This window comes from Triticum urartu, chromosome 1A (genome assembly GCF_056163025.1).
Source record: "Triticum urartu cultivar PI428250 chromosome 1A, HENAU_Tu73, whole genome shotgun sequence".
Taxonomy (NCBI): Eukaryota; Viridiplantae; Streptophyta; class Magnoliopsida; order Poales; family Poaceae; genus Triticum; species Triticum urartu.
In genome coordinates, this window is record NC_141873.1 from 180,282,506 (window position 1) to 180,354,594 (window position 72,089).

General features: G+C 42.9%; 2 protein-coding genes and 1 long non-coding RNA gene across 3 annotated transcripts; 1 reads left to right on the forward strand and 2 right to left on the reverse strand.

Moving 5' to 3' along the window:
- Positions 1-8,432: 8,432 nt before the first annotated feature.
- On the reverse strand, positions 8,433-11,686 carry LOC147990526 (uncharacterized). The gene is made up of 2 exons (XR_015599807.1): positions 11,153-11,686; positions 8,433-8,650 (listed from the first exon to the last, which is right to left on the reverse strand). It is a non-coding gene; the product is annotated as an uncharacterized LOC147990526 (long non-coding RNA).
- Positions 11,687-15,034: 3,348 nt separating this feature from the next.
- LOC125554133 (uncharacterized) lies at positions 15,035-27,084 on the reverse strand. Its single transcript, XM_048717738.2, has 12 exons — positions 26,820-27,084; positions 26,032-26,159; positions 25,877-25,939; positions 23,404-23,525; positions 23,202-23,317; positions 22,314-23,121; positions 21,060-21,791; positions 20,737-20,958; positions 20,380-20,475; positions 20,097-20,291; positions 16,753-16,866; positions 15,035-15,648 (listed from the first exon to the last, which is right to left on the reverse strand). The coding sequence occupies exons 1-12, from the start codon at positions 26,930-26,932 to the stop codon at positions 15,388-15,390; spliced, it is 2,970 nt and encodes a 989-aa protein (XP_048573695.2). The 5' UTR covers positions 26,933-27,084; the 3' UTR covers positions 15,035-15,387.
- Positions 16,882-18,774, forward strand: LOC147990527 (uncharacterized). The gene has a single exon (XM_087516936.1). It carries the CDS (start codon positions 18,277-18,279, stop codon positions 18,772-18,774), a length of 498 nt encoding a protein of 165 aa, XP_087373062.1. The 5' UTR covers positions 16,882-18,276.
- Positions 27,085-72,089: the final 45,005 nt, after the last annotated feature.

A 72,089-nucleotide genomic window follows, 5' to 3' on the forward strand; every position in this document is an offset into this window, starting at 1 on the left:
GTTAGAAGAAAGAGGGGGTGCCTTCCGGGGCATCCCCAAGCTTAGTTGCTTGGTACTCCTTGAATATTAACTTGGGGTGCCATGGGAATCCCAAAGCTTAGGCTCTTTTCACTCCTTATTCCTTCATCTATCGTGATCTCACCCAAAGCATGAAAACTTCAATCACACAAAACTTAACAAAACCTTCGTGAGATCCGTTAGTATAATAAAGAAAATCACCACTTTAAGTAATGTTGAAAACCCATTCATATTTTGTTATTGAATTATATCTACTGTATTCTAACTTTACCATGGCTTATACCCCCTGATACAATCCATAGATTGATCAAAATAAGCACACAATGCAACGAAAACAGAATCTGTTAGAAATAGAATAGTCTGTAGTAATGTGGACTTTGACCATACTTCCATAACTCCAAAAATTCTGAAATATTAGGAAAACTTGGGAAATTTGTGTATCGATCATGTGTAAAAATATATATAATTTTTCGACACTTCAAAAATTTTCTACTAGACGTAAAAGTTTCTGTTTTCCAACCGTATCAAATCAACTATCACCCAAATCATCCCAAAGGCTTTACTTGGCACAAACACTAATTAAAACATAAAAGACACGATCATAATAGAATTATAATTGCATATTTAATTAATAACAGAAATAAAAAGAAAAATTTGAAAGGTAACTATTGGGTTACCTCCCAACAAGCGCTATCGTTTTACACCCCTAGCTAGGCATAATGCATATATTGAAGTATTATCGTCATTAGTTTTTGCTCCATAGGTTGCCCTCATGATTGACTCATATGGTGGCTTAATTCTAGTCCTAGGGAAGTGTTCCATACCCTTTCTTAATGGAAACTGAAATTTAATATTCCCTTCTTTCATATCAATCACGGCACCGATAGTTCGTAAAAACGGTCTACCAAGTATGATGGGACAAGACGAATTGCAATCAATATCAAGAACAATAAAATCTATGGGCACATAATTCCTATTTGCAAGAATAATAACATCATTAATTCTTCCCAAAGGCTTTTTAATATTAGAATCCGCCAAGTGCAAATTAAGAGAACATTCCTCAATATTGGTAAAACCTAGCACATCACATAGAGATTTTGGAATTGTGGAAATGCTAGCACCCAAATCACATAAAGCATTGCACTCATAATTCTTAATATTGACTTTAATGGTGGGTTCCCATTCATCATATAATTTTCTAGGAAATGAAATCTCTAATTCTAACTTTTCTTCTAAAACTTTCATCATTGCTTCCATGATATGTTTAGTAAAAGCTTTGTTTTCCTCATAGACATTGGGTGAATTTATCATGGATTGTAACAAATAAATGCATTCAATCAAGGAGCAACTATAATAATTAAAGTATTTGTAATCCAAAAGAGTGGGCACATCACTAGTTAAAGTTTTTACCTCTCCAAACCCACTTTTATCATATTTTTCAACAAGATTTCCACCCTCCGAATTATGGGGACGCCTTATAGCTAAAGTTGACTCTTCTTAAATCCCCTTATCATCAAATTTAATATTACTAAACAAAGAATCAATAGAAGATACACCAATCATCTTAACATCTTCATCATTATTATGAAAGCAATTGGGTGAAAACACTCTTTCTAAAAATTCTCTTTTAGCTCTAAGCATAACAGTTCTTTTCTTACTTTAATCAATAGAAACATATAAAGCTTTAATTGATTCATTAATATCAACATTGGGTGGAAAAAATTTAACCTTGTGATTTTCCACATCATGGGTAATTCTATCGATGCTCCTAGACATATCATCAAGTTTACTCAATTTTTCTTCTATCATAGTGTTGAAAACTTTTTGAGAATTGATAAATTCCTTAATATTACTCTGAAGATCAGAGGGCATCCTATTATTATTATTATAAAAATTACCATAGGAATTGACATAACTATTAGAGGAATTTCCAGGAAAAGGCCTAGGATTAAAATTACCTCTATAAGCATTGTTATTAAAATTGTTTTGCGAGACAAAATTCACATCTATGGATCATTATTTTGCTCAACCAAAGTAGACAAATGCACATCATTAAGATCAATAGGAGCATTTTTACTAGCAACCAACTTCATAGGAGCATCAACTTGATCACTCAAAGTACTAATTTCCTCAATAGAATTCACTTTTCTACTAGTAGGAGCTCTTTCGGTATGCCACAGTGAATAATTAGCCATAATATTATTAAGCAATTTAGTAGCTTCACCCAAAATAATCTCCATAAAAGTACCATCTGCGGCGGAATCTAAAAGATTTCTAGAAACAAAACTCAAAATTGTATGATCATCCACAAATTTAAACAATGAGTAGGGCAATTTCTTATCATAAACTTCATCATTTCCCAAGATTGGGCAACATGTTAATGCTCAAGTTGCTTAAAATTCATGATTTGATTTCTAAGGGAAATAATTTTCGCGGGAGGAAAATACTTAGTGATAAAAGCATCTTTGCACTTGTCCCAAGAATCAATACTATTTCATGGCAAATATGAAAACCAAAATTTGGCACGACCCCGAAAAGAAAGGAAATAATTTTAATGTTGCAATATTATTGTCCACATCTTTTTTTCCATATCACACAATTCTACGAAAGTGTTTAGATGGGACAAGGCATCCACATTAGGATTACCGGAAAATTGCTCTTTCATAACAAGATTCAACAAAGTGGCATTAATATCATAAGACTCCGCACTAGCGGCAGGAGGAGCAATCGGAGTACTAATAAAATCATTGTTATTAGTATTGGAAAAATCACACAACTTGGTATTTTCTTGAGACATCATGACTACGCAAACAAGAACACAAGCAAATAAAAGATCAAACAAGGAAAAGGAAAATGGAAAATATTTTTGTATTTTTGCAAAAAAAATTAGAGTATTTATAGAGGCGGAGGTAGGTCAAGAAGGTCCCCGTGGGCCCCACTACCCACCAGGGCGCACTGAAGGCCCCTGGCGTGCCCTGGTGTCTAATGGGCCCCACGGGCCTCTTCCCGTGTGCTCCAAAAGCTTCCAGGGTCTTATATCACCAGAAAAATCTCCAAAAAGTTTCGGGGCATTTGGATTTCGTTTGGTATTGATATTCTGTGAAGTAAAAAACAAGCAAAAACAGCAATTGGCACTGGGCACTATGTCAATAGGTTAGTCCCAAAAAATGATATAAAGTTGCTAGTAAATGTATATAAAACATACAAAATTGATACTTTAATAGCATGGAACAATCAAAAATTATAGATACGTTGGAGACATGTATCAGTAGTGTGATATCTGGTTGCATGTTGCATACAGTTTCTATCTTGTATAGCTTCAAATTTGGTTAAATTGCATCTGCTTAGCTTACAAATTATTGTAAGTGCATCTAGTGCCACCACTAGTTGGTTTTGGAGTATTTACGACAAATGTGGTTGAGGGACTAATGTGTTTGTGAGATTCACTGGAGAACACAAGTAGAATTCCCTATTGATTTGGTTTACCCGTCAGAGACGACTCCTAAAAATGTATGAAGACATTGAAGACAATGGTGGTTCGCGAAGACATTCACATCGAATATAATGATGTGTGAAGACATTCACTTGAAGACAATGGAGTGCGAATACATAGTTTGTTTTGTAGTTTCATTTTCTTCTTTCTTGAGTCATAGGAACCACCAAACTATCAAGTGGGGTCCAAGTGAACAAAGTCGGAAAACTGACGTGATGCTCAACCCAAATCCTATGTCTTCGAGCGAAGACAATGAGAGAAAATCTTATCCAGGGGAAATTGAAAGTGCAAAATATATGTCATTGATCCAATGAACATTGGTGATAGATTTCAGAAAAGATCAATGATTGGCATGGCAAGGACTAATGGATGTGGACCCTTCAAAATATCAAGGACAAAAAAATTCTACCCCAAGACTCTACATTTTTCGTTTAGTGATCCAAGATCACATTGAGAGTCCCTTAGGAAAGCCAATACTATTAAAAGGGGATGAGGTATTGTCGATGAGGTTGTTGCTCAAGTGCTTAGTGATATTGCTCCAAAAACCCTCAATCACCTTCTCAAAAACACATCTGTCCAAAACCCTAAATCTTCATTTTGGTCCCACCGATATCACCTACTTCGAACCCACCGAGATTATCATTCCATTGCCACAACCAAAACCCTAGCAATTTGGTCTAACCAAAATGGTTCTCGGTCCCACCGAGATGACCTCACCAAGTTTCTATGATGAAGGTGATTCATTTCGGAATTACCAAGATGAATCGATCGGAATTATCAAGATGAGGTCTTGCCCTACCCCATTGCACTTCGGTCCCACCAAGTTGGTATAACCAGTCTCACCGAAAAGCCTAATGGTCAAGTCTTTTGCACTAGTCGGTCTCACCGAGATTATCATATCGGCGCCACCGAGTTAGGTCAAAGACTTGTAACGGTTGGATTTTTGGTGCTGCCTATTTATACCCCTCCACCGCCACTTACTCTCTAAGAGAGCCATCAGAACGAAACACAACTTCCACCATTCATTTTCTGAGAGAGAGAACCACCTACTCATGTGTTGAGATCAACAGATTCCATTCCTACTATTTGAACCTTGATTTCTAGCCTCTTCAAGTTGCTTTCCACTCCAATCCTTCTCCTACCCAAGCCAAATCCGCGAGAGAGAGATTGGGTGTTGAGGAGACTATGATTTGAAGCGCAAGAGCAAGGAGTTCATCGCCAACACAACATCTATTACCTTTTGGAGAGTGGTGTCTCCTAGATTGGTTAGGTGTCACTTGGGAGCCTCCAAGATCATGTGGAGTTGAACCAAGGAGTTGTAAGGGCAAGGAGATCGCCTACTTCATGAAGATCTACCCGAGTGAGGCTAGTCCTTCGTGGACATAAGTGATATGTCCATTTTGTGTCATGCTTTTATATTGATATTTATTGCATTATGGGATGTTATTACACATTATGGTACAATAATTATGCCTTTTCTCTCTTATTTTACAAGATTTACATGAAGAGCGAGAATGCCGGCAGCTGGAATTCTGGACCGGAAAGGAGAAAATCTGAGAGACCTATTCTTCACAACTCCAAAAGTCCTAAAAATTTACGGAGAATTATTTTGGAATATATAAAAAATTATTGGGCGAAGAAAATACCAGAGGGGACCCACTAGGTGGACACAAGCCTAGGGGCGCGCCCAGGGGGTAGGGCGCGCCCCTAGGGCTTGTGGGCCCCCTGGCAGGTCTCCGGTGCCCATCTTCTGCTATATGAAGGGTTTTTACCTAGAAAAATCATAAGGAAGCTTTCGGGATGAAGCGCCGCCGTCTCGAGGCGGAACCTGGACAGAAGCAATCTAGGGCTCCGGCGGAGCTGTTCTGCTGGGGAAACTTCCCTCCCGGAGGGGGAAATCGAAGCCATCATCATCACCAACTATCCTCTCATCGAGAGGGGGTCAATCTCCATCAACATCTTCACCAACACCATCTCCTCTCAAACCCTAGTTCATCTCTTGTATCCGATCTTTGTCTAAAAACCTTTGATTGGTACATGTGGGTTGCTAGTAGTGTTGATTACTCCTTGTAGTTGATGCTAGTTGGTTTATTTGGTGGAAGATCATATGTTGAGATCCTTAATGATATTCAATACCCCTCTGATTATGAATGTCTATATGCTTTGTGAGTAGTTACGTTTGTTCTCGAGGACATGGGAGAATTCTCGTTATAAGTAATCATGTGAATTTGGTATTCATTGGATATTTTGATGAGATGTATGTTGTCTTTCCTCTAGTGGTGTTATGTGAACGTCGACTACATGACACTTCACCATGATTTGGGCCTAGGGGAAGGCATTGGGAAGTAATAAGTAGATGATGGGTTGCTAGAGTGACAGAAGCTTAAACCTTAGTTTATGCGTTGCTTCGTAAGGGGCTGATTTGGATCCACATGTTTCATGCTATGGTTAGATTTATCTTAATTCTTATTTCGTAGTTGCGGATGCTTGCAAGAGGGGTTAATCATAAGTGGGAGGCTTGTCCAAGTAAGGGAAGCACCCAAGCACTGGTCCACCCACATATCAAATTATCAAAGTAACGAATGTGAATCATATGAGCATGATGAAAACTAACTTGACAATAATTCCCATGTGTCCTCAGGAGTGCTTTGCTTTATATAAGAGTTCGTCCGGGCTTATCCTTTGCTACAAAAAGGATTGGGCCACCTTACTGCACCTTTGTTACACTTGTTACTTGTTACCCGTTATGAATTATCTTATCACAAAACTATCTATTACCGATAATTTCAGTGCTTGCAGAGAATACCTTGTTGAAAACCGCTTGTCATTTCCTTCTACTCCTCGTTGGGTTCGACACTCTTACATATTAAAAGGACTACGATAGATCCCCAATACTTGTGGGTCATCAGTAAGCCATGGTGGAATAGACAAGGTTACTTCTTCATGGACCCTTTGTGGGTGGAGAGCCCTCCGTGGACTCACGTAACCGTTACCCTCCATGGGTTGAAGTCTCCATCAATGTGGACGTACGATAGCACCACCTATCGAAACCACATGAAATCTACAAACCCCTCCTTTACTTACATGTGCAATATTTTACTTTTTGCTGCTATACTCTTAGAATTGGATGTGTAGGGTGGTACTATACTCGCAAAAATTACTAAAATCTGCCCACAACTAAAATTGGGAAAAGGATAGATTTTATTTGTTCCAGTTGTCTAATCACCCCCCTCTAGACATACTTTAGATACTAGAATGTGTTAAGATGGAGTTGATGCTATCCTTATCTTCTACAATCAGTCATATATTTAACTAATCATTTTATGTGATATGCAGTGTGTTGTTATACCAAGTTCTGGAGAGAGGTTTCGTATTGCCATGGGGAATAAAAATTGATAGTGCCCGCTCAGCAAAGTTTGATGCAAAGTTGGTAGATATACCCTATCTCAAATTTACTCTCGTACAAGGCCGCTTGGTTATTACTTTTTTGCTTCTGGGGATAACCCTACAGAAGCCCTCCCCGTCGTTGAGAGCATTGTCATCGTTATCATCCTCTTTTCACGGAAAGGGGGGTGACAACAAAGACTTCACAAACTCCAAATTGCAATTCTATTCTGGTGGTGATAATGCTGGGGGTTCAATTCCTATCCGTGTGAGGCAACAATGGCAAAGATTTCAGCGTTGTTCCTACATCCGATCAGGTACATCTCACCTCTCATCCTTCCTCTCTAGTTTGAGTTCAACCTTAGCATAAATAATCTAGTTGCAAGTGGCCAATTGCTTGAGCACCACTGCTACATCATTTTTCCTTGTTTCAAGTTTCAAATGCCTAGAGAAGTAGCTCCGACAAGTTTGGTTTCTTGTTCTTAAATTGTGCCACAGTAAAAGTATGCAACATTTTTCCACGTGTACATTGTTGTGTATGTTAAACCAAGCCAATTTATATCCATGAGCATTGCTTTTACCGAGTGTGTACATGATTTGTCTTGATTACTAACTAATGTATGATTATATTTATGCAAAATCAATATGTTTTATGTCATAATATATTTAAGAATATTTCTATCATTTCATTTTATAAATTGAGGGGCGTAGCAATGCGCGCCATCAATGATCTAGTAGGTACATGAAACACGTAGCAAATGTGAGGTTAATAGCAAGACAATTACATGCATCCCAAAATTGTAACACATACATGACATGCATAGTATAATTGGAATTGCAACATAGTTAAGATAGAATGCATCTCACTGTCGTGGTTGGCACGAGAACAGTGCAGTACATGTCAGGTCTACCACCATGCACTGAGGCGCGGGAGAGACAGTCAGTGGTAGGGCAGATCCCCGGGGTAGAGCAGCGGATGTACGGGGATGCAGCAATGTCCCAACAAGAGAGCGGCGTCCGGACGGCTTGCGAGCGGCAAAGTTGGGATGGTGCATTCGCGAAGGAAGGCAGTGGGGCCGTTGGAGAGGCCGCCACAAATCAGCGGTCATAGGGGGCAATAGGGAGGCCGGCGGGAGGAAGGGACTAGACTACGTCAGTGAGGATAAGGAATGGAAACAGGGAATGAACGATGATTATAACAGGCCACGTATAGAACAACACTAAACGGTGAAAAAAAAGGGTCAGATTTAACTCAACTATACAGACGGGACAAGTAGAGCAGCAAATCAGTTATTACAATTTCTCCAATTTTCTCATCGGTACAACATATAACTGAGACGGGGATAGATAACACTGCGACGTCCCCGATTTGACCGTACACTAATCATACACGCAAATGTGTACGATTAAGATCAAGGACTCACGGGAAGATATCACAACACAACTCTACAAATAAAAATAAGTCATACAAGCATCATATTACAAGCCAGGGGCCTCGAGGGCTCGAATACAAGAGCTCGATCATAGACGAGTCAGCGGAAGCAACAATATCTGAGTACAGACATAAGTTAAACAAGTTTGCCTTAAGAAGGCTAGCACAAACTGGGGTACAGATCGAAAGAGGCGTAGGCCTCCTGCCTGGGATCCTCCTAAACTACTCCTGGTCGTCGTCAGCGGGCTGCACGTAGTAGTAGACACCTCCGGTGTAGTAGGAGTCGTCGTCAACGGTGGCGTCTGGATCCTGGACTCCAGCATCTGGTTGAGACAACCAGAAAGAAAGAAAAGGGGGGAAAAGGGGGGAGAAAGCAACCGTGAGTACTCATCCAAAGTACTCGCAAGCAAGGAGCTACACTACGTATGCATGGGTATATGTGTAAAGGGCCATATCGGTGGACTGAACTGCAGAATGCCAGAATAAGAGGGGGAAAGCTAGTCGTATCGAAGACTACGCTTCTGGCAGCCTCCGTCTTGCAGCATGTAGAAGAGAGTAGACTGAAATCCTCCAAGTATCATCGCATAGCATAATTCTAACCGATGATCCTCCCCTCGTCGCCCTGTGAGAGAGCGATCACCGGTTGTATCTGGCACTTGGAAGGGTGTGTTTTATTAAGTATCCGGTTCTAGTTGTCATAAGGTCAAGGTACAACTCCAAGTCGTCCTGTTACCGAAGATCATGGCTATTCGAATAGATTAACTTCCCTGCAGGGGTGCACCACATAACCCAACACGCTCGATCCCATTTGGCCGGACACACTTTCTTGGGTCATGCCCGGCCTCGGAAGATCAACACGTCGCAGCCCTACCTAGGCCCAATAGAGAGGTCAGCATGCCGGTCTAAATCCTATGGCGCAGGGGTCTGGGCCCATCGCCCTTTGCACACCTGCACGTTGCGAATGCGGCCGGTGAGCAGACCTAGCAACCTCCATTACAAAGGAAGTTGCGTTACGCGGTCCAGCCCGGCACGCGCCACTCAATCGCTGACGTCACGAAGGCTTCGGCTGATACCACGACGTCGAGTGCCCATAACTATCCCTGCGTAGATGGTTAGTGCGTATAGGCCAGTAGCCAGAATCAGATCAAATACCAAGATCTCGTTAAACATGTTATCTTGAAGACACCGCAAACGCCGACCAGGGCCAGGCCCACCTCTCTCCTAGGTGGTCTCAACCTGCCCTGTCGCTCCGCCACAACGATCCACCCAGAGGGCCGTCGGGACAAAGGTCCTTTCAGCCCCCAATCCGTGAATCACTCACGGGTACTCCTCGAGCCAACCCGACTTTAGTCATCACATGTATCATGTATAAAGTATAGGTATATACCCGTGATCAACTCCCGAGTGATCACGGCCCGATAGTATACCATGGCAGACGGACAAGAATGTATGGCCACTGATGATAAACTAGCATCCTATACTAAGCATTTAGGATTGCAGGTAAGGTATCAACAGTTGTAGCAACAATGACAGGCTATGCATCAGGATAGGATTAACGGAAAGCAGTAACATGCTACACTACTCTAATGCAAGCAGTATAGAGGAGAGTAGGCGATATATGGTGATCAAGAGGGGAGCTTGCATGGTTGCTCTGGCAAGAGAGAGTGGTCGTCAACACCATAGTCGTACTGGGTAGCAGCGGCGTCGGTCTCGGTGTCTAGCGAGAGAAGAGGGGGAAGAAACAATAAATATAATGCAAACAAATGCATGACGATGCATGACATGACAAAGCGTGATGCTAGGTGTGCCCTAACGCGGTACGAGGTGGTACCGGTGAAGGGGGAAAACATCCGGGAAAGTATTCCCGGTGTTTCGCGTTTTTGACAGATGAACCAGGGGGAAGTTGCGTGTTCGATATGCTAGGGATGCGTGGCGGACGAACGGGTTGCGTATCCGGATTCGTCTCGTCGTCCTGAGCAACTTTCATGTACAAAGTTTTTTCATCCAAGCTACGGTTTATTTTATATTAATTTTAAAAGATTTAAATCATTTTTAGGATTTATTTAATTAATTTAATCAGCATTATCCAGAACAGTGCATGCTGACATCAGCATGACGTCATCAGTCAACAGAGGAGTTGACTGGTCAAATGACATGTGGGTCTCGTTCGTCATTGACTAGACTAACTAATCATGATTAATTAGTTTAATTTGTTGTTTAGTTTAATTAATCAGAATTAATAAAGTTAAGTTAATTAATTGATTAATTAATTAATTTTATTATTATTATTTTAAATTCTTTTTTTATCATTTCATTTCTGGGGCTGGGCCCCACTAGCCATAGGCACAGGGGAAGAAACGGGGCGGGTTAGCGGGCGCCGGGGCAACGAAGCCCCGAAGCGACCCAGCGCGGCTAACCGGCGCAAGGGCGCGTGCGCCCGGCAGGGCGGCGGCGCAGTGCCGAGGGGAGGCGGGGCTGCGGCTGGCGGCATGGCGCGGCAGTAGTGGCGGAGGCGGGGCGGCACAGCAGCAGCGATGGGGTGCGGCAGGCGCCGGGCGATGCAGGTGAGGGGCGCAGCCGGCGCGAGCGGCGTCTGGGGGGGCAGGGGGAGCGCAGGCCGGTGGCGCTAAGCACGAACTCGGGTTGCTGGGCGCGGGCGCGGCGGAGCCGACGCGTCCGAGTGTTGGCCGGCGCGTTCGGGGCACGGCGAAGCGCCTGGGCATGGTGAACGCGAGCGGGTTCGGCAGCGGGCAAGCGAGCTCGTGGGGCGGCGCTACGGCGAGGAAAACGAAAGGAGGAAGAGGGCGATCGATGGAGGTGCTCACATCGGAGCACATGGAAGGCTCGGCGAGCACAGGGAGGCGCCGGAGACGACGAAGCAACGACGGCGGTCTCCGAGTCCGAGGTGGAAGACGACGGCGAACGGCTTGACGCAGGGGTGAGGAGCTCGAGCTGGTCCATGTAGGCGATGTAGGGGAGGGTGACAAGGCTTCTGCCCAACCTGGTGCAGCTCGGGGTGGCGCCGGCGCGCGAAAATGGCGAAGGCGCGGCGGCGGCGGGTCGGGCGTCCCGATCCAGAATGGGGAGGGAGAGGGAGGAGTGGATCGAGGGGAGGAGTGGGGATCGTGGGGGGTAGTGGGCTCTTGGGTTAGTGGGGTGGGGTTATACAGGGGCACCGGGTGGGCCGGCCTCACTGGTTTCGGCCAGCTGGGCCGTGGCCCGGCAGGGGGGGTTCCTTCTCCTTCTGATTTTGTTGTTTGTTTTTCTTTTCCTTTCCCATTTTCTTTTATTCTGTTTTATTTTACTTTTAGTTTCTTTAGTTTTGTAAAATAGGACAATAGTTCCTAAAATAATGTCTCTAAATAACTCACTGCCTTAAAAGTTTGGCCCCTAAATAAAATGTTTAAATAATTTATAATTTATAAAAGGCATTTAATTAAATGTTTTAGCTACTGTTTTAATTACATTACTGCATTAAATTATTTAATAAAAATGTGGTTTCTCCACCAACATTACCTAGGGATTATGTGTCACATGCAGAACATTTTAGTTTTAATATTTGAAAACTTTTATGGTTTGCTTGATTTTGAATTTGAATTTGAATCGGTTTCGAACCATCGCGAGATTATCAACAGTAATCGTGGTGATGTGGCAACATTAGTAGAGGGTTACTGTAGCTTAATTATCCGAGCGTCACAAACATTGGCGTGTTTCGGCTGGCCAGTCAGTGGTAATGCTCATCGGTGACTCATTTGTAGTAGTAGTTGGCGTCGGCAAGAGGCTTGTGAAGTCCAAGTTGTTGGAGCGGCTTCTATCTGGTGTTGGGTCTAGGTGTGGTGGCGGAGATGGGCTGCTCTTGGAGTGCGATGGTGATAAATGTTGCGGAGTTGCGAAAGACGATGGAGGATCCGATGGAATGTTGAAGGGCGGGTTGGCGTTGGCCCCGGATACGACATTGAAGAGGCTTGGAGGGTTCCTCCGGCCGATGTTCCTTATCGGGCTAGATCCAGCCTTCAGGGGCTGGTGACTATCACGGCTCGCCTCCTGGCTAGGGGGTTTCTTCAGCATCAAGATGTGGACCAGCTTCTGGTACTCTCCTTCTTCGACGACTGTGAAGGTTTTCGGTGCTTGGTAGTTATGGTGAAGGCGGTATACATCAGTACAATCGCTTGTATCCTCCTTGTTTCCTATTGCTTGTATGTGTATCATCTCTCTATCGTTATTATTACACCAGCCGACTGATTTCTAGCAGTCATAAACTACGCCGCGAGGCATCTGATTGAGCTCGATCGTGCAGTGCTTGTCTCTCGCGTGCAAACTCGCATCAGCCGGCTAAAAGCACACCATGTTCCCATGGGCCCCACCAACCACCAAACCTTATCTCCTTATCTTCCGCGAGCGTGAGCCACCCATTTCTCCTTCTCTCTCATTTCTAATCTCTTGTTCTCTCCACGGTGAGCTTTCCTGCCCAAGCTGCTCCAATAGATGATGCAAAGCCGGCGCAGCATCGACGTTGTGATGGAACACGCGATACTCTGGAGATGCATGCAGCGCCCCTTGATGGCTGCCGGTGTTGCAATGCAACGTTCGAGGTGCTGTGGCGTTGTGACGCGGCAGTCATCATCAATTGCCAGTGCTGCAACACAACCCTTGCCCGCGCTCGTATGCAGCACTCAGTGACGTTGCGCTGCTATGCGGCCCCTCGATGGTTGCTCGTGCTATGATGCAGCGTTCGACAGTGATGCCGGTGATGTGACGCGACAGGTGGCGATGGTTGCCCGTGTTGCAACATAGCCCTCACCACCGCTACTGTGTTGCAACATAGCACTCACCACCGGAGATAATTACACCTATAGTCCATGTACTCTCCGGCATGTAACACCATGGTCCTCGAACTCGCGGAGTGCTCCAGTACGGTCCTCAAGCATGAGAATACGCTCCAATACGGTCCTGACTATGTCTCCTGCTACTCCCTGCAATACCGTATAAGTGTGGGCCCGTATGTCAGATTGTGAGAGAGAAAATTGGTGGAAAAAAACATTCACATGGGATTCGAACATGAGACAATTCGTTAGAAAACAGCCAAGCTAACCATTGATCCACTCCATTTCTAATGTGAACCACTGATCTAAAGTACCTATAAGTCCATTTTTGTATCACGCCATTAGCAGTCCATATAATTAAGTCGGCGCAGAAGCGTACAATACCTTTTTTTAATATCTTCAGGCGATTTTCCTGGTGCTTATTCCGTTTTCGTTTTATTTTAACAAGTTTCTGTTAATTTTCCCTTTCCCGTATAAACAAATCCTGTTGTATCTATATTCTGTTCTCATTATTTTTATGCCTTGAAGAGGTAAACATGACTTATAAAATTATTTTGATGTAAAAAAAGTGTAGGGAAATTTATGTATCTTCATTCAGGACCACAAGCACGGGCATTTATTTTGAATCCTCATTGTATTTTTAAATACAAAATTATTTAAAAATTTGACAGCTTGTATTTTATATGGTGTCCAGCGTGGTTTTAGAAAATATTATATTTTTATCCAAGCCTACGCCCAATTACAGATTTTCCTATTCTTCTATTTTCAAGTTCGTCTTTTTAACTTTTCCCATTTTAAAAATAAATGTAAGAAAAAACTAGAATAATTATTAATACGTTATTTACCTATATTAGTTTTTTTTTATAAAATAAAAAGGGAAAATAAACATGAAATTGTTTTTAGATCTAACGTGAAATTGGTAAATAAAATACAAAGGAAACCAGTAGAATACGAGGAGAGGTACGTTACCATATATGTGATGCCAGGAACTTGTTTATTAGCTAGACACGATGCGTGGTCTAGTGTGAAGGTTAGCTTGGCTGTCAGGTATGCCTTTGGTGCCGGGTTTGAATTCCTCCTCAAAATTTCTGCACGTTCCTCCCTCTTTGATGTACTGACATGCGGGCCCCACACATGTATTGTATGCTGATGTGGCGCCGCGCTGGGCTGCGGGAGATGTAGCTAGGACTGTATTGGAGCGTATTCTCATATTTGAGGACCACAGTGGAGCATTCCACGAGTTTGAGGACCATCGTGTTACATGCCGGAAAGTACAAGGATGGTAGGTGTAATTATCTCTCACCACTGCTACTATGTAGCACTCGTGACATTGTTGACGGCCCAGCGGCTCCATTGCAGCAGCGACGACCTTGGCGATGTTCCATTGCAGCTCCACGGCACCAGGCAGCCAAGCCATGCTCCATCACAGCATTGATGACCACCAGCGATGTTCCATTGCAGCTTCACCACAGCACCAGCCGGCCAAACCATGCTCCATCACAGCATCGATGACCACCGGCGGTGTTCCGTTGCAGTAACATCGACGACCACAGGGTGACGTCTACTGTGGAGCGATGTGTCTGTTGCAAAAGATGCTGCAAGTCAGCTGGTGTTTTTCTCAAAAAAAAAGTCAGCTGGTGTGCTGCGAAGTGGGGGTACGAACTAATGGTCTTGATTAAGCGCATCGAACGGTGCGGTAGATAGGGCAGCTGGTAACTGCACGTAATACATGCGTATGGGCGTAAATCTTAAGAAAAAGTGTCATGTCAAGAAACAGCGACAGATTGATCAATTGCTACATCACCTTCTGAGTGACAGGTTTCTTTCCCCAAAAGAAACCATAATCGTGAGAATCACATATCAACGACAGAAATAATGTCAAGATTGGAGGAGAGAAATGTTATTTATACTCAGAAAAAGGTGCAAGTTGAACATGAGAACTTCAATAAGTTACAAAGCACTGCTAACATTCTGGTGGAAAGTTTGGTCGCTGTGGTACATTTTACAACGTATTAGGAGTCCTGCGTGATCTGCCAGTTCTGTGATGTCATGTCCAGGATTTCTAATTGCACAAGTACCTTATGCAGTGTCATCCCAGGAAACAGGTTTCACTTTCAAATGTTACAAAAATAATAGCCTAGTCAAAAGTGAAACGAACCCTAGCACTAACAAAGTCAAAGATAAGGATGTCGACTAGGGCCGGAAATTTCATTTGCATCACAACATTGAGGCCTCAATTACCTCCACTTGTCTCTTAATTCCTTCTTCTCAGACCAAATCCAAGTAACGAAAAGAGCAGCAACCAATGCGACAATAGTAATTAGAAGAAGAGCATAACTGAATTCATCCGTGAGTGAATCATAGGTTCTTGATGGTGCAAGCCGAGTGTAGAAGAGATCCACACCATAAGTGAAAACAAGAGTAGTGGACTCCAACTTTGCCGGAATAGAAACAATTCCTCGCAGTGCTTCCACTTGAAGAGAGTGCGTCACATAGGACTGCAGGAAAAATCACATAAGCAGGATGTATAATGACCAAATAGCTCAATATACAGCATCATATTAAGCATAAATATATAAGATGGATAATGACCAATTAGCCCAACATAGAACATCAAATTAAGCACAAGGTATTGAAAATAGTGGACCTTTGACAAAACAAGCATGCCAACATGTGACCAAAATATTATGACATACACCACTATATCAAGCACAAGACATGAGGCAAGGAAGTGTGTGCAAGAGATTGGTAGTTAAATGAAGCTGGAAAGAGATATTCAAAGGACCCCTTTACACACTTTAAGCGAGTTGTCCAAGTAATTTTTAAGCAATGTTAGTAATAACCAAAAGTTAATGAGAAAACTACGTTCATAGACTTTATAAACTAGCTTTGTTCTGCACAAGTTAGTAATAAACGAACTGGGTTCTGAAATCATCAATGTCTTCTTTACTTTTAGGAAGAATCATATTTAACCATGCAACCAAAGTTACCTATGTCCAAATTTCAAAAAAAAAATTGTTACCTATGTCCCAATAAAAGAAGTCATGTTAGTTTTATCATACACAATAATGATTAACTGATTCAGCAGCAGAGGATACATGTTTTATTGAAGTTTCTGAAACTTAAACTGAAGATTGGAACTTCAGTAGACACTTGTTATAGTAAATAGATGGGAGACCGGCCCATCATAGCTCATGAAAAAAGAGTATAATCTTGTATCTTGATATTTCTTTAACCATTATTTGGAGTTTAACAGTTCTACACAAATAAAAAGATATGAATGCCCCTATTTAACAGAAGGGGAAGGTTACATCTTAGCAACAGTGGATCGAACCAACTACTTAACCAAACCCAAATAGAAACAAGCCAATGTCCTAAACCTGTAACCGAAGCATAATATATGCAACCACACTAAGCAAAAATTATAATCTATAAAGCAATACCATTGCACAACTTCATCATGACAAGATGATAACACCAATTAGTGCTTTTATATTGTAACAGTGATACAACTATAAGAACACAGATGTAGTGCATTGATATAATTATCACAAGAATATATGTGAAGGTAAAACTTTAGAGCATCATGACAATAGAAATACCTGTGGAATAATAGGCAAAGAATCTGTTAACGGTATAATACCCTCTTCTTTCTCTTGTTGTGTAGGATTCAATGAACGGCGTGGGTCAAGAAAGCGCTTGTCAAGTGCCAAAACCTGCAATATGTAATATGTTTCATAAGAATCTAATTCAAGCATCTGCGACTGACTTCATATTAAATAGCCAAATATCTTGTTTAAAAAGACGAAATGTGTTCATTTCAAACATGTATTGTATAAGCAGATGCTATCGAACTTGACAGGCTTGAGTTAAGGTGCATACATTTCCTGGGGCTATGTTGGTACAAAATCTTATTAGTGCAGTCACGTGGTGTTGTTAATCTATTTCACAATGAAAGATAAACATGTGCGAGAAAGGCAACTGGTCACAGAAGAGAAGTATGGTAGCTTTGTTCAATCCGTCTTTCATTGATTAAATGATGTGATACAGCTTCCTAGGGATGACTTGACCACAAAGAAACAATCTCTCCAACCCATGTAAACAAACTAATAATACCTAAAAAGCACGGACACGGCCAAACTTGCCGAATCCCCGTGCTGAATCGGCTGGACACGGTGACACGCCTATTCAAGAGTGAAGGCTCATCTGCTTCAGATTAAAAAGAAGGATGTAGCAACTTGTGATAAAATTACACACCCTGCATTTGAACAGCTTTGCAAGGAGGATAGGGCAGCAAATCAACTCATTGAACATGGTATAACTAGGCACACACTTCCTTTGCCTCCCTATGTGGATTCTGGTCCATCAAGAAAGAGAAAGCAAACAGCTATTGGAGATAGTTTTAATGCTGAGGTTCGACAACAAGCTGATGCTCATATTGCTAGGATGTTTTACACTGCAGGTGTGGAATTTTGCTTGTTGTTCACTGCATCACAATCTGTTCTTTTTATTTAAGCATGGTAAATTTTCAACTTTGTTTGTTGTTCCATGTTGCAGGGCTTCCATTCAATCTTGCAAGGAATCCTAACTTTCAGGCAGCCATCAGTTTTCTTGCGAACACTAGCTTGGGTGGGTATGTGCCTCCTGGATACAATTCATTGAGGACAACCCTTCTTGACCAAGAGAAGAAGCACATTCAAAGGAGCCTAGAACCCATCAAGTCTACACGGCCTTACAAAGGAGTCACTATTGTGACTGATGGGTGGTCTGATCCTCAAAGGCGACCAATTCTAAACTTCATGGCTGTGACAGAAGGTGGTCCAATGTTTCTAAAGGCAATTGCCACTGAGGGAGAGGTAAAATAGTAGTAGCTGCCTAATTCTGTTTGTCTTTTGGTCCTGTTTGTTGCATATATTGCTCGCTCATTTATTGACGTTTCTAAAGGCAATTGCCACCGAAGTAGCAAACTACCACATGCATGTTGTTTGTCATTTCAAGTTCTTAATGTTCAAGTGCTTGCCGATTTTACTTAGTTCATAACTTCATATCACAGGTACTATAGTCCAAGTTGGATTAATGAAGTTCCTGGCCGCATCTGCCCCAATGATGATAGTGAAGTTACTGAAATGAGAAACAAATGCTTTCGGAAGTTCTATCCAGATCAAGATTTCAAAACTGTCAAGAAAGAATTTGCTGATTTTGCTCTTTTCATGAATTCCTTTGAAAATCCTGATTCTATTGAAGATAGAGCTGACTTTGAACCTAAGCAATGGTGGGGCACTCATGGAGTAAGCACAAGGCTGTTAAAAAAATTAGCCTTGAAGATACTTGGGCAGCCGGCTTCTTCCTCTTGTTGCGAGAGGAACTGGAGTACCTACGGCTTCATCCATAGTGCTGCAAGAAACAAGCTTACTCCTGCTCGAGCTTCTGATTTGGTGTTCACACACAACAACCATCGCTTGCTTTCAAGGAATTCTCAAGCATATCAAACTGGGCCGAGCAGAATGTGGGACATTAGGGGAGATGGAGTTGAGAGTTTTGGTGGTGTGGGCATGCTTGAAGGTGCAGATCTGTCACTTGATGAACCAGCTTTGGAGGAGGAGATAATAGCTTCTCTCACTTGAGTCTCTTTATCCATCAAGCTTCGGCCATCAGCCTAGGAGCTTATTCATTTTATATTTCTACCATTTATGTAATGCACTCCTGAATTGTTAGACTAAGGCCATTTGAACTGTTTGATATGTGGCCACCTGAGCCTTGTAAGCTCCTATCTGTTATGCTAGTTTTAGTGGACTATTGATGTTGTCAATTTGTCACGGTCTGGTTCTTTGGGTTGTATTTGTAATATTGCTTCATATTGGGAGTTTGAGAACCTAAATGCTATTGGATAGCACTGCAGATTGGGTAAGCAAACTTCTTTACTGTTTGTCAAGTACCACTTCAAATTATTATGATTTATGTCTCTAATAGACTGATACTAATACTAGATACTGTTTTGATGTGTTTTGCAAGTTGCAATGACATGGACCTGGTCTGGATGACCAATCAAGCACTGAATTGTCATAGGAGGCAACAGACAACAAATGGGGCAGTATTTCTCTCACATTTTCCTGTCTTTAACTCTATATTACATGGCATATTTATATTTATTTTTATATATACTTGCCGTGTCCCCGATGGGTTGTTTTTGGAAAATGCCGTATCCCGTGTCCCCTTATGCGTGTCGCCGTGTCCGTGTCCCCATATCCGTGCTTTTTAGACTAATACTACCTCCGTCCCAAATTACTTGTCTTGATCTAGATACGGATGTATCCAGACACGTTTTAGTGTTAGAGACATCCGTATCTACACAAATCTAAGACAAGTCATTTGGGACAGAGGTAACAAAGCTAAGTTTCCATGCTTTTCAAGCTAATCAACGGCCATGTGCGCGTAAAATACACATGAGCGGTACCGAAGGTGAACGTGCAAACAGCACCCAGGGTGAACCACCATCATGCATAACACATCATTCTGACAGCACTGCCAGTGGATAAATGTGGACATGGGATTTCAACAAAAACAGAAAGGAGACACAACATGTAAAATCATACATTTGAGGTTCCAAAACAAAAGAGGAAATGATTTTTTTGCAACTATCCAAAAGTAAAAATTGATCAACTGAGCACTGCATGTTTTTTAGGGACAAAGCACTGCATGTTTTTGTTTGTATTGGATAAGAGATCAAATTAGAAACATCATTTGCACCAACTATCCAGAATGGAAACATTTAGATTCTAAATGATGGTAAGAAGACCAGCTGATAGGAGGTCCCTCAATTTCCCATAAGGTAGGAAGGATATATATGAGGTGCCATACAAACCATGTCCACATCCAAAAAGGGCAAAAAATGTGCAATGACTTGTCCAGGTAAATAGCAATGAAAATGAAAATCAAGACAACAGACCTGATCACCAGTCGTGCCAATGAGAAGCTGCTTGGAAGTGATACCCTTGGCTGTTTGTGTAACTGCCATTGCCTTCACCGAATGAGTAAAAAAGTATGACTGGGATTTCACCATAACCTCTGGTCGGGAATAAGAAGTCATGGGTGCAGACAAATTGTGCTTCCCAAGTATGAGCTTCAATACATCTTTGTTGTCCTGTGTGAACACTTAGTGAAGTTAATACAACCGACACCAAAAAATATGCTAAATGAGCTTATATTATAACAATGTGCACAAGCCATACCGCCCTAGATTGATCATATATCTCAATCACTGCAATTTCAAATCTGTGAGCTCGGAGGTTGAAATAATGATAGACAACCCAGTTCTCGCTGACAACCTTGATAACGCAAAAAGAAATAAGCATGTTAACAATTAGTAAAGAAGAGTGGTTTAAAATAACATATATAGACATGCGCAAGATACTCCAGATAGCATATCTTCGTGCCTTAAGATATAAATGTCGTGTGTAATTGAGATGTGTAGCAATTCAAGCATGTCGAATATGTTGTGAAAAGATGGAAATAGTGTATAACAGTCTCATGCACAAATTCTGACTGACGAGATTAGGGCCAACAATAAAAAGCCAAGTTATACTCACGGCATGTACAGGGCCTTGTGCACCATGATGGGTCACACGGTGTAGTATGCGTCCGCTGACAGCATCAATGAGATATGCCATGAGTGAAGCTTCTTCAGGTGCCGCGGATCCAATTTCACCAGCAGCTTTAGGAGACACCGTAGCAACAAAAATTAAGTTCTTTGATAAATACTTATACATCACATCTTGATCTGCTATGATCTTTGCTTGAGTATGAACAACCTTTAGGACATAAGAAAGCAAAGACTATGTTATAACATGTTGTAATAAAAGATGTTGGGCCACCGAATATGAATTGAAGCAAGCAGAGGAAATAAACGGACCTCATTCATCTTTCGTGCTTCTGAGACAGAAATCCTTTCTGCATCAGAAGGGAAAATGATAGACCATAACAACTTTGTGCTAAAGCAGTATGTGTCATCCGAATTGAAGTCGCATGATTTCTGTAATGAATACCCTCTGATAGCATTTTTCTGAATATCTACAGAATAGAAATACTGATTTGACATTTCATTAATAAATGAATTAAGGGCATCCGGAGATCTTGGATATAGGTGAGCGTTGGAGTTGGAATCAACAATAAGATGAAGACGCTGTTCAGATGAATCCTTCAGTGTCAATGGGATAATTTGGGCAACAGAATGGTCAAAGCTCTGAGAGTTGAGTTCCTCTCCGGAATATGAATCAAGAATACAGAGGACACCAGGAGCAACAGAGCTGGCTCCAGATCTTCCCACAACAAGTATGGTCGGGTTCTCACGGATAACGCGGTGATGGGGTACCTGCCATTGGTATATCCTCAAGGCAGAAGGCATTTCGCCCGATTTAGAAGCACGAAGGGAAGGCAACAAATTTGACCAGATAATACGGCCATCTCCAGTATGCAGAGCTATCACTTTGCCAGCCTTGGTCAATACAATAAGAAGTTTGCGGAATCCATTATGGTCTCTGGTCATCTTATTTTTCTCAGAGCTTCTGACTCTCAATGCTTGGATTGCAGCAAGTTCATCAACACTAGCAAGCATTAGAGTTCCTTTGAGTTTCAGCACATGTCCCTATACAAGAATCAGGAGTCAAGTGCCATACATGAATTTTGAGAAGCACATGCGATAAAATGTCAAAACCTTGCTGCGGGTTGTAGTGTTGCCTAAGTCGTGGTAGCACACACACAATGAACAGAAAAAGAATTGTGGATGAATACACACTACTCCCTCCGTTCCAAAATAGATGACTCAACTTTGTACTAACTTTGTCCTAAAGTTAGTACAAAGTTGAGTCATCTATTTTGGAACGGAGGGAGTATTACCTAACCGGTGCTACCATTAGCTAAGAAAGCTGTACAGCGAACATAAATGCATGTCAATAAATTCTACAGGATTGACAGAAGATCTACTAAGTTTCAATAACAGGCATTCTGAAATACTCCATCCGATCACTGTTAAATGGTGTTCTAACTTTTTGCTAAATCGGGTGTATGTACACGCATATTAGTTTGTTTGTTCACTCATTTCAGTCTGTATGTAGTCCATATTGAAATATCCAAAACATGGAGATAAACATTAGTTAGTCATGATTACCTTAAGCCATTCAAAGAGATTGTGTTCCACATCCGCAACTGAGACACCATCCTTCTCAACAGGCAATTCAGAAGTCATTACATCAACAATTGAAGCAAGTCCATCCTCTCTGCTCCAGACAACCGCACCTTGTTGAATTAACAGGATGGAATGATCTTCCATTACAACCAGAGCCCGGAAACCATGAGATTTATCAGTGCGAACATAATTATTCAAGAAGACCTTCTGTACACTGCCTCTATGCTGATCTATATCAACTTTCTCCCTAATAATCTCATTGGTTAAATCACTTGTAACTTTGACAATAAATTCAATTTGAGAACCCACATGTTGCACAACAGCAAAGGCCTCATCTTTTTCTGTTATTGTCAGAGCATCACTCACAGAGGCTGGTTGGTCAAAGCTATGGATTACTTCCAACCCATCCATACCTTTAAGCTTCAGGAGAGAAACAGTAGAAGACGATTGCAAAGCTATGATACCATTAGACATCAGTGGTAGAAGTTTGACCGTCCCAGAAAAGTCTTGAACAAACTCTGAAATCTGCACCTTGTTGTAGCTGATGCTCTCACCCTTGAAATCAACAATAAACAGAGCTGACCTAGTCTCATCCAGTGCTACCAACACATTACTGGAACCAAGTAATATTTCACCACATAATCCATCAGGCAATGACTCTTGGGCATCCTTTACTATCTCTCCAGTTTTAGCATTCAACTGATAAACAGCAAGCTTTGAGGAACCAGCAATCCCAACAACATAGACAATATCATTATCAGGTGATTGAACAACCTGCTTGATTTCTAGGCTGCACAGACATTGAAGTGCAAGTTATTACTGTATTCCTGATGTTCTGAACAAGTAACAAAGGGGCATAGTTATGCGTACCCGTCAAGTGTGGACTCCTTTCCCCAAGAAATGACTCCATCAATGCTTGATACAGCATAAATCCATTGTCCAGCCAAAACTAAAACCAAATTATCCTTTACCACTTTACTGTTTGACTGCACATAAAAAATGAGATTGATAATTCTGAATAGGTGATACAAAGAAAAAGATGTCTTATTATCCACAAATCGCTAATACAAACCAAAACATGCAGCAACGACTTTGATGATGTGGAAGTATGAATATTGGTTTCCCAGATCATTTGTCCATCAGGAAGATTCCATGCCCTCAATATACTACCTCCCGAAGAAAGAGTAACAACATCTGAATACATGTCAAAAAACAGATGGTTCAAAAATCATATTGCAGCACATAAACAATTTGGACAGTAATTGCTTTGTTGACTGATACTCAAGTGACAAAATCACAGGCAATCACACTTCATGACATAAGTATTCTTAATACCACCACCAAGGGAAAAGGCCAACACAATTTGGCTTTTCAAAAGAAAAAATACTAAGCTCCTCATGTTCACTGAAAGGTTGAGTACAACGACAACAACAACAAAGCCTTTCAGTCCCAAACAAATTGGGGTAGGCTTGAGTTGAAAGCCATAAGAGAACTTTCAAGTCATGGTTGTGGCATGTGGATAGCTAACTTCCACGCACCCCTGTCCATGGCTACATCTTTGGTGATATTCTAGTCCTTCAGATCTCTCTTTACGGATTCCTCCCATGACAAGTTTGGTCTACCCCAACCTCTCTTGACATTATCAGCACACCTTACCCGCCCACCATGCACTGACGCTTCTGGAGGCCTGCACTAAATATGCCCAAACCATCTCAGATAATGTTTGACAAGCTTCTCTTCAATCAGTGCCATCTATCACGTATATCATCATTCCAGACCCAATTCTTTCTTGTGTGAACATATCCATCTCAACATGCGCATCTCTGCTACACATAGTTGTTGGACATGTCGCCCTTTAGTTGGCCAACATTCAGCGCCATACAACATCACAGGTCGAATTGCCTTCCTATAGAACCTGCCTTTTAGCTTTTGTGGCACTCTCTTATCGAGAGAACGCCAGAAGCTTTGTGCCACTTCATCCATCCAGCTTTGATTCGATGATTCACATCTTCACTGATATCACCACCCTTCTGCAGTATTGACCCCAAGTGTGGAAATGTGTCCTTCTGAGGTACCACCTGCCCATCAAGGCTAACTATACCTCTTCCTCCTCCTCATGCCTAGTAGTAGTACTAAAACCACACCTCATGTACTCAGTTTTAGTTCTACTGAGCCTAAAACCTTTCAATTCTAAAGTCTGTCTCCAACTTTCTATAAACCCCCGTCCGACTATCGTCGACTAGCACTACATCATCCGCAAAGAGCATACACCAGGGATATCTCCTTGTATATCCCTTGTGACCTCATCCATCACCAAAGCAAAAAAGATAAGGGCCCAAAGTTGACCCTTGGTGCAGTCCTTATTTTAAATGGAAAGTCATCAGTGTTGCCATTACTTCTAACACTTCTCAAAATATTTCGATGAGGGTGATGTACTTTGTTGGGACTTTGTGTTTCTCCAAGGCCCACCACATGACATTCCGCGGTGAGTAACCATGACAAATTCCCGAGTAGCTCGGAGTGAACTTTTTAATCTGCACTGCTCTGAGTGAACTTTTTAATCTGCATTGCTTGGGCTTAAACACTTCTGTGAAAATTTTGTAACCAATAGATGTAAACATTCCACTGTTGTCTTCTCCACGCCAACAAAACAATGTGTTGAACTAGAACCTCTGACATGCAGCTATCATGCTGCTCACCTTTAGTTATTGTAGTATTAATAGTCAAGGATACCTGAGTGATATTCTGTATAGATCTACCTTCTTATTTGTAAGTGGACCTATATGCATCCCTATTGGCTAATTGGTACCTCAAGTATACTCATTGATTCATGTTCTTACTGGTATGTAAGTATATATTGGGGTTATGTGAATAACACAAGAGGATACTACCTCCATTCCTATTTTGTTTGCGCAGAACTTTTTCTCGTTTTTCCCTAAATAGTCTGCGTGTTCCCTTTTTTATCCGCTGGTTTCCATGTGTGCCCCTGCCCCTCCGCTTCGGCCGTACTAATTTCCAGCCACACTAATTGCGCCAGAAGAGCAAAGGCTCGCATGTGTGCAGAGATTAGCCAATAGAGATCATGCGTGCAGGGACGCGGGCGCCAAAATTAAATGCAGAGAGGGAAACGAGGAGAGGAGAGCCAATCAAAGGCTGATGCGCAAGATTTCTACCATGCAGACCACGCTCGCTCCAGGGTAAAATTGTCCAGATTTTTTAGATTGTAGCTGTCCTTGGTATGCGGGATTGGAGTTATACACAGAGAAAAAAGGATCGGAGGGAGTACCAAAGTCGAACAGGCATCTGAAACAGAGATGCTAAAGAAAGATATTCTGCACATGCAAATAAAGGTTTGGAGTATAGATAAAAATAAACATACTTAGAAATACACATATAACTTTTAGAAGAACAAAACTGGCCTCAAAGGATATGTTTCCTATCAACAAGGAATAGAAAAAGAATAAAATGCATGAAAATAGACAACATCAACAATGTTGTTCTTCTAAGAGAAGGTGTCCCAGATGAAAGCAAAAATGTAGACTCACATTTTCCAGCTGAAAGACTAAGCTGGTCGATGGGGTTGTTCTTCTCAATGACATGGCGCCAAACTGCATCAAAATCGACATATGTTGAAGACACATATAATTGTAGCGCATAGTGGCAGACCACCTTAAGAAACTAAGTGACAAGAAGAACTGACATATATCTCCTGAACGAAGATCAAGAGAGGCGATCACATTTTCCTCTGTCAAGACCACGACACGCCTCCTCCCACTCTTCTGAGTGTGGTAAACTGCCTGCTTAACTTTGCCTATGTACTTCTGATGCCTGCAAAGAACATCAGTTTTTCAAATGGTGAAATAGGGTTAGTCCCAGAGACTGCATGGTGCTAATGAGAAATAGAAGCGGCGTTAAGAGGTCCAATGTCCAAGCAATGAACGATTGGATAGTGAAATCCACAGTGGTTTACTGAAATTTTGAAATAAAACCAACACAGCGCCGGCTAGACTTCATGGTCCATATATTGTTCTTAAAAGAAAGTCATCTACTGGATTAATACACTGCATGTCCATAAAAAGCCGTGCATCTACAATGAAATTTTTGGCTGAGGTCTGTCTGACACTTCTATTTGTCCGCAAAAGCAACGACAGAACCTCAAACCAGTAAGTTCCAGAACGCAATCTGATCTGATCTGCAGGAAGCGCAGCCAACACCAGAGGCTGAAACAGCCGGCATGATCGTCACGCGCATAGTACTCAATTGGTAGCTAGAACAAGTAGCTCCAGATATAACAAAGAAGAAATCACTCAAAAGGCCCAAAAGCCTCGAAAACCCTACATTGCCATGGCGTGTAACTCCTCCATAACAGTGAAACAGCATCCGAACTATAAAGTCGAAGGTCCGCTGCGTCGTGTTAGGCGAATCAGATCTAGGCGCGGGAGGAGCGGATCGGATCTATGCTACGGGAGTGGCGCGAGGCAAACGTACCAGTCAGCGAGGCCGACTTGGTCTTCGTAGACAGCCGCGGCGAGGGTAGCTAGAGAGGCAGCGGCAAGGAACCCGAGGAGGACGAGGAGGAGGCGGCGTGGCGGCGGCGCCATCGCCGACGGGGTTCGGATTCGACCTCCGATCTGAGGGGGCCGTCTGGGTGGTGTCGTTTACTGCTCGAGTTCAGGGATTGGAGTCATAGGCTCATAGCGGAGTTGGGATGTAGGGGGCTAGGTACCAGCGGCCGGCTTGGCTCGTGTTTCTCTGAGAACTACTTCCTCCCTTTCGGTTTACTAACACAGTGCCCGTGTGCGCAACGGAAAAAAAAATTATCTATCTATCTACTATCCCTATAAAAAAAAAGGCAAATCCAAACAATCAGAACCATCCATCATCTATACTATTTATAAAAGAGCAAATATTATCTTCTCTAAATGCATCCCACAAAACATACATGAATACATGACCACCGCATGATTAATCCCACTAAACTCAATCTAACGACTAGCTTTAACGTAATATGATCTCTGTGTGCACTTAGCAATTTACATTGACTGACCGTACTCCATCGTGAAGGAAAATATGAAAGCGCCTGATCAATTAGGAAACTATAATCACGGACACATCCTATTAAGAAACTAATCACGGACGCATCTAATTATTAGGAAACTAATCACAAACGCATCCTATTATTAGAAAACTAATCACAGATGCATCCTATTATTAGGAAAATGATCACGCGCGCATCTTATTATTAGGAAATAATCACGAGCGCATCCTATTAGAAAATTAATCACAGACGCATCTAATTATTAGGAAACTAATCACGGATGCATCCTATTAGATAACTAATCACGAACGCATCTAATTATTAGTAGGAAACTAATCACGAGCGCATCCTATCGTCTCCTATCAGGGAATCGCGATTGCGAGTCGCCTGTCGTCACCAGCCCACCACCCGCGCAAGCCACAGTGGGAGACACGCGAGGAGGAGCTGCGGCTTCCTCCGAACACACACACGTGTCGTCGCCGCCTTCGTCTTCTGCTTAGAGGCCAGGTCACTCTTCTACTGACTGCAACGACTTCGTCCACGTCCTGGGCATGCTCTCCCGGAACCACCGGCATCCGCGTCGACTTCAGCTGCGTCCACAACACCCACGCTGACAATCACCCACCGCCGACGCCCTTCAAGTGGGGGCAACGCTGGGTATTCTGGACCAGTATAAGCGGGCCATGCATGTAGATTCGCCTGGTCGCCAACCATCATCGTCCCTGGGCGGCGCAGGTCTCGGCCATTGTGCAGCAGGTGAAGCTAATCACGGCCCCATCTCACTCGCCCGAAGCCACCGTCGACTCCCTCAACTCTGACGCGTGCTGCTCCGTTGGACACGCTTGTCCAGTACTCATGCGTGGACGACGTCGTCCAAAGACATCCTACCTTCGTCGGACGTTGGAACTCCCCACGCCCTGGTGCGTGGAGGCCGCCGCCTCAAAGCTGGACGACTGACTCACCTGCGTCGACAATGTCGCCTAGCTGGTGAGAGGACACGGTCACCGCGGCTGCTCGTAGGCTTTAACGACGGAGGTGCTCGCCTTCACGTGAACGCGTCACACGCATGCACTAATCAGGTAAGTACCGAGTGTTGTTTTTTTACTGTCATCGCTACCTCGCCGGTGGTGACACATCTAGAAGTACAAGAACTAGAGATGAAGCAATGAGAAACAGAGAAGCGCTGGAGCACACACAGTTGGGTTTCAGGCAACCAATACCTTCTTTTTTTCTTTATTTTTTCTCTGATTTTGGCGTACCTGCGATAGATATCCATGTTTTCTTAAGTACTGACTACCGGTTGTTACATGGCCAACTCACGACTACACATTAAACTCACAGACAAATTCACTGAACCTAGACCTTACTTGCAGTCATGAAATTACGTTATACTGAAAAAAACCCAAAAGTTTGCATAAGTTTTAGTGAAAAGAAACTAAAGTTTGCATAAGTTTTACTAAAAAAACCTGAAGTTTGCATAAGTGTTATTTGTTTGTCCAGCAGATACATGACAATTGTAATTTTACATGCGCATTTTCATACCACCCTTATCTACAGTTGAGTTAACATGTTTTCCTGATAGAAAACTTGGACCACATACAAGAGAAGCAAAAAATGTATGTTGATTATGATGATGACGAATGTAGGATATTTTGTGGTCATGGTAAATTCTCATATCATTTATTTCATTTTATTATTGCACTCTACATTACATACTACGCACGACCACTTTGGTAGAGGTGACGAGTTCGCATCATACAGAGAGACCAACCATGTTTCTCCAAATATCTTAAATCATGATCCTTATGACTTCATCTCTAATACTTACAAGAAGTACATTTTTTCATTACTATTTCTTGACTTGAGAGGTAAGGTATGTTTTATCCACTAGAGTTGCTAAAATTGGAAGCATGTCTGCATTTTTTTCTTTCTAGACCGGCATTTATTGGCCTTTTTTCGCCACTGTTATTCTTACAAGTGGTAGCCTACGCATGTTGAAGACCATTTCCAAATTATTTATCTTCGTATCATTATTACTACAAACTGAGAGGATATTTCTTATATTGTCAAAATTTCAGAATGTTTAGCCCTTAAAGAAATGTGTAGTACTCAAGTAACTGTTCCAAGTTGTCATATTAGTGCTTTTGTCCAGTGAATAACAAGTATAATTATGCAATTTATCACTATATTTTTTATTTGGTTTACATATTCTATTTTCATAATAAAGCAAGTCACTTTTCTTGCTTGCAGACATTACGACACTTGTGGTGCAATAGTAGAATCAGATGGTCCAACTAGCATTTTTTTGTCTTGTTTCACAGCTGATTCTATGCAGTCAAGACATCTCTACATTTCTCTATCTGACAATTGCTTCCTCTTTTCAACAAACCATAGATGTCTCTTCCCACTATTGTGGTTGACACTTAATTGTAATAATAATTTTTGATTGGAGTTTGTTGGCACTGAAACGCTTCCTTAGCTTGTCCTAAGTGACAATTTCATGTGTGATTATACTTGCATAAATGTGTGCATATGGAGAATCATGATGAATCTTCTAAATAATTTTGAGTTTTATACATTGGGAAAAGTGGGTGGTCTTTTAATACAAGAGGCATGTTGATTAAGGAGAAACGATATTACAAATTATTTGTACAAGTTGGGAATGAGAGATTGTGTACTTTATAGGGAAATTTCAAATTTATGAATAAATTGTCTTGTATTAAGTTTAGTATAATGTGTTAATCCAAATAGACGTGTGTTGCACGTGCACACTTATTAGTCCAAATAGACGTGTGTTGCACGTGCACACTTATTAGTCCAAATAGACGTGTGTTGCACGTGCACACTTACTAGTCAAGATACAATGACCCTTAATCCTTCAGTGTTTAACGCTACAAGTGAAGGAAATATGCCCTAGAGGCAATAATAAAGTTATTATTTATTTCCTTATATCATGATAAATGTTTATTATTCATGCTAGAATTGTATTAACCGGAAACATAATACATGTGTGAATACATAGACAAACAGAGTGTCACTAGTATGCCTCTACTTGACTAGCTCGTTAATCAAAGATGGTTATGTTTCCTAACCATGGACAAAGAGTTGTTATTTGATTAACGGGATCACATCATTAGGTGAATGATCTGATTGACATGACCCATTCCATTAGCTTAGCACCCGATCGTTTAGTATGTTGCTATTGCCTTCTTCATGACTTATACATGTTCCTATGACTATGAGATTATGCAACTCCCGTTTGCCAGAGGAACACTTTGTGTGCTATCAAACGTCACAACGTAACTGGGTGATTATAAAGGTGCTCTATAGGTGTCTCCAAAGGTACATGTTGGGTTGGCGTATTTCGAGATTAGGATTTGTCACTCCGATTGTCGGAGAGGTATCTCTGGGCCCTCTCGGTAATGCACATCACATAAGCCTTGCAAGCATTGCAACTAATGAGTTAGTTGTGAGATGATGTATTACGGAACGAGTAAAGAGACTTGCCGGTAACGAGATTGAACTAGGTATTGAGATATCAACGATCGAATCTCGGATAAGTAACATACCGATGACAAAGGGAACAACGTATGTTGTTATGCGGTCTGACCGATAAAGATCTTCGTAGAATATGTAGGAACCAATATGAGCATCCATGTTCCGCTATTGGTTATTGACCGGAGATGTGTCTCGGTCATGTCTACATTGTTCTCGAACCGTAGGGTCCGCACGCTTAACGTTACGATGACAGTTTCATTATGAGTTTATGTATTTTGATGTACCGAAGGTTGTTCGGAGTCCCGGATGTGATCATGGACATGACGAGGAGTCTCGAAATGGTCGAGACATAAAGATCGGTATATTGGAAGCCTATATTTGGATATCGGAATCGTTCCGGGTGAAATCGGGATTTTACCGGAGTACCGGGGGGTTACCGGAAACCCCCCCGGGGGGTTATTGGGCATACATGGGCCCTAAGGGAGAAGAGGAAAGGAGGCAAGAGGTGGCCGCACGCCCCTCCCCTCCCTAGTCCGAATAGGACAAGGAGAAGAGGGCGGCGCCCCCCCCCTTTTCCTTTCCCTCTTCCTCCTCTTTCCCACTTCTCCTTCTCCAACTAGGAAAGAAGGGAGTCCTTCTCCTTCTCCCCCTTGGCGCGCCCTCCTTGGCCGGCCGCCCCCTCCCCTTGGCTCCTTGATATACGGGGGCAAGGGGGCACCCTAGAACACACAAGTTGATCTTCGTGATCGTTCCTTAGCCATGTGCGGTGCCCCCTCCATCATATTCCACCTCGGTCATATTGTAGCGGTGCTTAGGCGAAGCCCTGCGACGGTTGAACATCAAGATCGTCACCACGCCGTCGTGCTGACGGAACTCCTCCCCGAAGCTTTGCTGGATCGGAGCCCGGGGAGCGTCATCAAGTTGAACGTGTGCCAAGAACTCGGAGGTGCCGGAGTAACGGTGCTTGGATCGGTTGGACCGGGAAGACGTACGACTACTTCCTCTATGTTGCGTCAACGCTTCCGCTTCGGTCTACGAGGGTACGTAGATAACACTCTCCCCTCTCGTTGCTATGCATCACCATGATCTTGCGTGTGCGTAGGATTTTTTTTTGAAATTACTATGTTCCCCAACAGTGGCATCCGAGCCTAGGTTTTATGGTTTGATGTTATATGCACGAGTAGAACACAAGTGAGTTGTGGGCGATATAAGTCATACTGCTTACCAGCATGTCATACTTTGGTTCGGCGGTATTGTTGGATGAAGCGGCCCGGACCAACATTACGCGTACGCTTACGCGAGACTGGTTCTATCGCCGTGCTTTGCACACGGGTGGCTGGCGGGTGTCAGTTTCTCCAACTTTAGTTGAACCGAGTGTGGCTACGCCCGGTCCTTGCGAAGGTTAAAACAGCACCAACTTGACAAACTATCGTTGTGGTTTTTGATGCGTAGGTAAGATTGGTTCTTGCTTAAGCCCGTAGCAGCCACGTAAAATTTGCAACAAACAAAGTAGAGGACGTCTAACTTGTTTTTGCAGGGCATGTTGTGATGTGATATGGTCAAGGCATGACGCTAAATTTTATTGTATGAGATGATCATGTTTTGTAACCAAGTTATCGGCAACTGGCAGGAGCCATATGGTTGTCGCTTTATTGTATGCAATGCAATCGCCCTGTAATGCTTTACTTTATCACTAAGCGGTAGCGATAGTCGTAGAAGCATAAGATTGGCGAGACGACAATGATGCTACGATGGAGATCAAGGTATCACGCCGGTGACGATGGTGATCATGACGGTGCTTCGGAGATGGAGATCACAAGCACAAGATGATGATGGCCATATCATATCACTTATATTGATTGCATGTGATGTTTATCTTTTATGCATCTTATCTTGCTTTGATTGACGGTAGCATTATAAGATGATCTCTCACTAAATTTCAAGATAAAAAGTGTTCTCCCTGAGTATGCACCGTTGCCAAAGTTCGTCGTGCCCAGACACCACGTGATGATCGGGTGTGATAAGCTCTACGTCCATCTACAACGGGTGCAAGCCAGTTTTGCACACGCAGAATACTCAGGTTAAACTTGACGAGCCTAGCATATGCAGATATGGCCTCGGAACACTAAGACCGAAAGGTCGAGCGTGAATCATATAGTAGATATGATCAACATAGCGATGTTCACCATTGAAAACTACTCCATTTCACGTGATGATCGGTTATGGTTTAGTTGATTTGGATCACGTGATCACTTAGATGATTAGAGGGATGTCTATCTAAGTGGGAGTTCTTAAGTAATATGATTAATTGAAATTAAATTTATCATGAACTTAGTCCCTGATAGTATCTTGCTTGTTTATGTTGATTGTAGATAGATGGCCCGTGCTGTTGTTCCGTTGAACTTTAATGCGTTCCTTGAGAAAGCAAAGTTGAAAGATGATGGTAGCAATTACACGGACTGGGTCCGTAACTTGAGGATTATCCTCATTGCTGCACAGAAGAGTTACGTCCTGGAAGCACCGCTGGGTGCCAGGCCTGCTGCTGATGCAACTGACGACGTTAAGAACGTCTGGCAGAGCAAAGCTGATGACTACTCGATAGTTCAATGTGCCATGCTTTACGGCTTAGAACCGGGACTTCAACGACATTTTGAACGTCATGGGGCATATGAGATGTTCTAGGAGTTGAAGTTAATATTCCAGCAGAATGCCCGGATTGAGAGATATGAAGTCTCCAATAAATTCTATAGCTGCAAGATGGAGGAGAATAGTTCTGTCAGTGAGCATACACTCAAGGTGTCTGGGTATTGTAATCACTTGATTCAACTGGGAGTTAATCTTCCGGATGATAGCGTCATTGATAGAGTTCTCCAATCACTTCCACCAAGCTACAAGAGCTTCGTGATGAACTATAATATGCAAGGGATGGATAAGACAATTCCCGAGCTCTTCACAATGCTAAAGGCTGCGGAGGTAGAAATCAAGAAGGAGCATCAAGTGTTGATGGTCAACAAGACCACTAGTTTCAAGAAAAAGGGCAAAGGGAAGAAGAAGGGGAACTTCAAGAAGAATAACAAGCAAGTTGCTGCTCAGGAGAAGAAACCCAAGTCTGGACCTAAGCCTGAAACTGAGTGCTTCTACTGCAAGCAGACTGGTCACTGGAAGCGGAACTGCCCCAAGTACTTGGCGGATAAGAAGGATGGCAAGGTGAACAAAGGTATATGTGATATACATGTTATTGATGTGTACCTTACTAGAGCTCGCAGTAGCACCTGGGTATTTGATATTGGTTCTGTTGCTAATATTTGCAACTCGAAACAGGGACTACGAATTAAGCGAACACTGGCAAAGGACGAGGTGACGATGCGCGTGGGAAATGGTTCCAAAGTCGATGTGATCGCGGTCGGCACGCTACCTCTACATCTACCTTCGGGATTAGTATTAGACCTAAATAATTGTTATTTGGTGCCAGCGTTGAGCATGAACATTATATCTGGATCTTGTTTGATGTGAGACGGTTATTCATTTAAATCAGAGAATAATGGTTGTTCTATTTATATGAGTAATATCTTTTATGGTCATGCACCCTTGAAGAGTGGTCTATTTTTGATGAATCTCGATAGTAGTGATATACATATTCATAATGTTGAAGCCAAAAGATGCAGAGTTGATAATGATAGTGCAACTTATTTGTGGCACTACCATTTAGGTCATATCGGTGTAAAGCGCATGAAGAAACTCCATACTGATGGACTTTTGGAACCACTTGATTATGAATCACTTGGTACTTGCGAACCGTGCCTCATGGGCAAGATGACTAAAACGCCGTTTTCCGGTACTATGGAGAGAGCAACAGATTTGTTGGAAATCATACATACAGATGTATGTGGTCCGATGAATGTTGAGGCTCGTGGCGGATATCGTTATTTTCTCACCTTCACAGATGATTTAAGCAGATATGGGTATATCTACTTAATGAAGCATAAGTCTGAAACATTTGAAAAGTTCAAAGAATTTCAGAGTGAAGTTGAAAATCATCGTAACAAGAAAATAAAGTTTCTACGATCTGATCGTGGAGGAGAATATTTGAGTTACAAGTTTGGTCTACATTTGAAACAATGCGGAATAGTTTCGCAGCTCACGCCACCCGGAACACCACAACGTAATGGTGTGTCCGAACGTCGTAATCGTACTTACTTGATATGGTGCGATCTATGATGTCTCTTACAGATTTACCGCTATCGTTTTGGGGTTATGCTTTAGAGACGGCCGCATTCATGTTAAATAGGGCACCATCAAAATCCATTGAGACGACGCCTTATGAACTATGGTTTGGCAAGAAACCAAAGTTGCCGTTTCTTAAAGTTTGGGGCTGTGATGCTTATGTGAAAAAGCTTCAACCTGATAAGCTCGAACCCAAATCGGAGAAATGTGTCTTCATAGGATACCCAAAGGAGACTGTTGGGTACACCTTCTATCACAGATCCGAAGGCAATACATTCGTTGCTAAAAATGGATCCTTTCTAGAGAAGGAGTTTCTCTCGAAAGAAGTGAGTGGGAGGAAAGTAGAACTTGATGAGGTAACTGTACCTGCTCCCTTATTGGAAAGTAGTACATCACATAAACCGGTTTCTGTGACACCTAAACCAATTAGTGAGGAAGTTAATGATGATGATCATAGAACTTCAGATCAAGTTGCTACTGAACCTCGTAGATCAAACAGAGTAAGATCCGCACCAGAGTGGTACGGTAATCCTATTCTGGAAGTCATGCTACTAGATCATGGTGAACCTACGAACTATGAAGAAGCAATGGTGAGCCCAGATTCCGCGAAATGGCTTGAAGCCATGAAATCTGAGATGGGATCCATGTATGAGAACAAAGTGTGGACTTTGGTTGACTTGCCCGATGATCGGCAAGCAATTGAGAATAAATGGATCTTCAAGAAGAAGACTGACGCTGACGGTAATGTTATTGTCTACAAAGCTCGACTTGTTGCAAAAGGTTTTCGACAAAGTTTAAGGGTTTGACTACGATGAGACCTTCTCACCCGTAGCGATGCTTAAGTCTGTCCGAATCATGTTAGCAATTGCCGCAATTTATGATTATGAAATTTGGCAAATGGATGTCAAAACTGCATTCCTGAATGGATTTCTGGAAGAAGAGTTGTATATGATGCAACCAGAAGGTTTTGTCGATCCAAAGGGAGCTAACAAAGTGTGCAAGCTCCAGCGATCCATTTATGGACTGGTGCAAGCCTCTCGGAGTTGGAATAAACGCTTTGATAGTGTGATCAAAGCATTTGGTTTTATACAGAATTTTGGAGAAGTCTGTATTTACAAGAAAGTGAGTGGGAGCTCTGTAGCATTTTTGATATTATATGTGGATGACATATTACTAATTGGAAATGATATAGAATTTCTGGATAGCATAAAGGGAAGCTGCTTACATATTAGGCATTAAGATCTATAGAGATAGATCAAGACGCTTAATTGGACTTTCACAAAGCACATACCTTGACAAAGTTTTGAAGAAGTTCAAAATGGATCAAGCAAAGAAAGGGTTCTTGCCTGTGTTACAAGGTGTGAAGTTGAGTAAGACTCAATGCCCGACCACTGCAGAAGATAGAGAGAAAATGAAAGATGTTCCCTATGCTTCAGCCATAGGCTCTATCATGTATGCAATGCTGTGTACCAGACCTGATGTGTGCCTTGCTATAAGTCTAGCAGGGAGGTACCAAAGTAATTCAGGAGTGGATCACTGGACAACGGTCAAGAACATCCTGAAATACCTGAAAAGGACTAAGGATATGTTTCTCGTTTATGGAGGTGACAAAGAGCTCATCGTAAATGGTTATGTTGATGCAAGCTTTGACACTGATCCGGACGATTCTAAATCGCAAACCGGATACGTGTTTACATTAAATGGTGGAGCTGTCAGTTGGTGCAGTTCTAAACAAAGCATCGTGGCGGGATCTACGTGTGAAGCGGAATACATAGCTGCTTCGGAAGCAGCAAATGAAGGAGTCTGTATGAAGGAGTTCATATCCGATCTAGGTGTCATACCTAGTGCATCGAGTCCAATGAAAATCTTTTGTGACAATACTGGTGCAATTGCCTTGGCAAAGGAATCCAGATTTCACAAGAGAACCAAGCACATCAAGAGACGCTTCAATTTCATCCGGGATCTAGTCCAGGTGGGAGACATAGAGATTTGCAAGATACATACAGATCTGAATGTAGCAGACCCGTTGACTAAGCCTCTTCCACGAGCAAAACATGATCAGCACCAAGGCTCCATGGGTGTTAGAATCATTACTGTGTAATCTGGATTATTGACTCTAGTGCAAGTGGGAGACTGAAGGAAATATGCCCTAGAGGCAATAATAAAGTTATTATTTATTTCCTTATATCATGATAAATGTTTATTATTCATGCTAGAATTGTATTAACCGGAAACATAATACATGTGTGAATACATAGACAAACAGAGTGTCACTAGTATGCCTCTACTTGACTAGCTCGTTAATCAAAGATGGTTATGTTTCCTAACCATGGACAAAGAGTTGTTATTTGATTAACGGGATCACATCATTAGGTGAATGATCTGATTGACATGACCCATTCCATTAGCTTAGCACCCGATCGTTTAGTATGTTGCTATTGCTTTCTTATGACTTATACATGTTCCTATGACTATGAGATTATGCAACTCCCGTTTGCCGGAGGAACACTTTGTGTGCTACCAAACGTCACAACGTAACTGGGTGATTATAAAGGTGCTCTACAGGTGTCTCCAAAGGTACATGTTGGGTTGGCGTATTTCGAGATTAGGATTTGTCACTCCGATTGTCGGAGAGGTATCTCTAGGCCCTCTCGGTAATGCACATCACATAAGCCTTGCAAGCATTGCAACTAATGAGTTAGTTGTGAGATGATGTATTACGGAACGAGTAAAGAGACTTGCCGGTAACGAGATTGAACTAGGTATTGAGATATCAACGATCGAATCTCGGATAAGTAACATACCGATGACAAAGGGAACAACGTATGTTGTTATGCGGTCTGACCGATAAAGATCTTCGTAGAATATGTAGGAACCAATATGAGCATCCATGTTCCGCTATTGGTTATTGACCGGAGATGTGTCTCGGTCATGTCTACATTGTTCTCGAACCGTAGGGTCCGCACGCTTAACGTTACGATGACAGTTTCATTATGAGTTTATGTATTTTGATGTACCGAAGGTTGTTCAGAGTCCCGGATGTGATCATGGACATGACGAGGAGTCTCGAAATGGTCGAGACATAAAGATCGATATGTTGGAAGCCTATATTTGGATATCGGAATCGTTCCGGGTGAAATCGGGATTTTACCGGAGTATCGGGGGGTTACCGGAACCCCCCGGGGGTTATTGGGCCTACATGGGCCCTAAGGGAGAAGAGGAAAGGAGGCAAGAGGTGGCCGCGCACCCCTCCCCTCCCTAGTCCGAATAGGACAGGAGAAGGGGGCGGCGCCCCCCCTTTTCCTTTCCCTCCTCCTCCTCTTTCCCACTTCTCCTTCTCCAACGAGGAAAGAAGGGAGTCCTTCTCCTTCTCCCCCTTGGCGCACCCTCCTTGGTCGGCCGCCCCCTCCCCTTGGCTCCTTTATATACGGGGGCAAGGGGGCACCCTAGAACACACAAGTTGATCTTCGTGATTGTTCCTTAGCCGTGTGCGGTGCCCCCCTCCACCATATTCCACCTCGGTCATATTGTAGTGGTGCTTAGGCGAAGCCCTGCGACGGTTGAAAATCAAGATCGTCACCACGCCGTCGTGCTGACGGAATTCCTCCCCGAAGCTTTGCTGGATCGGAGCCCGGGGAGCATCATCGATCTGAACGTGTGCCAAGAACTCGGAGGTGCCGGAGTAACGGTGCTTGGATCGGTTGGACCGGGAAGACGTACGACTACTTCCTCTACGTTGCGTCAACGCTTCCGCTTTGGTCTACGAGGGTACGTACATAACACTCTTCCCTCTCGTTGCTATGCATCACCATGATCTTGCGTGTGCGTAGGAATTTTTTTGAAATTACTACGTTCCCCAACAACAAGCCATGCCGCTTAAGCCATCCTCTATCACTAACCTACCCACCTTTTCGAGAGAAAAATAGCGCTGCGCACAACGCCCACGCCCGCACGACGCCACGACCTCTCGCCATCTCCTCCTCCCGCCTCCCGCACCACCCGCCTCCCCTCCCGCGCTGCTCGCCTCCCTCGCCGGTCCCCGCCTCCCATGCCGGTCGCACGCCTCCCCTCCCTCACCGGCCTGCCTCCCGCGCTGGTTCGAACGCCGCCGCCGGTTCTCTTCTGCTTCCCAGCATACACATGCGACCGTGAGCAGCCCCCTGGCCGGTCCACCCGGTCCTCCTCTGCTTCCCCAAGAACGCCGCTGCCCACCGGTCTGCCTCTCTGCTGCCCAAGAACGCCGCCCGCCGGTCTGCCTCTGCTGCCCAGTATATGATACTGTTTTTGTTCCATACACGATAGAATTTGATGCTTGTGGTTATTATTGTACGCATTATGTTTGTAGCTGTACTAGACAGTGGCGAAGATTAGTCAATTTTGCAGCAAAAGCATATTTCTAGACGAATATTCAGAGCGGTGTTATGGCTGCATTCATATACTGCTATTTTCCAAATGTTTTTGTGACAATGAAAGGATTGAACATCAGTCATGATCATTTTAACCTTGTTTTTCCACTTTGTTTGGTGATTATAGTACAAATCTGCGTGACGCGTGCAATGGTGGACAGCTTACACATTCAATCATAATTGTTCTGCTCAATTGCGACACTCTGTATTTCTAGGACTCTATTTGAAACATGCTTCTTTCTCAAACCCTATCAAGGTAAAGACATTCTTCTTTGTCTTTCATTGATTCAAGTAGTAGGGGAAAAACCTTCTTACTCAGATTTGCTATATATGGGAACCAGGTGGAAGTATCCTCCACATATTAGTCGATTTTAATTGGTTTGTACAGGTGCCACTCATACACCACTTGACGAGTTTGATTTGGCGCAGGATCAAAGTTGTTCGTTGTTCTGTTCCATGATTCCTAGGTTTTTTTTGTCTCATCAAAGGTGGCCACATTAAGATTTAGATTTTTATAATTACATTCAGATTTTTTTACTTAACGATGAGATGTTCAGCCATTCTCCTGGGGCTCCAATCCGTGAGTATGTTGGTGTTTTGAGGACTGAACAAGTGGATGTTTTGCTACAGAACAACTTCATATTTGTCATTGACTGTCTTGAGACTATGAAGGGTTTAGATGACGGGAGGTACTAATTGTTTCACTTCAATATTTCATTTCGCTTACACATCATTTGTCTCATTGCTCGGTTTCTTATTTTGTCTCTTGTACAGAAAAGGGCAGGGCTTGATATGCATATGCCATCACTTCAAGCTGAGAATAATTCTGAGGCACCAACGACACCGGAGTATTGCATCGATTTTGGCTCTGTTGGAAGTTTCGCAAGATTCATAAACCACAACTGCAACCCTAACCTCTTCGTCCAATGGATCCTAACCAATCACCACGACATCAAGCTAGAAAAGGTGATGCTTTTTGTTGCCGACACGATACTTCCACTTCAGGTGAGTTGATTTCTGTTGCATCTCAACAATTTCTACATGTCAAACTTTATAGCTTCTCTTGAGTTCTAACTGCAGGTGCTTTGATATGACTATGGCTATGTCTTGAACAGTGTCGTTTCTGCGGATGGTGAAATCGTCAAGCTGCCATGTTACCGTGGTGCCCTGGACTGCCAGAAGCGACTCTACTAGCGGATCTCCTCCGTTTGGGTTCTGGAGGAAGCAGGGTTATAGGTAGTATTGGGGGGATGAATGTGGCAATGCCTGCTGTGTACATGACAAGCAGGACATCCTATAATTATTAGTGAAAGAAGTGCGTTCTCATTTTGTGTAGGGTAGATGGCATGCTAGACATGCTAATTATATTTAGAAAATAAAGTTTGTCTGGGTGACTGATATGTCCATTTCGCATCATGCTTTTATATCGATATTTATTGCATTATGGGCTATTATTACACATTATGTCACAATACTTATGCCTATTCTCTCTTATTTTACAAGGTTTGCATTAAGAGGGGGAACGCCGGCAGCTGAAATTCTGGGCTGGAAAAGGAGCAAATATTATAGACCTATTCTGCACATCTCCAAAAGTCCTGAAACTTCACGGGAGCACGTTTCAGAATATATAAAAAATATTGGGCGAAAGAAGTACCAGAGGGGGGCCACCCACCGTCCACGAGGGTGGGGGCGCCCCCCTGCCTCGTGGGCCCCCTGGTGGCCCTCTGATGCCCATCTTCTGCTATATGACGTCTTTCGTCCGAGAAAAAAAATCATAAGCAAGCTCACGGGACGAAACTCCACCGCCACGAGGCGGAACCAATCTAGGGCTCCGGTAGAGCTGTTCTGTCGGGGAAACTTCCCTCCGGGAGGGGGAAATCATCACCATCGTCATCACCAACGATCCTCTCATCGGGAGGGGGTCAATCTCCATCAACATCTTCACCAACACCATCTCATCTCAAACCCTAGTTCATCTCTTGTATCCAATCTTTGTATCCAAACCTTTGATTGGTACATGTGGGTTGCTAGTAGTGTTGATTACTCCTTGTAGTTGATGCTAGTTGGTTTACTTGGTGGAAGATCATATATTCAGATCCATTATGCATATTAATACCCCTCTGATTATGAACATGAATATGCTTTGTGAGTAGTTACGTTTGTTCTTGAGGACATGGGAGAAGTCTTGCTATAAGTAGTCATGTGAATTTGGTATTCGTTCGATATTTTGATGAGATGTATGTTGTCATCCCTCTAGTGGTGTCATGTGAACATCGACTACATGACACTTTACCATTGTTTGGGCCTAGAGGGAGGCATTGGGAACTAATAAATAGATGATGGGTTGCTAGAGTGCCAGAAGCTTAAACCCTAGTTTATGCGTTGCTTCATAAGGGGCTGATTTGGATCCATATGTTTCATGCTATGGTTAGGTTTATCTTAATACTTCTGTTGTAGTTGCGGATGCTTGCAATAGGGGTTAATCATAAGTGGGATGCTTGTCCAAGTAAGGGAAGTACCCAAGCACCGGTCCATCCACATATCAAATTATCAAAGTACCGAACGCGAACCATATGAACGTGATGAAAACTAGCTTGACAATAATTCCCATGTGTCCTTGGGAGCGCTTTCCTTTATATATAAGAGTTCGTCCAGGCTTGTCCTTTGCTACAAAAAGGATTGGGCCATCTTGCTGCACCTTATTTACCTTTATTACTTGCTACTTGTTACAAATTACCTTATCACAAAACTATTTGTTACCGATAATTTCAGTGTTTGCAGAGAATACCTTACTGAAAACTGCTTATCATTTCCTTCTGCTCCTCGTTGAGTTCGACACTCTTACTTATCGAAAAGGCTATGATAGATCCCCTACACTTGTGGGTCATCAAGACTCTTTTCTGGCGCCGTTGCCGGGGAGTGAAGCGCCTTTGGTAGGTGGAATTTGGTAAGAAAAAATTTATATAGTGTGCTGAAATTTACTGTCACTTGTTACTATGGAACATAATCCTTTGAGGGGCTTGTTCGGGGTATCTTTACCCCGACCAGTAGAGCAAAGAGTTTCTCCTCAACCTATTAAACCTACTGAAAATGTTTACTTTGAAATTCCTTCGGGTATGATAGAGAAATTGCTAGCTAATCCTTTTGTAGGAGATGGAACATTGCATCCTGATTTACACTTAATCTATGTGGATGAAGTTTGTGGATTATTTAAGCTTGCAGGTATGCCTGAGGATGTTATCAAGAAGAAGGTCTTCCCTTTATCTTTGAAGGGAGATGCATTGACATGGTATAGGCTATGTGATGATATGGGATCATGGGACTACAAGCGATTGAAATTGGAATTTCATCAGAAGTTTTATCCTATGCATCTTGTTCATCGTGATCGTAATTATATATATAATTTTTGGCCTCGCGAAGGAGAAAGCATCGCTCAAGCTTGGGGGAGGCTTAAGTCAATGTTATATTCATGCCCCAATCATGAGCTCTCAAAAGAAATGATCATTCAAAATTTTTATGCTCGGCTTTCTCTCAGTAATCGCTCCATGCTCGATACTTCTTGTACTGGATCTTTTACGATGAAAACTATTGAACTCAAATGAGATTTGTTAGAAAGAATTAAATGCAACTCTAGAGATTGGGACTTCGATGAAGGTAAGGAGTCAGGTATAACACCTAAGTTTGATTGTGTTAAATCTTTTATGAATACCGATGCTTTCCGTGAATTTAGCACTAAATATGGACCTGACTCTAAGATAGTAGCTTCTTTCTGTGAATCCTTTGCTACTCATGTTGATCTCCCTAAGGAGAAGTGGTTTAAGTATAATCCTCCCACTGAAGTAAAAGTAGTTGCACCTATTAAAGTTGAATAAAAGACTATCACCTATAATGATCATGTTGTTCTTGCTGCTTATATTGAGAAGCCACCTTTTCCTGTTAGAATAAAGGATCATGCTAAAGCTTCAACTATAGTCAACAAAAGTAATATTAAGACACCTAAACCCCCTGAGAAAATTAAAGTTGAACCTAAAATTTCTATGATTAAAGATCTCTTGGCTGATAATGTTGATGGGCATGTTATTTAATTCCACAATGAAGCTGCTAGAATTGCTAGACCTGATGCTAAAAATAAACATAGGCCTGTTGTAGGCATGTCTGTTATTTCCTTTAAAATAGGAGATCATTGTTATCATGGCTTATGTGATATGGGTGCTAGTGCAAGTGCAATACCTCATTCCTTATACGAAGAAATTATGCATGATATTGCACCTGCTGAGATAGAAGATATCGATGTTACCATTAAACTTGCCAATAGAGATATGTAACGCCCTCGATGCGTCTATATCTCCCACGTGTCGAAGCACGACTTAGAGGCATAACCGCATTGAAAGCAATGTCACAAGTGAGGTAATCTTCACACAACCCATGTAATACATAAGGGAAAGAGATACATAGTTGGCTTACAATCGCCACTTCACACAATTACAAGAATAAAGCATTACATCAACCAAATACAATCAAGGTCTGGCTACGGAACCAAAATAAAAGAAGAACCCCAAATGCGACACGGTCCCCGATCGACCCCAACTGGGCTCCACTACTGATCAACTAGAAAGAAACAACACAAAGGACAAGATCTTCATCGAGCTCCTCCTCAGCTTGGTTGCATCATCTGCTCGGTAACATCGGCACCTGCAAACTGGTTTTGGAAGTATCTATGAGTCACGGGGACTCAGCAATCTCACACCCTTGCGATCAAGACTATTTAAGCTTATAGGTAGGGTAAAAGGTATGAGGTGGAGCTGCAGCAAGCGACTAGCATATATGGTGGCTAACATATGCAAATGAGAGCGAGGAGAGAGAGCAAAAGCATGGTCGAACAACTATGATCAAGAAGTGATCCTAGAACAACCTACGTCAAGCATTACTCCAACACCGTGTTCACTTCCCGGACTCCACCGAGAAGAGACCATCACGGTAACACACGCGGTTGATGTATTTTAATTAAGGTAAACTTCAGGTTTTCAACAACCGGACATTAACAAATTCCCATTTGCCCATAACCGCGAGCACGGCTTTCGAAAGTTCAAATCCCTGCAGGGGTGTCCCAACTTAGCCCATCACAAGCTCTCACGGTCAACGAAGGAATAGACCTCCTCCCGAGACATTCCGATCAGACTCGGTATCCCGGTTCTACAAGACATCCTCGACAATGGTAAAACAGGTCCAGCAAGACCACCTGATGCGCCGACATCCCGATAGGAGCTGCACATATCTCGTTCTCAGGGCAACACCGGATAAGCAATCCGTACAACTAAAACCAGCCCTCGAGTTTCCCCGAGGTGGCGCTGCAAGGGGCTCTAGTTTGGACCAACACTTAGACAAGCACTGGCCCGGGGGGGGGGGGGTTTAAAATAAGATGACCCTCGGGATGCGCGACTCCCAAGGGAAAAAGGCTAGGTGGCAAATGGTAAAACCAAGGTTGGGCCTTGCTGGAGGAGTTTTATTCAAAGCGAACTGTCAAGGGGTTCTCATTATAACCCAACCGCGTAAGGAACGCAAAATCCGGGAACATAACACCGATATGACGGAAACTAGGGCGGCAAGAGTGGAACAAAACACCAGGCATAAGGCCGAGCCTTCCACCCTTTACCAAGTATATAGATGCATTAATTAAATAAGATATATAGTGATATCCCAACAAGTAAACATGTTCCAAACAAGGAACAACATCTCCATGTTCCAACAAGGAACAAACTTCAATCTTCACCTGCAACTAACAACGCTATAAGAGGGGCTGAGCAAAGCAGTAACATAGCCAATCAACAGTTTGCTAGGACAAGGTGGGTTAGAGGCTTGGTTCAACAATATGGGTGGCATGATAAGCAAGTGGTAGGTATCGCAGCATAGGCATAGCAAAAGAGCGATCATCTAGCAAGCAAAGATAGAAGTGATTTCGGGGGTATGGTCATCTTGCCTGAAATCCCGCAAGGAAGAAGAACGAGTCCAAGAAGAAGACAACCCGACGTAGTCGAACGGATCCTCACAAACGCGACGTTATCGGAACCAACCCGAAGAAGCAACACCGGAAAGAAGCACACAACATAGTAAACAACCAACACCTGAACATGGCATGATGCACAACCAAGTACGATGCATGTCCGGTTTAATGAATCATGGCATGGCAAAGTGCACAAGCAATCTTACAACTTAAGTGGAGCTCGATATGCAACTCCGTTGCATATTGACGAAACACCACATGACTTATTTAGTTCTCTCCAGTTTGTGTACCCAACAATATTAAATGTTGATTAACATGGCAGGAGGGTGAAGCAAAGTAAAACTACCTATCTAGTCAAGTTTAAATGAGGCCGGAAGCAACGAACAACAATTCCGGTAAATCCCCATATGTATATATTAGGTTTGGTACTGTTCTGCCCTAAACCATATTTTATAGTTGTTAAACATGCAAAATGGTGCTACCATGTTAAACTAGGCATTTTTCTACCCCATTTACATATAAAGTTTGTTACAAACCGAGTTACGGTTAAATAGTTATGAATTAAATCATTTTAGCAAGTTATTTAAGCAAAGTTAAACAAACAGCATTTTAAACATTTTGAACATGGATGGAAATGACATATTATGAAACTACACAAAATTCTAAGCAACTTTCATATATAAATCATTTTAATCCGGTGCATAGATGATGAGTTATTATATGCTTGAAACAGGAGGGTTTTTCTGTAAAAACTGCTGACTCTGAAAAATAGGAAAAACGTTCTATGAAAAAAATACACGATACGGGCCGGATCTGGTTGGCCCAGCAGAGAGAAAAGAAAAAAAACAAGGTCACGCTGGGGCCTCACCATGGGCTTCGGCCCAGGACGATGGAGCAGTGGGCCAGCTGGCGCGCGGCCCATGACAAGCTGCGAGGGAAGAAAGGTGGCCCAGGCGAAGCGTCAGAGGCGGGGGTTCTTCGCACGGGCGAGCTGGGCCTGGTGCTCGTCCACGCTAGCCCCAGATCGGGTCAACGAGGGGGGAACGAGCGGCATGATTCGCTGGAAGCAGAGGACGCAGTGGCGACGGACTCCTCGTTCGTGAAACAGGGGACCGAGCAGCAGGAGGAAGGAAGCAGCGGCGCATGAGAGTCCTGGTGGCCGGATCCGCGATGCAGTGGGGCAGACGGGTCCTGGAGGCGCTCGGGCAGAGGTGGGGATGTCCATGGCGCTGGAGTCTTGTCGGTTCTCGCAGACGACGCACAGGTAGGAGGCGACATCGCTACAAGGAGAACAGAGAGAGAGGGAAAGAGAAGTGAGTGAAGGAGGAAGGTCGAAGGAAGGAGAAGGGCACGCTGTGGCATGGCATAACTGACCGGATCCAGGACGAGGACGCAATCTCTGACGAAATACGGTGAATTCCCGACTACTGCGAGCTCCGGTGGTGGCGCCACGGTCTACTGCTACTCCTGCGTGAAGAACACAGGGGAAGGGGAGAGTTTAGCAACGGGATAGAGAGAGAGAGAGGGATAGCGAGGGGGAGGCTAGGGACGGCGAGGGTTGGCCTGGTAGTCGTCCAGCAGAGCTCGCCGGAGGGCACGTTGGATCAGGAGGAGCGGCGAGCACGAGAGATTCGCGGGGCCTCTGCTTGCGGAGGCTGGGAGCGAGGCTGCGGTGGCGACTGTGGTTGGTGGTTGGATTGGGAGGGGATCGAGAGGTGGAGGCTCGGGCGCTGGTTGGGTGGATCGGCAGGGGAAGATCCCGAGGGGGATTTGGAAAGCAGCGGCGGGCGACGGGACACATCTCCTAGATTTTAGGGTTAGGCTAGAGTTTGATCTATATATAGCAAAAAGGCTAAGTTTAGGGGAATTAGGTCCCTCCGATCTTAATCGGACGGTCGCGAATAAAATAGCTAGGGAGTCCAAATAAGAAAACGGTGATGTTTTGTAGACGTTTGGGGATGATCCGGACCCAACGGTGATGACTGCCCGGGTCGTGTTCGGGACAGCTTTCGGACGCGCGCGCGAGGAGGTCCGCGGACTGACGAGAGAGCCTAGGTTGGGCCTGACGAATTGTGAAGAGTGGGTTGGTCTGAGAGAAGAGGGGAGAGATGCATCCCGGCACGGTTTCCGGAGACCGAAAACGTTCGACGTTAGACTGGCTATACTGCCGCTATAGTTATTCGCTGGGGCATCAAACGATCTCCGAATGCAATGAAACTTGACAGGTGGTCTATCTACACTATAATAAGACCACACGTCAACTCTAATCCCATTCCGAGAACATTTTCCGGCCACTTATAAAATACTATTTCGGACATGCCACGGGCGCGTGCAAGTGTGGTTGGACTCAGAACGGACAACGGAGAGAACTCGGAGAACCCGGACGAATGCAAGTTTTAAAACATGATGATGCAATGCACATGATGACATGATATGATGCAACACGCAAGCAAATGACATGATAACGTCAGCGAATAACTGGAAGACACCTGGCACATGGGTCTCGGGGCGTTACAAGATACTATTTCACCGATTGGGATTGTTAGAGATGTTGAAGTCTTGTGTGGGAAGGTTAAATATCCTGCTGATTTTCTTGTTCTTAATTCCCCACAAGATAGCTTTTGTGCCATTATATTTGGTAGACTCTTCTTGAATATTGTTAATGCTAAGATAGACTGCAACAAGGATATTGTTTCTGTTGGTGTAGGGGATATGTCTCATGATTTTAATTTTGCTAAATTTCGTAGACAACCCCATGATAAAGAATTGCCTAGTAAAGATGAAATTATTGGTCTTGCTTCTATTTTCGTGCCTCCTACTGATTCTTTAGAACAGTATTTGCTAGACCATGAAAACGATATGTTTATGAATGAAAGAAGGGAAAAATAGATGAAGTGTTCTTTAAACAGGGACCTATTCTGAAACACAACTTGCCTGTTGAAATTCTAGGGGATCCTCCTCCACCCAAGGGTGATCCTGTGTTTGAGCTTAAGCCATTGACTGATACTCTTAAATATGCTTATCTTGATGAAAAGAAGATATATCCTGTTATTATTAGTGCTAACCTTTCAGAGCACGAAGAAGAGAGATTATTGAAAACTCTGAAGAAGCACTATGCTGCTATTGGATATACTCTTGATGATCTTAAGGGCATTAGTCCCACTCTATGTCAACACAAAATAAATTTGGAGAAAGACGCCAAACCAGTTATTGATCACCAACGACTGCTAAATCCTAAGATGAAAGAAGTGGTAAGAAAGGAAATATTAAAGCTCCTTGAAGCTGGTATAATTTATCCCATTGCTGATAGTCAGTGGGTAAGCCCTGTCCATTGTGTCCCTAAGAAAGGAGGTATTACTGTTGTTCCTAATGATAAAGATGAATTGATCCCGCAAAGAATTATTACAGGTTATAGGATGGTAATTGATTTCTGCAAATTAAATAAAGCTACTAAAAAAGATCATTACCCTTTGCCTTTCATTGATCAAATGCTAGAAAGATTATCCAAACATACACATTTTTGCTTTCTAGATGGTTATTCTGGTTTCTCTCAAATACCTGTGTCAGCTGATGATCAATCAAAGACCACTTTTACTTGCCCTTTCGGTAATTTCGCTTATAGATGTATGCCTTTTGGTTTATGTAATGCACCTGCTACCTTTCAAAGATGCATGATGGCTATATTCTCTGACTTTTGTGAAAAGATATGTGAGGTTTTCATGGACGATTTCTCCGTTTATGGATCCTCTTTTGATGATTGCTTAAGCAACCTTGATCGAGTTTTGCAGAGATGTGAAGAAACTAATCTTGTCTTGAATTGGGAGAAGTGCCACTTTATGGTTAATGAAGGTATTGTCTTGGGGCATAAAATTTCTGAGAGAGGTATTGAAGTTGACAAAGCTAAAGTTGATGCTATTGAAAAGATGCCGTGTCCCAAGGACATCAAAGGTATAAGAAGTTTTCTGGGTCATGCCGGTTTTTATAGGAGGTTCATTAAGGACTTCTCAAATATTTCTCGGCCTCTGACTAATCTATTACAAAAAGATATTCCTTTTGTCTTTGATGATGATTGTGTAGAAGCATTTGAAATACTTAAGAAAGCATCGATTTCTGCACCTATTGTTCAGCCACCTGATTGGAATTTACCCTTTGAAATTATGTGTGATGCTAGTGATTATGCTGTAGGTGTTGTTCTAGGGCAAAGAGTCGATAAGAAATTAAATGTTATTCAATATTCTAGTAAAACTCTAGACAATGCCCAGAGAAATTATGCTACTACTGAAAAAGAATTTTTAGCAGTTGTATTTGCTTGTGATAAGTTCAGACCTTATATTGTTGATTCTAAAGTAACTATTCACACTGATCATGTTGCTATTAAATATCTTATGGAAAAGAAAGATGCTAAACCTAGACTTATTAGATGGGTTCTCCTGGTACAAGAATTTGATTTGCATATTATTGATAGAAAGGGAGCTGAGAACCCTGTTGCAGACAACTTATCTAGGTTAGAGAATGTTCTTGATGACCCACTACCCATTGATGATAGCTTTCCTGATGAACAACTAGCTGTCATAAATGCTTCTCGTACTGCTCCATGGTATGCTGATTATGCTAATTATATTGTTGCTAAATTTATACCACCTAGTTTCACATACCAACAAAAGAAAAAGTTCTTCTATAATTTAAGACATTACTTCTGGGATGACCCACATCTTTACAAAGAAGGAGTAGATGGTGTTATTAGACATTGTGTACCTGAGCATGAACAGGAACAGATCCTACGTAAGTGTCACTTCGAAGCTTATGGAGGACACCATGCTGGAGATAGAGCTGCACATAAGGTATTGCAATCCAGTTTTTATTGTCCTACTCTCTTCAAGGATGCTCGTAAGTTTGTTTTATCCTGTGATTAATGTCAAAGAATTGGTAATATTAGTAGACGTCAAGAAATGCTTATGAACTATTCACTTGTTGTTGAACCATTTGATGTTTGGGGCTTTGATTATATGGGACCTTTTCCTTCCTCTAATGGGTATACACATATTTTAGTTGCTGTTGATTACGTTACTAAGTGGGTAGAAGCTATTCCAACTAGTAGTGCTGATCATAACACCTCTATTAAGATGCTTAAAGAAGTTATTTTCCTAGGTTTGGAGTCCCTAGATATTTAATGACTGATGGTGGTTCACATTTTATTCATGATGATTTTCATAAAATGCTTGCTAAATGTGATGTTAATCATAGAATTGCATCTCCTTATCACCCACAGTCTAGTGGCCAAGTAGAATTAAGTAATAGAGAGCTTAAATTAATTTTGCAAAAGACTGTTAATAGATCTAGAAAGAATTGGTCCAAGAAACTTGATGATGCATTATGGGCTTATAGAACTGCATACAAAAATCCTATGGGTATGTCTCCGTATAAAATGGTTTATGGTAAAGCATGTCACTTACCTCTTGAACTAGAACATAAGGCATATTGGGCTATTAAAGAGCTCAACTATGACTTCAAACTTGCCGGTGAGAAGAGGCTTTTTGACATTAGCTCACTTGATGAATGGAGAACCCAGGCCTATGAGAATGCCAAACTGTTTAAAGAAAAGGTTAAAAGATGGCATGATAAAAGGATACAAAAACGTGAGTTCAATGTAGGTGATTATGTATTGTTATACAACTCTCGATTAAGATATTTTGTAGGCAAACTTCTCTCTAAATGGGAAGGTCCTTACGTTATCGAGGAGGTCTATCATTCCGGTGCCATAAAAATCAACAACTTTGAAGGCACAAATCCGAAGGTGGTGAACGGTCAAAGAATCAAACATTATATCTCAGATAATCTCATAAATGTTGAAACTAATATTATTGAAACTGTAACCCGTAGGAATACATAAGGGACACTTTCTGGAACATTTCAGACTCCGAAAAGGAATATGTACGTGGTACGGTAAGTAAACCGACTCCAAAACAGTTCTAATGACAATTTTTCTCCATTTTGGAATATTTAAGAAAATAGGAAAATAAGAAGTAGACCGGAAAGGACACGAGGCTTCCACGAGGGTGGAGGGCGCGCCCTACCCCCTGGGCACGCTCCCTGCCTCGTGGGCACCTCGTGTGCTCTCCGGACTCCGTTTTCTTGTACGATACTTGTTTTGGTCGGTAAAAAATCACTACATAATCTCCCGAAGGTTTTGACCACCGTATCACGCAAAAATCTCCTGTTCTTGTTTCGAGCTGTTTTCTGCCAGGGTTGTGAAGGCCAAGCATCATGTCGTCTCCCTCCTCCTCCAACAACGAGGGCAACGATGCTTGGCTAATGAAGATAGAGCTGAAGAGAGAAGTGTTTGGGAACGTAGTAATTTCAAAATTTTCCTACGCACACGCAAGATCATGGTGATGCATAGCAACGAGAGGGGAGAGTGTAGTCTACGTACCCTCGTAGACCGACAGCAGAAGCGTTATGACAACGCGGTTGATGTAGTCGTACGTCTTCATGGCCCGACCGATCAAGCACCGAAACTACGACACCTCCGAGTTCTAGCACACGTTCAGCTCGATGGCGATCCCCGGACTCCGATCCAGCAAAGTGTCGGGGAAGAGTTCCCTCAGCACGAGGTGTGGTGACGATCTTGATGTTCTACTGTCGCAAGGCTTCGCCTAAGCACCACTACAATATTATCGAGGACTATGGTGGAGGGGGGCACCGCACACGGCTAAGAGAACGATCTTCAAGATCAACTTGTGTGTCTAGAGGTGCCCCCTGCCCCCGTATATAAAGGAGCAAGGGGGGAGGCCGGCCGGCCCTTGGGGCGCGCCAAGGAGGAGGAGTCCTCCTCCTAGTAGGAGTAGGACTCCCCTCTTTCCTACTCCTACTAGGAGGGGGAAACGAAGGGGAAGAGGGAGAAGGAAAGGGGGGCGCCGCCCCCCTCTCCTAGTCCAATTTGGACCAGAGGGGGAGGGGGCACGCGGCCCACCCTGGCTGCCCCTCTCTCTCCACTAGGGCCCATAAAGCCCATTACTTCTTCGGGGGGGGGGGGGGTTCCGATAACCCTTCGGCACTCCGGTTTTCTCCGAAATCACCCGGAACACTTCCGGTGTCCGAATATAGCCGTCCAATATATCAATCTTTATGTCTCGACCATTTCGAGACTCCTCGTCATGTCCGTGATCACATCCGGGACTCCGAACAAACTTCGGTACATCAAAATATATAAACTCATAATGAAACTATCATCATAACGTTAAGCGTGTGGACCCTACGGGTTCGAGAACAATGTAGACATGACCGAGACATGTCTCCGGTCAATAACCAATAGCGGAACCTGGATGCTCATATTGGCTCCCACATATTCTACGAAGATCTTTTATCGGTCAGACCGCATAACAACATACTTTGTTCCCTTTGTCATCGGTATGTTACTTGCCCGAGATTCGACCGTCGGTATCTCAATACCTAGTTCAATCTCATTACCGGCAAGTCTCTTTACTCGTTTCATAATACATCATCTCGCAACTAACTCATTAGTTGCAATGCTTGCAAGGCTTATGTGATGTGCATTACCGAGAGGGCCCAGAGATACCTCTCCGACAATCAGAGTGACAAATCCTAATCTCGAAATACGCCAACCCAACATGTACCTTTGGAGACACCTGTAGAGATCCTTTATAATCACCCAGTTACGTTGTGACGTTTGGTAGCACACAAAGTGTTCCTTCGGCAAACGGGAGTTGCATAATCTCATAGTCATAGGAACATGTATAAGTCATGAAGAAAGCAATAGCAACATACTAAACGATCGGGTGCTAAGCTAATGGAATGGGTCATGTCAATCACATCATTCTCCTAATGATGTGATCCCGTTAATCAAATGACAACACATGTCTATGGTTAGGAAACATAACCATCTTTGATTAACGAGCTAGTCAAGTAGAGGCACACTAGTGACGTTTAGTTTGTCTATGTATTCACACAAGTATTATGTTTCCGGATAATACAATTCTAGCATGAATAATAAACATTTATCATGATATAAGGAAATAAATAATAACTTTATTATTGCCTCTAGGGCATATTTCCTTCAGTCTCCCACTTGCACTAGAGTCAATAATCTAGATTTACACAGTAATGATTCTAACACCCATGGAGCTTTGGTGCTGATCATGTTTTGCTCGTGGAAGAGGCTTAGTCAACGGGTTTGCTACATTCAGATCCGTATGTATCTTGCAAATCTCTATGTCTCCCACCTAGACTAGATCCCGGATGGAATTGAAGCGTCTCTTGATGTGTTTGGTTCTCTTGTGAAATCTGGATTCCTTTGCCAAGGCAATTGCACCAGTATTGTCACAAAAGATTTTCATTGGACCCGATGCACTATGTATGACACCTAGATCGGATATGAACTCCTTCATCCAGACTCCTTCCTTTGCTGCTTCCGAAGCAGCTATGTACTCCGCTTCACATGTAGATCCCGCCACAACGCTTTGTTTAGAACTGCACCATCTGACAGCTCCACCGTTTAATGTAAACACGTATCCGGTTTGCGATTTAGAATCATCCGGATCAGTGTCAAAGCTTGCATCAACGTAACCATTTACGATGAGCTCTTTGTCACCTCCATATACGAGAAACATATCCTTAGTCCTTTTCAGGTATTTCAGGATGTTCTTGACCGCTTTCCAGTGATCCACTCCTGGATTACTTTGGTACCTCCCTGCTAGACTTATAGCAAGACATACATCAGGTCTGGTACACAGCATTGCATACATGATAGAGCCTATGGCTGAAGCATAGGGAACATCTTTCATTTTCTCTCTATCTTCTGCAGTGGTCGGGCATTGAGTCTTACTCAATTTCACACCTTGTAACACAGGCAAGAATCCTTTCTTTGGTTGATCCATTTTGAACTTCTTCAAAATTTTGTCAAGGTATGTGCTTTGTGAAAGTCCAATTAAGCGTCTTGATCTATCTCTATAGATCTTAATGCCCAATATGTAAGCAGCTTCACCGAGGTCTTTCATTGAAAAACTCTTATTCAAGTATCCCTTTATGCTATCCAGAAATTCTATGTCATTTCCGATTAGTAATATGTCATCTACATATAATATCAGAAATGCTACAGAGCTCCCACTCACTTTCTTGTAAATACAGGCTTCTCCAAAAGTCTGTACAAAACCAAATGCTTTGATCACATTATCAAAGCATTTATTCCAACTCCGAGAGGCTTGCACCAGTCCATAAATGGATCGCTGGAGCTTGCACACTTTGTTAGCTCCCTTTGGATCGACAAAACCTTCCGGCTGCATCATATACAACTCTTCTTCCAGAAATCCATTCAGGAATGCAGTTTTGACATCCATCTGCCAAATTTCATAATCATAAAATGCGGCAATTGCTAACATGATTCAGATAGACTTAAGCATCGCTGCGGGTGAGAAGGTCTCATCGTAGTCAATCCCTTGAACTTGTCAAAAACCTTTTGCGACAAGTCGAGTTTTGTAGACAGTAACATTACCGTCAGCGTCAGTCTTCTTCTTGAAGATCCATTTATTCTCAATTGCTTGCCGATCTTTGGGCAAGTCAACCAAAGTCCATACTTTGTTATCATACATGGATCCCATCTCAGATTTCATGGCTTCAAGCCATTTTGCGGAATCTGGGCTCACCATCGCTTCTTCATAGTTCATAGGTGTTGGGGAACGTAGTAATTTCAAAAATTTCCTACGCACACGCAAGATCATGGTGATGCATAGCAACGAGAGGGGAGAGTGTTGTCTACGTACCAACGCAGACCGACTGCGGAAGCGATCACACAACGTAGAGGAAGTAGTCGTACGTCTTCTTCCCGATCCGACCGATCCAAGCACCGTTACTCCGGCACCTCCGAGTTCTTAGCACACGTACAGCTCGATGACGATCCCCGGGCTCCGATCCAGCAAAGCTTCGGAGAGGAGTTCCGTCAGCACAACGGCGTGGTGACGATCTTGATGTTCTACCGACGCAGGGCTTCGCCTAAGCACTACAACGATATGATCGAGGTAGAATATGGTGGCAGGGGGCACCGCACACGGCTAAGGAACGATCTCAAGGATCAACTTGTGTCTATGGGGTGCCCCTTGCCTCAGTATATAAAGGATGGAGGAGGAGGAGGCCGGCCAAGGCCATTGGTGCGGCCAGGATGGGAGTCCTACTAGGACTCCAAGTCCTAGTAGGAGTCCATCAAGAGGGGAGGAAGGGAGAAGGAAGTGGAGGAGTAGGAAAGGTGGCCGGCCCCCTTTTCCCTAGTCCAATTCGGACTAGAGGGGAGGGGGGCGCAGGAGCCTTTTTCCTCTTCCCACTAAAGCCCATCAAGGCCCATTACTTCTCCCGTAACTACCCGGTACTCCGAAAAATACCCGAATCACTCGGAACCTTTCCGATGTCCGAATATAGTCGTCCAATATATCGATCTTTACGTCTCGACCATTTCGAGACTCCTCGTCATGTCCCCGATCTCATCCGGGACTCCGAACTCCTTCGGTACATCAAAACTCATAATATAACTGTCATCGAAACCTTAAGCGTGCGGACCCTACGGTTCGAGAACAATGTAGACATGACCGAGACACGTCTCCGGTCAATAACCAATAGCGGGACCTGGATGCCCATATTGGCTCCTACATATTCTACGAAGATCTTTATCGGTCAGACCGCATAACAACATACGTTGTTCCCTTTGTCATCGGTATGTTACTTGCCCGAGATTCGATCTTCGGTATCCAATACCTAGTTCAATCTCGTTACCGGCAAGTCTCTTTACTCGTTCCGTAATACATCATCTCGCAACTAACTAATTAGTTGCAATGCTTGCAAGGCTTATGTGATGTGCATTACCGAGAGGGCCCAGAGATACCTCTCCGACAATTGGAGTGACAAATCCTAATCTCGAAATACGCCAACCCAACATCTACCTTTGGAGACACCTGTAATGCTCCTTTATAATCACCCAGTTACGTTGTGACGTTTGGTAGCACCCAAAGTGTTCCTCCGGCAAACGGGAGTTGCATAATCTCATAGTCATAGGAACATGTATAAGTCATGAAGGAAGCAATAGCAACATACTAAACGATCGTGTGCTAAGCTAATGGAATGGGTCATGTCAATCAGATCATTCAACTAATGATGTGACCTTGTTAATCAAATAACAACACTTTGTTCATGGTTAGGAAACATAACCATCTTTGATTAACGAGCTAGTCAAGTAGAGGCATACTAGTGACACTCTGTTTGTCTATGTATTCACACATGTATTATGTTTCCGATTAATACAATTCTAGCATGAATAATAAACATTTATCATGAAATAAGGAAATAAATAATAACTTTATTATTGCCTCTAGGGCATATTTCCTTCAATAGGTTCATCATGATCTAGTAGCATGACTTCCAGAACAGGATTACCGTACCACTTTTGTGCGAATCTTACTCTGGTTGATCTACGAGGTTCAGTAGTAACTTGTTCTGAAGTTTCATGATCATCATCATTAGCTTCCTCACTAATTGGTGTAGGTGTCATAGAAACCGGTTTCTGTGATGTACTACTTTCCAATAAGGGAGCAGGTACAGTTACCTCATCAAGTTCTACTTTCCTCCCACTCACTTCTTTCGAGAGAAACTCCTTCTCTAGAAAGTTTCCGAATTTAGCAACAAAAGTCTTGCCTTCGGATCTGTGATAGAAGGTGTATCCAATAGTTTCTTTTGGATATCCTATGAAGACACATTTCTCTGATTTGGGTTCGAGCTTATCAGGTTGAAGCTTTTTCACATAAGCATCGCAGCCCCAAACTTTCAGAAACGACAACTTTGGTTTCTTGCCAAACCACAGTTCATAAGGCGTCGTCTCAACGGATTTTGATGGTGCCCTATTTAATGTGAATGCGGCCGTCTCTAAAGCATAACCCCAAAACAATAGTGGTAAATCAATAAGAGACATCATAGATCGCACCATATCTAGTAAAGTACGATTACGATGTTCGGACACACCATTACGCTGTGGTGTTCCAGGTGGCGTGAGTTGCGAAACTATTCCGCATTGTTTCAAATGTACACCAAACTCGTAACTCAAATATTCTCCTCCACGATCAGATCGTAGGAATTTTATTTTCTTGTTACGATGATTTTCAACTTCACTCTGAAATTCTTTGAACTTTTCAAATGTTTCAGACTTATGTTTCATTAAGTAGATATACCCATATCTGCTTAAGTCATTTGTGAAGGTGAGAAAATAACGATATCCGCCACGAGCCTCAACATTCATCGGACCACATACATCTGTATGTATGATTTCCAACAAATCTGTTGCTCTCTCCATAGTACCGGAGAACGGTGTTTTGGTCATCTTGCCCATAAGGCACGGTTCGCAAGTACCAAGTGATTCATAATCAAGTGGTTCCAAAAGTCCATCTGTATGGAGTTTCTTCATGCGCTTTACACCGATATGACCTAAACGGCAGTGCCACAAATAAGTTGCACTATCATTATCAACTCTGCATCTTTTGGCTTCAACATTATGAATATGTGTGTCACTACTATCGAGATTTAATAAGAATAGACCACTCTTCAAGGGTGCATGACCATAAAAGATATTACTCATATAAATAGAACAACCATTATTCTCTGATTTAAATGAATAATCGTCTCGCATCAAACAAGATCCAGATATAATGTTCATGCTCAACGCTGGCACCAAATAACAATTATTTAGGTCTAATACTAATCCCGAAGGTAGATGTAGAGGTAGCGTGCCGACCGCGATCACATCGACTTTGGAACCATTTCCCACGTGCATCGTCACCTCGTCCTTAGCCAATCTTCGCTTAATCCATAGTCCCTGTTTCGAGTTGCAAATATTAGCAACAGAACCAGTATCAAATACCCAGGTGCTACTGCGAGCATTAGTAAGGTACGCATCAATAACATGTATATCATATATACCTTTGTTCACCTTGCCATCCTTCTTATCCGCCAAATACTTGGGGCAGTTCCGCTTCCAGTGACCAGTCTGCTTGCAGTAGAAGCACTCAGTTTCAGGCTTAGGTCCAGATTTGGGTTTCTTCTCCTGAGCAGCAACTTGCTTGCTGTTCTTTTTGAAGTTCCCATTCTTATTCCCTTTGCCCTTTTTCTTGAAACTAGTGGTCTTGTTGACCATCAACACTTGATGCACCTTCTTGATTTCTACCTCGGCAGCTTTCAGCATTGCGAAGAGCTCGGGAATTGTCTTAACCATACCTTGCATATTATAGTTCATCACGAAGCTCTTGTAGCTAGGTGGAAGTGATTGGAGAATTCTTTCAATGACGCAATCATTTGGAAGATTAACTCCCAATTGAATCAAGTGATTATTATACCCAAACATTTTGAGTATATGCTCACTGACAGAACTGTTCTCCTCCATCTTGCAGCTATAGAACTTATTGGAGACTTCATATCTCTCAATCCAGGCATTTGCTTGAAATATTAACTTCAACTCCTGGAACATCTCATATGCTTCATGACGTTCAAAACGTCGTTGAAGTCTCGATTCTAAGCCATAAAGCATGGCACACTGAACTATTGAGTAGTCATCAGCTTTGCTCTACCAGACGTTCATAACATCTGGTGTTGCTCCAGCAGCAGGCCTGGCACCCAGTGGTGCTTCCAGGACGTAATTCTTATGTGCAGCAATGAGGATAATCCTCAAGTTACGGACCCAGTCCGTGTAATTGATACCATCATCTTTCAACTTTGCTTTCTCAAGGAACGCATTAAAATTCAACGGAACAACAGCACGGGCCATCTATCTACAATCAAACATAAACAAGCAAGATACTATCAGGTACTAAGTTCATGATAAATTTAAGTTCAATTAATCATATTACTAAAGAACTCCCACTTAGATAGGCATCCCTCTAATCCTCTAAGTGATCACGTGATCCAAATCAACTAAACCATGTCCGATCATCACGTGAGATGGAGTAGTTTCATTGGTGAACATCACTATGTTGATCATATCTACTATATGATTCACGCTCGACCTTTCGGTCTCCGTGTTCCGAGGCCATATCTGTATATGCTTGGCTCGTCAAGTATAACCTGAGTATTCCGCGTGTGCAACTGTTTTGCACCCGTTGTATTTGAACGTAGAGCCTATCACACCCGATCATCACATGGTTTCTCAGCACGAAGAACTTTCGCAATGGTGCATACTCAGGGAGAACACTTCTTGATAATTAGTGAGAGATCATCTTAAAATGCTACCGTCAATCAAAGCAAGATAAGATGCATAAAAGATAAACATCACATGCAATGAATATAAGTGATATGATATGGCCATCATCATCTTGTGCTTGATTTCTCTATCTTCGAAGCACCGTCATTATCACCATCGTCACCGGCGCGACACCTTGATCTCCATCGTAGCATCGTTGTCGTCTCGCCAATCTTATGCTTCTACGACTATCACTACCACTTAGTGATAAAGTAAAGCATTACAGGGCAATTGCATTGCATACAATAAAGCGACAACCATATGGCTCCTGCCAGTTGCCGATAACTCGGTTACAAAACATGATCATCTCATACAATAAAATTTAGCATCATGTCTTTACCATATCACATCACAACATGCCCTGCAAAAACAAGTTAGACGTCCTCTACTTTGTTTGTTGCAAGTTTTACGTGACTGCTACGGGCTTAAGCAAGAACCAATCTTACCTACGCATCAAAAACCAGAACAATAGTTTGTCAAGTTGGTGTTGTTTTAACCTTCTCAAGGACCAGGCATAGCCACACTCGATTCAACTAAAGTTGGAGAAACTGACACCCGCTAGTCACCTGTGTGCATAGCACGACGGTAAAACCAGTCTCGCGTAAGCGTACACGTAATGTCGGTCCGGGCCGCTTCATCCAACAATACCGCCGAACCAAAGTATGACATGCTGGTAAGCAGTATGACTTATATCGCCCACAACTCACTTGTATTCTACTCGTGCACAACATCAACGCATAAAACCAGGCTCGGATGCCACTGTTGGGGAACGTAGTAATTTCAAAATTTTCCTATGCACACGCAAGATCATGGTGATGCATAGCAACGAGAGGGGAGAGTGTAGTCTACGTACCCTCGTAGACCGACAGCGGAAGCATTATGACAACGCGGTTGATGTAGTCGTACGTCTTCACGGCCCGACCGATCAAGCACCGAAACTACGGCACCTCCGAGTTCTAGCACACGTTCAGCTCGATGACGATCCCCGGACTCCGATCCAGCAAAGTGTCGGGGAAGAGTTCCGTCAGCACGATGGTGTGGTGACGATCTTGATGTTCTACTATCGCAGGGCTTCGCCTAAGCACCACTACAATATTATCGAGGACTATGGTGGAGGGGGGCACCACACACGGCTAAGAGAACGATCTTCAAGATCAACTTGTGTGTCTAGAGGTGCCCCCTGCCCCCGTATATAAAGGAGCAAGGGGGAGGCCGACCGGCCTTTGGGGCGTGCCAAGGAGGAGGAGTCCTCCTCCTAGTAGGAGTAGGACTCCCCTCTTTCCTACTCCTACTAGGAGGGGGAAACGAAGGGGGAGAGGGAGAAGGAAAGGGGGGCGCCGCCCCCCCTCTCCTAGTCCAATTCGGACCAGAGGGGGAGGGGGCGTGCGGCCCACCCTGGTTGCCCCTCTCTCTCTCCACTAGGGCCCATAAAGCCCATTACTTCTCCCGGGGGGTTCCGGTAACCCTCCGGCACTCCGGTTTTCTCCAAAATCACCCGGAACACTTCCGATGTCCAAATATAGCCGTCCAATATATCAATCTTTATGTCTCGACCATTTCGATACTCCTCGTCATGTCCGTGATCACATCCGGGACTCCGAAAAAACTTCAATACATCAAAATATATAAACTCATAATGAAACTGTCATTGTAACGTTAAGCGTGCGGACCCTACGGGTTCGAGAACAATGTAGACATGACCGAGACATGTCTCTGGTCAATAACCAATAGCGGAACCTGGATGCTCATATTGGCTCCCACATATTCTACGAAGATCTTTTATCAGTCAGACAACAACATACTTTGTTCCCTTTGTCATTGGTATGTTACTTGCCCGAGATTCGATCGTCGGTATCTCAATACCTAGTTCAATCTCGTTACCGGCAAGTCTCTTTACTCGTTTCGTAATACATCATCTCGCAACTAACTCATTAGTTTCAATGCTTGCAAGGCTTATGTGATGTGCATTACCGAGAGGGCCCAGAGATACCTCTCCGACAATCGGAGTGACAAATCCTAATCTCGAAATAGGCCAACCCAACATGTACCTTTGGAGACACCTGTAGAGCTCCTTTATAATCACCCAGTTACGTTGTGACGTTTGGTAGCACACAAAGTGTTCCTCTGGCAAACGAGAGTTGCATAATCTCATAGTCATAGGAACATGTATAAGTCATGAAGAAAGCAATAGAAACATACTAAACGATCGGGTGCTAAGCTAATGGAATGGGTCATGTCAATCACATCATTCTCCTAATGATGTGATCCCATTAATCAAATGACAACACATGTCTATGGTTAGGAAACATAACCATCTTTGATTAATGAGCTAGTCAAGTAGAGGCACACTAGTGACGTTTAGTTTGTCTATGTATTCACACAAGTATTATGTTTCCGGATAATACAATTCTAGCATGAATAATAAACATTTATCATGATATAAGGAAATAAATAATAACTTTATTATTGCCTCTAGGGCATATTTCCTTCAAGAAGAACCCGGAGAGATCAACAAGGATGATGGGATCAAGAAGGCCCTGGGGGATCAAGTTCCGGCAGTAGCAGAAGAAGACATCCTTCCACCTCACCACAATCTCTTTACCCAAACGGACATTGAGGCTTTCAAGATGATTGAGTTAGCTCGTATTCAAAACAAGTATCTCACAAGTGAAAATATTCTGTTGAAGGAGCATATCATCGCACTCAAGGGCATTATACGCAAATTGGAGGAGCTCTTACGCTCGATGTGTGATACATCTCCAACGTATCTTTAATTTTTGATTGCTCCATGCTATATTATCTACTGTTTTGGACATTATTGGCCTTTATTTTCCACTTTTATATTATTTTCGGGACTAACCTATTAACCGGAGGCCAGCCCAGAATTGTATTTTTTTGCCTGTTTTAGGGTTTCGAAGAAAAGGAATATCAAACGGAGTCCAAATGGAATGAAACCTTCGGGAACGTGATTTTCTCAACGAACAAGACCCAGGAGACTTGGACCCTATGTCAAGACACAAAAGAGGAGGCCACGAGGTAGGGGGGTGCGCCTACCCCCCAGGCGTGCCCTCCACCCTCGTGGGCCCCCTGTTGCTCCACCAACGTACTCCTTCTTCCCATATATACCTACGTACCCCCAAACGATCAGATACAGAGCCAAAAACCTAATTCCATCGCCGCAACTTTTTGTATCCATGAGATCCCATCTTGGGGCCTGTTCCGGAGCTCCACCAGAGGGAGCATCGATCACGGAGGGCTTCTACATCAACACCATAGCCCCTCCGATGAAGTGTGAGTAGTTTACCTCAGACCTACGGGTCCATAGTTATTAGCTAGATGGCTTATTCTCTCTTTTGGGATCTCAATACAATGTTCTCCCCCTCTCTTGTGGAGAACTATTTGATGTAATCTTCTTTTTGCGGTGTGTTTGTTGAGACCGATGAATTGTGGGTTTATGATCAAGTCTATCTATGAATAATATTTGAATCTTCTCTCAATTCTTTTATGTATGATTGGTTATCGTTGCAAGTCTCTTCGAATTATCAGTTTGGCTTGGCCTACTAGATTGATCTTTCTTGCAATGGGAGAAGTGCTTAGCTTTGGGTTCAATCTTGCGGTGTCCTTTCCCAGTGACAGTAGGGGCAGCAAGGCACGTATTGTATTGTTGCCATCGAGGATAACAAGATGGGGTTTTCATCATATTGCATGAGTTTATCCCTCTACATAATGTCATCTTGCTTAAGGCGTTACTCTATTTTTAACATAATACTCTAGATGCATGCTGGATAGCGGTCGATGAGTGGAGTAATAGTAGTAGATGCAGGCAGGAGTCGGTCTACTTGTCTCAGACGTGATGCCTATATACATGATCATACCTAGATATTCTCATAACTATGCTCAATTCTGTCAATTGCTCAACTGTAATTTGTTCACCCACCATAGAATACTTATGCTCTCGAGAGAAGCCACTAGTGAAACTATGCCCCCCGGGTCTATCTTTATCATATTAACCTCCTACTACTTAGTTATTTCCTTTGCCTTTTACTTTGCCTTTATTTTACTTTGCATCTTTATCACAAAAATACCAAAAATATTATCTTATCATATCTATCAGATCTCACTCTCGTAAGTGGCAGTGTAGGGATTGACAACCCCTATTCGCGTTGGTTGCGAGGATTTATTTATTTTGTGCAGGTATGAGGAACTCACGCGTAGCCTCCTACTGGATTGATACCTTTGTTCTCAAAAACTAAGGGAAATACTTACGCTACTTTGCTGCATCATCCCTTCCTCTTCGGGGAAAACCAACGCAATGCTCAAGAGGTAGCAATGTGCGACTACCCGTCATCACCAACACCTTCACCAACAAAGAAGAACTGAGCATCAGATATGGGCACTCCCCTTGGCAACTGACAAGCTTGGGGAGTGCCCCGGTATCGTATCACCATCACTTTTATCTTCACCGTTTTTCTTAGTTCGATCCTTTTGATAATATCTTGATCTAGTAGAATAAAGTTTTAGTATGATCTAGTTGTGAGTTTTGCTTTATGATCTTCCTATGTAATCGAGTCCGTGAGCTATATATAATAAAGTTTAGTGTTGAGTCAAGGGCTTGATTATTTTGCTATGATCTTGAGGGAATAACATAAAAGAGAAGAAATAAAAAAAAATAAAGAGATCATATGGATCTTATGGAGAGTAATGAGCTCACATATAAGGAGTATGATGAATAAAAGTTGTTGAGAGTTGACAAACATAGTTTTGGTCATCGTTGCAATTAATAGGAAGTAATAAATAAAGAGAGGTTCACATATAAATATACTATCTTGGACATCTTTTATAATTGTGAGCACTCATTAAAATATGACATGCTAAAGAGTTGACGTTGGACAAGGAAGACAACCTAATGGGTTATGTTTTCTTACATCTGAGATAAATTATATTGTCATGGATCATCCAACATGTTGAGCTTGCCTTTCCCTCTCTTCCTAGGCAATTTCTTTGCACCAAGTAGAGATACTACTTGTGCTTCCAAATATCCCTAAACCTATTTTTGCCATGAGAGTCCACCATATCTACCTATGAATTGAGTAAGATCCATCAAGTAAGTTGTCATCGGTGCAAGCAATAAAATTTGCTCTCTAAATATGTATGACTTATTAGTGTGAAGAAAATAAGCTTTATACGATCTTGTGATATGGAAGAAATAAAAGCGACAGATTGCATAATAAAGGTCCATATCACAAGTGGCAATATAAAGTGATGTTCTTTTGCATTAAGATTTTGTGCATCCAACCATAAAAGCGCATGACAACCTCTGCTTCCCTCTGCGAAGGGCCTATCTTTATTCTTGTCTTATACTTCATGCAAAGAGTCATGGTGATTTTCACCTTACCTTTTTACATTTTATCCTTTGGCAAGCACAATGTGTTGGAAAGATCCTGATATATATAGCTAATTGGATGTAAGTTTTCATGAACTATTATTGTTGACATTACCCTTGAGGTAAAATGTTGGGAGGCAAAACTATAAGTCCCTATCTTTCTCTGTGTCCGATTAAAACTTCATACCCATAAATATTGCATGAGTGTTGGCAATTGTGAAATACTAAATGATAGTTGAGTATGTGGACTTGCTGAAAAGCTCTTATATTGACTCTTTCCTATGTTACGATAAGTTGCAATTGCCTCAATGACTGAGATTAGAGTTTGTTGGTTCTCAATGAAGTTTATGATTCATACTTGAAATTGTGATTCAATTGTTACTTTAGCATAAGAGATCATATGACAATATATATATGTTGCTTCTCTAAGAATGATCATGATGCCCTCATGTCCATATTTTATTTTTATCGACACCTCTATCTCCAAACATGTGGACATATTTTTCGATTTCGGCTTTCGCTTGAGGACAAGCAAGGTCTAAGCTTGGGAGAGTTGATACGTCCATTTTGCATCATGCTTTTATAACGATATTTATTGCATTATGGGATATTATTACACATTATGTCACAATACTTATGCCTATTCTCTCTTATTTTACAAGGTTTGCATGAAGAAGGGGAATGCCGTCAGCTGGAATTCTGGGCTGGAAAAGGAGCAAATATTAGAGACCTATTCTGCACATCTCCAAAAGTCCTGAAACTTCACGGGAGCACGTTTCAGAATATATAAAAAATATTGGGAGAAAGAAGTACCGGAGGGGGCCACCCACCATCCACGAGGGTGGGGGGCGCGCCCTACCCCCTGGGTGCGCCCCCTGCCTCGTGGGCCCCCTGGTGGCCCTCTGATGCCCATCTTCTGCTATATGAGGTCTTTCGTCCGAGAAAAAAAATCATAAGCAAGCTCACGGGACGAAACTCCACCGCCACGAGGCGGAACCTTGGCGGAACCAATCTAGGGCTCCGGCAGATCTGTTCTGCTGGGGAAACTTCCCTCTGGGAGGGGGAAATCATCACCATCGTCATCACGAACGATCCTCTCACCGGGAGAGGGTCAATCTCCATCAACATCTTCACCAGCACCATCTCATCTCAAACCCTAGTTCATTTCTTGTATCCAATCTTTGTATCCAAACCTCAGATTGGTACCTGTGGGTTGCTAGTAGTGTTGATTACTCCTTGTAGTTGATGCTAGTTGGTTTTGTCATGGAATTGTCACGACAGATGTCCTAGTGCGAGGACTTAGTCGTGAGGCCAACGCATCTATGTAGTAGCTTGAAGGGGTTGTTCGGAATCGAGAGACGCAAGGTTTTACCCAGGTTCGGCCCCTCACGGTGGAGGTAAAAGCCTACATCCTGCTTCATTGATATTGATGATGATGATCACGATTACAAGGGTGCTCATCTCGAGAGCTATTGACTTGTCTATCTAAACCTAACTTGTCTAACTCGTGGAACCCCGTCCCTCTTGGGGAGCCCCGCCCCTCCTTATATATGTTGAAGGGGTGGCTTACATGACTAGTCCTATTAGGATTAGGATTACTCTATTACAAGTGGAGTCCTAGTCTTGCTTCCTTTGTAGGAGAATATTCCTTATGTCTCCCTCTTAAGCCGGCCCACCATCACATGAACCGGCCTTTTGGGCCTTGGGCCTTGTCATCCATCTAACCCGCCGTTGGGGTCATCAGTAAGTCACCAAATACTCACCGGGTCTCCGTGAGCCGCCAAGTCCGGCCGGGTCATACTTCCGGCCGGGTCATACCGCGGGGTATATCCCCAACATTAGCCCCCAGTTTAATTTGGATTTTATCCATGTTAAACTGATCCTGCAAAATAACTCAAGAACAAATTCGACAGGTTTGTGCTCGGGGTTAAATATTCTTGTAAACCGGCACTTGATCATCCTTAAGTCCTTGTCATTTCCTCCTTATAAAAAATCCGGTTTAATAGACCAGCTTCATAATCAATTTTTGTAGAAGAAATATTGTAAATAAAGAATCCATTTGAGTTGGCCTTCAATGCTCTGACTTGACAAAAATATTGGTCTTCAAATATTCAACTGATATCCAGCCGGCTTGAAGATATAGAACTTGCCGGTTTATCCAAAATTGTCGGTTTATAAAAACTGATGATTCCGGGTCATGACTGTTATAGACTCAGGGTCATGATTGTTGCCAACGCCGGGTCACACAATTAATCTTCCTGTTTTGCCCAAAACTGAGAATTTGAAGATGTTCCCCTTTATATGCATATCACTTGTAGCCCCCAAGTCTTAAGAAGAGAATAAAATGATAGCTTAAGACTTGCTTCAAAATGCTGCAACTTTGGAGAAATCCGATTTGTTCATCTCAGTCACTAGTCCAACTGGATATTCCACATATATAGCCCCCAAGTACCGAGTTGTCATGTTTGCAGCAACCTGGGACTTGTAATTGCCTTATACTCATAAAAACTTCAACCAATGTAGCCCCCAAGGGCCGGGTCATTATGCAATAATGAACAGGGACTTTGTAGATATGATTATACTTCATTGAAAATAACATCATATGATGTAACTCCACCATGGGGCTTGAACCCACGTCCACAAGGTTAAGAGCTTTGTGCTTTACCAACCGAGCAGTGGACCCTTCAATATAATGGATTAAGACTTGTGTACCTCGAATTGTTGACGGGAGCAATTGGTAGCCCCCAAGGGCCGGCTCATTATGATGTGATGAGTCGGGTCTTCAATAAAGCTAGTAAAAATGACTTTGCATTAGCCCCCAAGTGCCATGGTGCATGCTGGTAGTGACATGGGACTTACATATTTGATGTAATCTCAACTTGAATAATGTAGCCCCAAGTGCCGGGTCATAAGCCTGCAACGACTCGGGACTATTCCTTCCATTGTATAATAAATCGTACCCATTGATAAATAATAGCCATTGCACTGAAGCGACTTTGAAAACCTTAATCATAATACTAGTTATTGATAACCATAATAAAAATCCAGCCATGTTGGCTATTCAAGATTTGAATAATATAATCCGGTATGAAAACCTCAGTCATTCAATATCATAATGAAAATCCAGCCATTTTTGGCTATGAAAGATGTGAATACCTTATCGGTTGATAAGTAAATCCGGAGTTCTAATACTCGGCGGCTCTTGGCCGATGGCGACTTAATGCGCATTCATTATAAGCCGGAATTTTTACAACCCGGCGGCTTATAGCCTTTGAGAAAATCCAGAATGGATAACCCTTTTGAAACATCAATTTTAATGATGAGCTTGGACTTAAGCATTTATATAAGTCATAGTTCTGCAAATCCTGCACAGAGTTTAAACAACATATGCCCTGGTGACTTAACGTCAAAAGCCAGGGTCGACTTAAACATAATCATGTATAAACAATATCATACCTGTGATATTGAATCGTACTGCCGGCTTATGATACATGTGCAGTAAGGGTGATAACCCAAAACTTAGAAGCCAAACCTTCCAAGTATTAATATTGTCATATGCTGGCGACTTGTCGTTGAAAGCCAGGCCGGGTTAATAGAAACCACATATATATGCTTCAGATATGAGCAAAAAGTCTCAAGACAAACCCAAAAGACTGTTCAAAAAACTTAACTCCAACAGAGAGAAAAAGCAGGGCTTCTGATTCGAATACGATCAGTAAACCGGACCAAAGGGGTTAAGCTAGGATTCGAATACGATCATGTAGCCCCCAGTGGCTTTGGTGTTGCGTCGCTCAAGAGGGTACCGACAGCTATGTTCTCTTTGGTTCGAATACGACCTATGTTTGAACAGGAAGCCCCCAAAATGACCTTGAGAGTTTTTTTAACGACTCTGATTCGAATACGATCAAAGTCGGACCCAAAAGGGGTTAAGCTATGATTCAAATACGATCAAGAAGCCCCCTAGTGGGTTTGGCATTGCGCCGATCAAGTGGGTATCGACAACTATGTTCTCTTTGGTTCGAATACGACCTATGTTCGAAAGGAAGCCCCCAAATGACCTTGATACTTTTTTAACGACTCTGATTCGAATACGATCAATGTCGGACCAAAAGGGGTTAAGCTAGATTCGAATACGATCAGCCCCCAATGGTCTTGGAAGCAGGGTACCTATGTTTGAGTTGTGCTTTGCAACAAACTCTCTTTGGTCCCTTTAATTTTTCTTGAGAACTCAAACTTGCGAGAGATAATATTCTTCTTGAGCCAGAATTTTAAACCGGATTTGAGAGCTTCAGAGCTTTGTGGGAGACAGATTTCCCTTGAACCGGATTTTGAGCCGGAATCCTTCTTTTTAAGTCAGAAATTTCCCGACGGCCTTTTAACTTTTCACCAATATGGCGGTGGCCTCCAGGGCCGGGTTATCTTCCCTCCAATGACCCAGGGTCTTGAATCTCACAATATTTGCTAAGTCATGTCATCGTAGCCTCGTAGCCCCTGAGTCTTAAGACTACTCGAGGAGTTGGCTTGAGACTCTCCATGCTTGACGATGATATGACCAGTGCATTGCTGGAATATGTTGAATCTTGGTGGGTTATAATTGACCCTGTCCATTGACCCATCCGGTGTAGTCAAGGGCCATAGCTTGATGGCCTCTTTTGTAATGGTGAATTGTTCTGCATAAAAAAATTGCACAAACAAGAGTAATTATTCTTGAAGAAAATAAGAATGTATCAATAAAAAGTGATTGGACAGCTTTCACCTGATTTGTCTGGACAAAAAAAATGAGTCGTATATAGCGTCCATAGATCACCTCCAGTCACTTCAACTATGATTTAGCCACTCTCTCATGGCCGCGGTGGAGGTGGTGGCTTAAAGTGCAGCACGGGGCGGCTCAGGATTGATCTTCCGGGTCATGTTGACCTTTTTTTAAAGCACCTAACCGCTTTGACTTTTTTATATCCAGATAGGCAAACAGCCACAACAGCTAAGCAGTATCAGCCGGCGAGGAGGCGCAGGGGGCCCTCAGGCAGGGGCGGGTTAGGTAGGACATCTGCCACTCGGTGGTGGTGGCGAAGGATGGCAGGGCCAGCGATGTGGAGACGAGTGGCTTGGAGCGGAGAGGAGGTGGTCGCGGCCGTAGGCAGGGCCACTCGGCGACTCAGAGTCCGGTGTCGGCTGTAACCGTGACAAAGGTGGGGGTGGCTTGCGGCGGCCAATGCAAAGGCGACTTGAAGGCTGGGGCGGTGGCTCAGACAACGGAGGCTAAGGTAAGCCGGCGTGCGTGGACAGCAGCAGTTGACAGCAGTAGTGAGCCGACGCGCGGGGAGCAGAGCCCGGCGGCAGACCGCAGGTGAAGGAAGACCACGGCCACGACAGAGCCGGCCCTCGGATCGCGGCGGTTGACGGGGCGAGGCAGCGGAGGCGGAGGCCGGCGGCCCGCCGCATAGCTCGCGGAAGTGGCGAAGCGGGCGGCTGATCCGAAAGTGAACCAGCTCGACGGTTCTTGGCAAGTGGTGGCGGCTCGGGTAGCTCGAAGATCATATGTTCAGATCCATTATGCATATTAATACCCCTCTGATTATGAACATGAATATGCTTTGTGAGTAGTTACGTTTGTTCCTGAGGACATGGGAGAAGTCTTGCTATAAGTAGTCATGTGAATTTGGTATTCGTTCGATATTTTGATGAGATGTATGTCGTCATCCCTCTAGTGGTGTCATGTGAACGTCGACTACATGAAACTTCACCATTGTTTGGGCCTAGAGGGAGGCATTGGGAAGTAATAAGTAGATGATGGGTTGCTAGAGTGACAGAAGCTTAAACCCTAGTTTATGCATTGCTTCGTAATAGGCTGATTTGGATCGATATGTTTCATGCTATGGTTAGGTTTACCTTAATACTTCTGTTGTAGTTGCAGATGCTTGCAATAGGGGTTAATCATAAGTGGGATGCTTGTCCAAGTAAGGGCAGTACCCAAGCACCGGCCCACCCACATATCAAATTATCAAAGTACCGAACGCGAATCATATGAACGTGATGAAAACTAGCTTGATGATAATTCCCATGTGTCTTGGGAGTGCTTTCCTTTATATATAAGAGTTCGTCCAGGCTTTTACTTTGCTACAAAAAGGATTGGACCATCTTGTTGCACCTTATTTACCTTTATTACTTGCTACTCGTTACAAATTACCTTATCACAAAACTATCCGTTACCCATAATTTCAGTGCTTGCAGAGAATACCTTACTGAAAACTGCTTATCATTTCCTTCTGCTCCTTGTTGGGTTTGACACTCTTACTTATCAAAAAGGCTACGATAGATCCCCTACACTTGTGGGTCATCAGTGACACACCCGCTGGTCACGATGGCATGATATTTTGTGAACAACTCATCCATATAAGTTGATGGAGGATTTAACCGGTCTGTATACATTTACATGGTCGACATCCTACTTTTGAAGTACCTCTGTTTATATTTCAGCATATTTTTCTTTCTGTTACCAGGTAGCACATGACATTGACAGCTGTGATGTCGGGAACTCCCTTGCAGTTGTCGAATATGTCGATGAAATTTATAGCTTCTATAGACGGACCAAGGTAATTATCTTCTTGGAATCCCGTCGAAGTTATTTATAGAGTTCTGCCCTGGTATGGTAATAATAATCTCATTGACAATTTCTCTATGCTATAGGAGTTGAGATGTGTGTCCCCCACCTACATGGCACACCAAACTGATATCAATGAGAAAATGTGCGATATTCTGATTTACTGGTTGATTGAGGTAAGGATTCCATTTGATGCTCGGTGGATTCGGCAAATTAGTCTTAACTTAGTATGCTCTGGAATGGAAAGTTCTTAGAAACCCCAATGTTTCATTATCCAATGTAGGTGCACTATAAGCTTGAGCTACTGGGTGAAGCACTATTCCTTGTTG

Bases quoted from the DNA above. Each gene is read 5' to 3' on its own strand.
- LOC147990527 (XM_087516936.1), top strand. From the start codon at position 18,277: ATGAGAAACAAATGCTTTCGGAAGTTCTATCCAGATCAAGATTTCAAA.
- LOC125554133 (XM_048717738.2), bottom strand. From the start codon at position 26,932: ATGGCGCCGCCGCCACGCCGCCTCCTCCTCGTCCTCCTCGGGTTCCTT. The intron at 25,940-26,031 runs GTCAGTTCTTCT...ATTTTGATGCAG, and splicing joins TCTTCGTTCAGGAGATATAT to TTTGGCGCCATGTCATTGAG. The intron at 16,867-20,096 runs GTCTGTTGTCTT...TACATATTGCAG, and splicing joins TTGGCACGACTGGTGATCAG to GTTTTGGCACTTGACAAGCG.